The 56,409-nt window shown below is 35.3% G+C and overlaps 8 protein-coding genes across 19 annotated transcripts; 5 read left to right on the top strand and 3 right to left on the bottom strand.

Moving 5' to 3' along the window:
* Positions 1-2,805: 2,805 nt before the first annotated feature.
* On the bottom strand, positions 2,806-5,011 carry LOC122723211 (golgin subfamily A member 5-like). Its single transcript, XM_043954737.1, has 2 exons — positions 4,133-5,011; positions 2,806-4,062 (listed from the first exon to the last, which is right to left on the bottom strand). Exons 1-2 carry the CDS (start codon positions 5,009-5,011, stop codon positions 2,806-2,808), a joined length of 2,136 nt encoding a protein of 711 aa, XP_043810672.1.
* Positions 5,012-8,522: 3,511 nt separating this feature from the next.
* LOC110611744 (rac-like GTP-binding protein ARAC7) lies at positions 8,523-11,219 on the top strand. Its single transcript, XM_021752181.2, has 8 exons — positions 8,523-8,792; positions 9,142-9,229; positions 9,374-9,483; positions 9,825-9,888; positions 9,997-10,061; positions 10,174-10,239; positions 10,374-10,480; positions 10,848-11,219. Exons 1-8 carry the CDS (start codon positions 8,694-8,696, stop codon positions 10,876-10,878), a joined length of 630 nt encoding a protein of 209 aa, XP_021607873.1. The 5' UTR covers positions 8,523-8,693; the 3' UTR covers positions 10,879-11,219.
* Positions 11,220-11,645: 426 nt separating this feature from the next.
* On the top strand, positions 11,646-14,369 carry LOC110611738 (cyclin-dependent kinase F-1). Of its 2 annotated transcripts, XM_043955390.1 has the most exons (3): positions 11,646-12,302; positions 12,833-13,760; positions 13,863-14,369. In XM_043955390.1, the coding sequence occupies exons 1-2, from the start codon at positions 11,697-11,699 to the stop codon at positions 13,742-13,744; spliced, it is 1,518 nt and encodes a 505-aa protein (XP_043811325.1). In that variant the 5' UTR covers positions 11,646-11,696; the 3' UTR covers positions 13,745-13,760; positions 13,863-14,369. The 2 variants fall into 2 exon arrangements, with proteins under 2 accessions (XP_043811325.1, XP_021607860.1); XM_021752168.2 differs by having other exon boundaries at positions 11,647-12,302; positions 12,833-14,369.
* A 1,993-nt stretch (positions 14,370-16,362) lies between these two features.
* LOC110611739 (probable plastidic glucose transporter 2) lies at positions 16,363-22,482 on the bottom strand. Of its 3 annotated transcripts, XR_002487383.2 has the most exons (16): positions 22,167-22,482; positions 21,956-21,998; positions 21,406-21,514; positions 20,927-21,038; positions 20,747-20,814; positions 20,526-20,658; positions 19,938-20,037; positions 19,713-19,825; positions 19,541-19,634; positions 18,911-19,064; positions 18,610-18,753; positions 18,455-18,528; positions 17,565-17,653; positions 17,165-17,422; positions 16,969-17,083; positions 16,693-16,864 (listed from the first exon to the last, which is right to left on the bottom strand). XR_002487383.2 is itself a non-coding variant. In XM_021752170.2 (15 exons), exons 3-15 carry the CDS (start codon positions 21,494-21,496, stop codon positions 16,679-16,681), a joined length of 1,473 nt encoding a protein of 490 aa, XP_021607862.1. In that variant the 5' UTR covers positions 21,497-21,514; positions 21,937-21,998; positions 22,167-22,478; the 3' UTR covers positions 16,363-16,678. The 3 variants fall into 3 exon arrangements, 2 of the variants coding, with proteins under 2 accessions (XP_021607862.1, XP_021607861.1); XM_021752170.2 differs by lacking the exon at positions 17,165-17,422 and having other exon boundaries at positions 16,363-16,864; positions 21,937-21,998; positions 22,167-22,478; XM_021752169.2 differs by lacking the exon at positions 17,165-17,422 and having other exon boundaries at positions 16,363-16,864; positions 22,167-22,477.
* A 3,712-nt stretch (positions 22,483-26,194) lies between these two features.
* LOC110611741 (basic salivary proline-rich protein 3) lies at positions 26,195-31,729 on the top strand. 2 transcript variants are annotated; one of them, XM_021752176.2, is made up of 4 exons: positions 26,388-26,524; positions 28,638-30,020; positions 30,385-30,688; positions 30,961-31,729. In XM_021752176.2, the coding sequence occupies exons 3-4, from the start codon at positions 30,393-30,395 to the stop codon at positions 31,574-31,576; spliced, it is 912 nt and encodes a 303-aa protein (XP_021607868.1). In that variant the 5' UTR covers positions 26,388-26,524; positions 28,638-30,020; positions 30,385-30,392; the 3' UTR covers positions 31,577-31,729. The 2 variants fall into 2 exon arrangements, with proteins under 2 accessions (XP_021607865.1, XP_021607868.1); XM_021752173.2 differs by lacking the exon at positions 28,638-30,020 and having other exon boundaries at positions 26,195-26,524.
* A 1,742-nt stretch (positions 31,730-33,471) lies between these two features.
* LOC110611737 (protein tesmin/TSO1-like CXC 5) lies at positions 33,472-41,971 on the top strand. Of its 5 annotated transcripts, none has more exons than XR_002487382.2 (9): positions 33,472-34,341; positions 35,597-35,704; positions 36,095-36,272; positions 37,038-37,397; positions 37,866-37,969; positions 38,043-38,137; positions 39,444-39,863; positions 40,757-41,515; positions 41,847-41,971. XR_002487382.2 is itself a non-coding variant. In XM_021752167.2 (9 exons), exons 1-8 carry the CDS (start codon positions 34,070-34,072, stop codon positions 41,005-41,007), a joined length of 1,788 nt encoding a protein of 595 aa, XP_021607859.1. In that variant the 5' UTR covers positions 33,472-34,069; the 3' UTR covers positions 41,008-41,056; positions 41,316-41,650. The 5 variants fall into 5 exon arrangements, 2 of the variants coding, with proteins under 2 accessions (XP_021607859.1, XP_021607857.1); XR_002487380.2 differs by having other exon boundaries at positions 41,691-41,969; XR_002487381.2 differs by having other exon boundaries at positions 41,678-41,969.
* Positions 41,972-43,169: 1,198 nt separating this feature from the next.
* LOC110611736 (peroxisomal fatty acid beta-oxidation multifunctional protein AIM1) lies at positions 43,170-53,330 on the bottom strand. Of its 2 annotated transcripts, none has more exons than XM_021752164.2 (18): positions 53,076-53,330; positions 52,902-52,973; positions 52,747-52,809; positions 52,606-52,662; positions 52,409-52,476; positions 52,227-52,308; positions 52,054-52,109; positions 51,373-51,675; positions 51,002-51,088; positions 50,217-50,391; positions 49,600-49,721; positions 49,183-49,346; positions 48,065-48,319; positions 44,648-44,769; positions 44,448-44,569; positions 44,144-44,292; positions 43,674-43,812; positions 43,170-43,497 (listed from the first exon to the last, which is right to left on the bottom strand). In XM_021752164.2, the coding sequence occupies exons 1-18, from the start codon at positions 53,167-53,169 to the stop codon at positions 43,462-43,464; spliced, it is 2,166 nt and encodes a 721-aa protein (XP_021607856.1). In that variant the 5' UTR covers positions 53,170-53,330; the 3' UTR covers positions 43,170-43,461. The 2 variants fall into 2 exon arrangements, with proteins under 2 accessions (XP_021607856.1, XP_043811195.1); XM_043955260.1 differs by having other exon boundaries at positions 52,902-52,996; positions 53,076-53,320.
* Positions 53,331-53,852: 522 nt separating this feature from the next.
* Positions 53,853-55,661, top strand: LOC110611748. Of its 3 annotated transcripts, none has more exons than XM_021752186.2 (3): positions 53,853-54,115; positions 54,236-54,354; positions 55,337-55,661. In XM_021752186.2, exons 1-3 carry the CDS (start codon positions 53,955-53,957, stop codon positions 55,342-55,344), a joined length of 288 nt encoding a protein of 95 aa, XP_021607878.1. In that variant the 5' UTR covers positions 53,853-53,954; the 3' UTR covers positions 55,345-55,661. The 3 variants fall into 3 exon arrangements, with proteins under 3 accessions (XP_021607878.1, XP_021607877.1, XP_021607876.1); XM_021752185.2 differs by lacking the exon at positions 55,337-55,661 and adding an exon at positions 55,107-55,330; XM_021752184.2 differs by lacking the exon at positions 55,337-55,661 and adding an exon at positions 54,673-54,956 and having other exon boundaries at positions 53,857-54,115.
* Positions 55,662-56,409: the final 748 nt, after the last annotated feature.

The following is a 56,409-nucleotide window of genomic DNA, read 5'->3' as shown; positions in this document are numbered from 1 at the left end:
GCCAGGGACCCCATCATGCAAAGCTACCTTGACAAGGTAAAAGCTTTGGAAGCCGAGTTCACAAGTCGAGGAATCAACATCAAGTTTCAAAGAATACCTCGAGAAGAAAACGAGGAGGCAGACCTGCTGAGTCGGTTGTCCAAAGAAGAGCTAGAGCAGCTCCCCGATGAAGTGTACATACAGCACGTTCATGCCCCTGCTTTCAAAAAGGCTAGCACGGTACTGCAGGTGGAACTGAGCTCGAACTGGATGACCCCATATCTAAGGTACCTGGAGAAGGGCGAGCTCCCCGAGGATAAAGACGAAGCCAGAAAAACAGTAGCTCGAGCCGCCAACTATCAGGTAATAAGGGGAACCCTGTATAGAAAAGGGAAATCCAGCCCGTGGCTCCGATGTGTGAGTCCGGAAGAAGCCACAAAGGTAATGGAAGAGATTCACAAAGGTCTGTGTGGAGCCCACGAGGGAGCAGGGACATTAGCCAACAAGATATTCAGGCAGGGATACTACTGGCCCACGGTCAAAAAAGAAGCAGAGGAGTTTGTCCGGAGATGTGACGTGTGCCAAAGATTTGCTAACGCCATTAGGACCCCTGCCACTCCTCAGGCAAGCATATCCAGCCCATGGCCTTTCTCACAATGGGGAATCGACATCCTGGGACCTTTCCCCAAGACTACGGGGCAGAGAAAATTTGTAGTGGTGGCTGTGGAATACTTCTCTAAATGGCCAGAGGCAGAAGCAATCGCCACCATCACTGCTCGCAAAATGATAGATTTCGTGTGGGGGCATATCATCTGCAGATTTGGCATACCCAGAGTGCTTATCTCAGACAACGGTAGACAATTTGACTGCAGCACTTTCAAAGCCTTCACGACGAACATAGGAATATGGCATAAGTTTTCCTCCGTAGCTCATCCCCAGACCAATGGTCAGACAGAAGTTACCAACAGAGCTATCCTCCAAGGATTAAAGAAACGGCTAGATGGAGCAAAGGAGAATTGGGCAGAAGAACTCAATAGCATCCTATGGACACTTCGAACCACTCCCAGAGCACCCACCAAGGAAACTCCGTTTGCACTTGCCTACGGCACAGAGGCCGTAGTCCCAGTCGAATTACAGGTGCCCACTCATCGAGTCCAATTCGTCAGTGAAGACACTAATGGGGACAAACTGAGAAGCAACCTGGATGCTCTGGAAGAAGTTAGAGAAGAAGCTCAAGTCCGGACTGCTGCTTATCAACAACGAGCAGCGAGGTATTATAATCAAAAGGTCAGAGAAAGAAGCTTGAAGGTAGGCGACTTGACCTTAAGAAACCTAGAAGCTACGGGGAAAAGAGCAGCTGCAGGGAAATTAGCACCGACCTGGGAGGGACCTTTCAGAGTGGCGAAAGTGGTCAAGCCAGGGGTATACCGAATAGAAGATATGCAAGGAAATCCTGAACCTCACGCTTGGAATATCCAGCACCTAAAGAGGTATTTTCCCTGAAATATTTTGTAAAGAAAAAACGTTGTATTCTTTAAAAAATACATTTGTTTACAACGTGTGACTGTTCTTGTGAATAAAATTCCAAAGGAAGAGCAGGGCTTAAAATAAAGAAGACCGGGATCCCCAAGATCTCCCGGGCAAATAAAAAACGACCGGGATCCCCAAGATCTCCCGGGTAACCAAACAAAGACCGGGATCCCCAAGATCTCCCGGATAAAATAAAGAAGACCGGGATCCCCAAGATCTCCCGGGCAAATAAAAAACGACCGGGATCCCCAAGATCTCCCGGGTAACCAAACAAAGACCGGGATCCCCAAGATCTCCCGGATAAAATAAAGAAGACCGGAATCCCCAAGATCTCCCGGGCAAATAAAAAACGACCGGGATCCCCAAGATCTCCCGGATAACCAAACAAAGACCGGGATCCCCAAGATCTCCCGGATAAAATAAAGAAGACCGGGATCCCCAAGATCTCCCGGGCAAATAAAAAACGACCGGGATCCCCAAGATCTCCCGGATAAAATAAAGAAGACCGGGATCCCCTAGAAACTCCCGGAAAAAAGCGAAAGGCCGCCGGTGGGGCCCCAAGATCACCCCGGAGCAAAAAACAGACAGGATCTCGTAAGATCTCCTGAAAACAAAAATGGTCGGTGAAGGACTTAAGAGCCTCCCCGAAAAAAGAAACTTTCCCATATCATATGCAGGGACAAATTCGTAAAACTCAAGATCCGATCTAAAAAAAAAAAAAAAAAAAAAAAAAAAAAAAAAAAAAAAAAAAAAAAAAAAACTCGGGGCATAACAGTGTCGACCTCGCAGTAGTTACGGTTCCGACCTCACAAAAGAGGAGAGCCCGAAAAAATACCAAGTAAAGGTTCCGACCTCAAGGAAAAGCTCGGGGCACCCCAGCAAGTAAACGACGACCTCAAAATAGAGGCTAAGTAGAAATAAGGAACCACGAGTTACCAGTAAAAAACATGTTCCGACCTCATAAAGAGGCAGGGGGCACGATGGCAAAAGGGTGCCGAACTCAAAATGCATGCTAATGATTAAAAGTTTAGCCGAGGCAGAAGGACGGGCTTCCAGCTCGGATAAACATATATCCTTAAAAACCCAAAGGCATGGGGGCCAACGAAAAAACCAAAATTCTCTTCATATAGAGACTAAACCGTCTAAGGCATAAATAAAGAAGAAAAAAGTTACATCCAAAGCCCAAGTCAGTTTTCCAAAGATCTTGATCACACTATTAGCTAAAAGCTAAAAGTCAATACAGCACTTATAAAAACACATTACAGGGCATATGAAAAATTAACAAAACATTACAATTCACCTCTCAGGCGAAGTAGGAGGATAGATAGTCCTTAAAGGACTTACATCAGTTAAAACTCCCTCGCCCACATTATCCCTATTTGCAGTGACATCTGCAGGAAGCTCAACATCCCTTGGATCAGAGCTCTCAACGTTAGCAGCAGAAGCAATCTCTGACCCAAGGTTGGGGTCCTCCTCCTCAGCAACAGGGTCGTCATCCTTCGACCCAAGGACTTCCACGTCCTCTTCTTCCAGCTCGGATTCATCCGAGGAAGACACAGTTGCCCGGCCACCAACACGGCAATCTCCCCGGGGCATAGGAAAATCATCCTCTCCATACATTACCGGCTCGCCATCTGAATCTACCTCCCGCTTGCGAAGCTCTGACAACGGGATATCAGGAGCCTGCCTAGCCTCTCTTAAACCACGATTATAGCCGGATGAGTAAAAATGAAGGGCTTTATTAACAATAGCCCTCTTCATTTCACCAGAAGCTAAATATTTAGCAAGATGCGCTTCACAGGCCTCAGCTACAAACTCCTTAAACTCAGAAGAGTCCCTGTAGTCCTGAACAGCCAACTCACCGGCCTGAATGATCTTCTCCTTCAGCTCATCAGACTCCTGATACTCCGCTATGCATTGCTCACGTACCAGCTGAGCTTTGCATTCCAAAGCCCTGACTTCCTGGTTAAGTTGATCATGACGGAGTTTGAATTCTTCAGCCGAAGAAGCCAGATCTCTGATACGGTCAGAACTTGCACTCAACTCCTGCTCGAGGACCTGCACCCGAGCTAGGGCTGCCTCTTTCTGAGTTTTCTCCTCCTTCATATGAGCTTGAAGTCCATCAAAATCTGCCTTTAAGGCATCATACTGGCGCTGGACCTCCGCTTTTTGGCCCAAAGCCTCATTCCTCTCCTGAAGGGCATTCACCATAGAAGACAGTTGCTCCGAAACTCCTTTGCAGCGAGCCTCCAAGGCAGTTGCCCTCTCATCCGACTCTTGGAGAACTTTGCGAGTCCGAGACAGCTCATTTTCTAAAGACGAGGTATGCTTCGCTGTCTCAGCTGTTTCCTCCTCAGCCTTTTTAAGGGCCTCCAATGAAGAGTTCAATTTCGCCTGGAGGGTCTGGATTTGTTCTCGAGCAGCAGCCAGATTCCCTCTTACATCATTAGTTGCAGATATGTTCTCCTCCTGACGCGCCTCCTCAATCCGGCGGTCTACAGACTCCCGGAAGGAACGATCACGGATATCCACCTCCGTGACAAGACCCGTCATCTAGCATAGGAGAACAACAGTCAAGCAAACAAAACAGAACAAACTGAAAAGACAGGAAAAAATGACTTACCATCAGTAACATCTCCCTGATTGTGTTCCCGAGCTCTTCACGAGAACGAGATCGGAATGACACCTGTTCCTCAGTAGAACTGGCTAAGAGACCAGTCAGGGCGAGAAGACGGGGATCCGAAGCTTGTGTAACCCCGCCGAACATCTGCATTCTGAGAAGGTCAGCAACAGTACTGGCTGGAGACTCAAAGGTAATGTCCGACGCTTTCAAAGCGTTGCCAGAGGAAGGCAACGGAAGCTCGGCAACAGCACTTTTTCCTTTCCCAATGGGAGGAAGAGCCGGGGCAGACCCTGTAGTAACCCTGGATTTCTTCCCAGCTGGCGATGGGACAGACGTTCTAGCAGGAGCTGGGCGCTTTTCCCCGGTCTTTGCTGAAACGCCCTCAGAACCCTCAGGTTCAGCCCTCACAGGGGCAGGGGCATCTTGGGTAAGATCCTCTGGAGTTCGGTCCTCTATAAGGACAATCTCCAACCCCGTCCCGGAGGCCTCCTTATTTTTACCCCCAGATACCTTCTCAGGAGAGTGGGCAGTACCCCGCTCCACCTGCTCGACAGCAGAAGTCTGCTCCGTAATAACCAAGGAAGCCTCTCTCACGGCCTCTGAGGAGGCTGGAGCAGACCTAGACCCTTCAGCAGACTCCAAAGTCGAGCTCTGTCCGCCACGGCCAGATGGCCTGGATGACTTGGAGCTGCGAGAGCTCGGCTTTGCAACTTGAGAGGGAACTTTGGCTGGAGATTGGCTAACCTTCTTGGAGGAAGTAGCTTGAATCACTTCCATAGCAGCTTCAGATACTGAACGACCAGCTGAAAAGGCGTCATAGATTGCATGAATATTGTCCCGAGATAGGACAAAGTTCTTGGGAAACTTGATCTCGTCCATTTTTACTTCCGAAGCTGCAAAAATGCGAAATCATGAAAGTTAGCATACATCCCGATATTACAAGCAAAGTAGAAACCACATAACTGGACAGAGTGCTATACCCATGGACCGGACGTCCCTACGATTGGACACGTATAAACACTTCTCGACGTCATACTTCCTATCAACGGAAGTCAGTCGAAGCAACCCTACTTGTTCAACAATACTCAAGTTGGGTCAGTCCGGAGCTCGGATTGTCGACTAAAAGCGGGAGTTCCCAAGTATTATTTTAGCTCGGAAGAAATAAAGTTCAGTTAGTTAGACCTACAAAGAAGACAGTACCAGTACTTCATCCAAAACAAAGAAAGAAACAGGTTCAAGTATGAACGAAAAATAGGAATTTCATTAAAAGAAAAGTACATTACAGAATGGAAGACTATCCTTTAAGAATCTACATATCCGGACCTACATTACAGAATGGAAGACTATTCTTAATGGATTTACATATCCGGGTACTTTGTCATCTACGATTACATCACCTTAACCGACCTCAGCACTCAAGTCTTCAGTCCGGAGGATACTCCAGCTCGATATGTGAGTTCGGCAGAAAAGCCAGGATCTGTCTCAACACTATAGGGAAACTCCTGACGTTGATTCACGGAAAACATTTCACCCATAGGTCGGCATTCGGTTGCCCAAATGCGATGCAGAAGGCGCGGTGGACCTTGGTTCCGCATAATACTGGTACTTCCCACCAAGGCCACGCAGGATATAGGTATTGAACATGTTTCACTGTTCCATCATAGATAGACATTCTGAAGGGCAATGGAACAAGTGAATGTTGCAAACCTACACCCGAATGTGAGGCTTGATACAACCACGCACATTCAGGGAAATCAACGAAACATTCTGAAGAGCAATGGAACAAGTTAGAACCCTCAACGTCTTGAAACATATATGGAGCCAGCACCCTCTCAGGAGCCCGAACAAAAAGCAGAGGAGGAGGCCGGCCAGTCGACCTGGGTGAAACCGTTTCAACAACTTGCCGAACAGCCTCACCCAGCGACTGTCCTAGCAGCAGAACCTCCAAAGCCTCGTTCAGACCCCCTGAAGGTAACCTTAAATCTTTAAAATTTTTGAACTGACCCATTTTTATCTCAGGCACTGCAAAAAGTTCAAAAACAGGTATAAGTCAGAACAAATCCTTATCAGAGAAAAACAAAATAACATGAGGACCCAGGATTACCTCCAGCCACTTAAAGAAGGCGTCAAATGGATCCTCCACAGATGAAACAGAACGATCTCGCCGAAAGAAGGGAGCAGACAGAAAATTGCAACGAGGACAACCCTTATACCAACAGAAAGTTTGAAAGCGAAGAAAAACTGGCGTTGATATATACTCGAAGTCTGAGGCCTAGGCACAAAATAGAGTTATACTAGACTCTAAGCTAGCCAGGCCAGACGTCCCTCAGAAAGGAAAGAAAGGACAAGCCCAGATAATGATGACAGAAAAGCAAAAACCGCGAAGAACAGAAAGAATAGAGAAAAGCCAGAAATGGAAAAGGCAGATGAGACTCAAAGACTGCGCAACGCCAGAAAGGTGAAAGGATTTTATGGAGGCATCTGAACACAAACAGACGCGATATTAATGGTTTTTGATATTCACCCCCTCGACAGTCGGAGCAATAACTGCCGAGAAGGTGAAGGGGCAATTGATAACCGCTGGATTTCTTAACCCCGAACCAGGGCCTCGACCATAGCCAAAAGCCCATCAAGCAGAGGCCCACACACGTGAGACAAGCCGGACCCATATGCCTTCAAAGGCCGGGCTCACCCATCTCCCCCATTCAGGCCGGCCCAACCCGCGCCAAGCAAGCCCTCTCCTCTTGGGCTCAGCATCTGGTCCGACTCTCAGCCCAGCCCAGTGTCCAGACCCAACTCAGACAGCCTGGCAGATCCGTACGGATGTACGCATGGGGAGAGTCAGAGGCCGTTACGCATGGAGCAGGCGGCTGATACCCTCGTACACCCAAATCTGCATGCCAGAGACGCGTGTTCCCATCACGGAGAGGCCTTTACACGTCACCATGAGCAAAGCAGAAAAGATAAAAGGGGAGCACCGTCCCCAGACAAACGAAGTTTTTGAGAGGAGTCTGAGAAAGTTGTATTAACCATTGTTTTGTAATACGAAACCCTTGTAAAACCCTATTCCATTGGATCTCAGATCATCAAAGGGGAAAAGAAAAAGAATGATGTGTAGAGAAATTATATTTGATTTGATTTGTGGGTGCATTTGGTTGCATGCCTTAAAAGCAATTTTCTTAAGCAATCATTTAGATTACCATACATACTTATCTGCCTCAATAAAGCCATAACATTATCATACCAATGTTGGTAAACCTAAAATTAACCTTAACAACATCAAAAAAAAAAAAAAAGGTTTTAATTTGTTAAGAACTCCAATCCATAAACTGCTTTTTTTTACAGATTTTTACTTTTTTGAAATTTTAAAAAATGATATTTAATTGATTTTTTTATCGCTTTCTCAGGTTAAATTGTTGTATTATATATATATATTTTTATCCATAAACGGTGACGTATCAACCGTTTTGAAATTGCTAAGGCAACGGCTTTATTTAACCATTATGCTGTTTTATATTTAACGAGCAGAAGAACATGTGCTGTTTTATCTTTGTCTTTCTCTGCCTGTTGTCCATATTTTTACAAAGTCCTATGGAAAATCCATGATAAAAAAATTTTTGAAATTTCTCAAATTTATCTTAATATAAATTTATATTTTTTTCTTTTAAATATTTAATTTAGATAAAATTAGTTTAATTTAAAATTAAGCTTACTATATTTGAATAAAATTATATTATATTTATCAATTTAGTTTTCTCTCATTTTGAAGTAAAATAAATTTTATTTTTAAAAAAGTACCTACTAAATTGCATTAAAATTCAAAATAAAAAATGAAAATGAAAATCAAAATTAATGTCTTTTATATAAAATACTGTGTATATATATATATAAAATAGTTCAAAATTTGATAAGCAGAGTCTGACGCAAATTTATTGCACATCAGTAATTGAAGGGTACGTGTGTAATTCATTAATGACCATCTGCCCTATTGCAATAAATAATTTTGGTATATAAAAAATTGGTTTGTAAATTTAAATATTATATTTTATTGTAATAATAACGAGTATGAATATTTTAAAATAATAAAAATATTAAAATTACGAAAAAAATAAAAATTAATATAATTATTATATTTTATTTTTATGATGTAATAATTATAAATTATTATTTTATATATTTTAATTAAAATTATAAATTAATAATAATTAATAGTTAATCATTTTTAAAAAATAAACTGATTAATAAACGATTTTGAGTTATATAAATCAATTAATTAATTTACAAAATAAAAGAAATAACTTGTAAATAAATAATATTTAGAGATTAAATAATAATTCTTTTTAAACAGCGGCAGCGCATTGATCATCGCCATTCCTTCTATACATTTATAGACGCAGTGTTCTGTTCTTCTTCTTTTAACTTGTTTTGTTTAACCTTTTTCCTTCCAAGCATCTTCTTTCTCTCTGACCTCAACTTTTTCCTTCAAAGTTCTAATATTAATAAACCTCCTACTTGTCTTTGCTTCAGTCAAAGAATCAATCCACTGGATTTTATTTAGAGGATGAGTGCTTCAAAGTTCATTAAATGTGTTACAGTTGGAGATGGAGCTGTTGGAAAAACTTGTATGCTTATTTGTTACACCAGCAACAAGTTCCCAACTGTGAGTTTTTCAAGAACTCCACACTGTTAATGCCATTTCTCTTTTTCGCCATTTTTCTTTTGCCCCTTTTTAACTGTTTTCTTTCCATGGATGAACTTTTCTGGCATTTTCCCATTTGGGTTTCTCATCCACTGAAATAGGTTCCAGTAAAGATAAAATCTTTACTTGCTTTTGTATCTCTCTCTCTGTCTCTTTCTTTCTCTATGTGGAAGGGCTTTCAGTGAAAGACATTGAAGCTGTTCACTTAGGTTTTAGTTTAGAGTCAGATTTTAATTTTTATATGTAGAATTTGGTAGCATTGAGGCAGGGATCTCTTTCTATATGTTAATTTCATGTTTGTTCTTGCCAGGACTATATACCCACAGTATTTGATAATTTCAGTGCTAATGTGGCTGTGGATGGGAACATTGTCAATTTGGGCCTATGGGATACTGCAGGTACTTAGATTTTCATCCAAAGGAAGAAAAGAGAGAATCCTCAATTTTAAATGCTGCTTGTGATGATTTTCAAAGTTTGGTCAGTGGGATTAGGCTTAGTGGGTGCATTATTTATGACTGATTAGTACTTTTCCCTAATTAAAGGTCAGGAGGATTATAGCAGATTGAGGCCACTGAGCTACAGAGGTGCAGATATATTTGTTTTGGCTTTCTCATTAATTAGCAGGGCAAGTTATGAAAATGTTCTTAAAAAGGTATAGATTTTATTGCTGATGTCTTTTACCACCAAAATCTCCTTTCCTGCACAACTTTTTCCTTTCGATTTTCTTTCACTTTTCTTGCTTAACGCCAATTTTCAGATCATATTTGTAAAAGGGTACTTGTATTGTCTGTTTCAAATTAAAGCCTTATATAGTTATTTCAATTGGCATTTCACTTTCTGGTCTTGAAGCTATGTAAATAGGGTTGTGTTCAACCAGGAAGCTTTTTATTTCTAATTGCACATATTTTATAGTTCATACATCAGCAACTGATTTCCCCCCCCTCCCCCTTCTTTTTTTTTTATTTTCTTTTTTTCCTTTCTGATTTTTCTCAGTGGATGCCTGAACTTCGTCGGTTTGCACCAAATGTTCCAATTGTTCTTGTTGGTACAAAATTAGGTAATGTAATTGGCAACTTACAAGTGAGATAGTTCTCATTGATTTGTATATCTTGCAATCCTGACAGGATTGCATATTTGATCAATTTGTTTTCTTTTATGTTAATAGATCTTCGCGAAGACAGGGGATATCTTGCTGATCATATGAATTCTAATGTCATAACATCTGCACAAGTATGTTTTTTGGTTATTTGCTTCGCTATGATTTTTTTTTTCAATTTTTTTTTGTGGGTTGGTGGGGAGGGGGCAAATTGTGGCGTAGATAAATTAAGCTTATATTACATAGGGAGAGGAGCTGAGGAAACAGATTGGTGCTGCAGCATATATTGAGTGTAGCTCTAAGACTCAGCAGGTAAAATTTCTCAGAATAAAATTTATTGAGCTTCTTTTGTTTATCATCTTCAATGTCCATCAAGTTCTCCTTTTTTTACTTTCTGCTAACGAATTTGTTGAATTTTATCAATAATTTAATGTTTGATTGTCAAGAACGTCAAAGCTGTTTTTGATACTGCAATCAAGGTTGTTCTTAAACCTCCAAGGAGGAAGGAGATGGCAAGAAAGAAAAGGCGCCGCAGCTCTGGTCGTGCTATTGTGTTAGTTGCTTCATTCCTTTATCTCCAAGTTTATAAATTTCACATCCCTGAAGCACATATAGCTGTTAAAGTAGAATCAGCTAGTGGCTGAGCATTGCTTACCAGTGGCATTGGTTTATCAGATTGGTGAAAAAATAAAATGTTCTTTGAGTCATTTATAAATAAACTGAGCTCTAGTGGGTATCCTGATTGATAATTTTACAACAAATCCTAATCCGGTGAGGTTCTGCACGAAATCCCTCCATCACTGGAACAAAACCAAGAGTTGAACTGTTGAACCCGTCATTTCATTCTGTGCTGCAACAAAGTTTCCACCATTTCTGACCCTCTAATTTCATATTCTGATAAGTGCCTCTATGAAATGCAGGAGCATAATGTGTGGAGGTTGTGTTGCTTAGGACACAGTGACAGCATATAAGCATAACCTAATCAGCTACTTTTGACTCTGTGAAACAGTTGTTTTGCAAATGACCTTGGGTGTTGATTTGTCCAAGCGTCGACTCCTGACAGCCCGTTGCGTGTTTAAGTTTGTGTTTATTTGTAGTGTAGCCTGAGTATGCACTATGAGAAAGTAACTGTCATCTTACAAACTGACCAGAAGAAGTTCAGAGGGAATTGTTCATTCTCTCATCTCCTGTACTTGTTCGTAAAGTAAATCAAGTTCCATTGTTGTATTTGGTGAAGTGTAATAACTTGTATGCTGCTTGTTTCTAATACAATATTATGAAATACTCGGCTACAATGGGTGTATTATACTAGGACACTCAAGATATGTGTCGATCAATCATTGGCCCAACTGCTAAATACTAGGATTGCATGGCACTCATCAATAATTAAAAAATGTAATTATTTATTAAAATAATTTTTAATTATTTATTTTATAAATCATTAATATTTTTTTAATAATTTATTAATTTTCAATTATTTGTTTAATTAATTAATAAAATAATTGATATTTAAAAGAAAAAAAATTTATTAAGAGCATTTCAGTCTATAAAATATTGTTATATAAATTTTATAGAATTTATTTTTATCAAAATTTAGAAAAAATTAATTTTAATTATAATAAATTTCATTAAATTTAATTCTAAAAATTTAATTTTAATTTTTATTGAAACCAATTGAATCTCATCAAAATTTGAGAAATTGAAATTAAACCACACTGCTACGTTAGGTAAACAAAGGAAATTAAGGAAGAAAGGGCGATGTTCTTTATATGCCAGCCGGATTTCCCATCTCACGCTGCTACGACTGCACTTCCAAAGCCCAGATAAGCAAGAAACGTCCGAAGTCTAACGACGCCGCCATCGCCCCCAGAAACATGGAGCACCCACTGTCACCACCCTACTCCAAGAGCTGGAGCATACACACCCGACCCGAAATCATCGCCAAGTACGAAATCCAAGAGCGAGTTGGCTCTGGCGCTTACGCTGACGTCTACAAGGCTCGTCGCCTCTCCGACAACCTCATCGTTGCCCTCAAAGAAATCCACGACTACCAGTCCGCCTTCCGCGAAATCGAGGCTTTACAAATCCTCCAAAACTGCCCCAACATCGTCATTATGCACGAGTATTTTTGGAGGGAGGACGAGGACGCCGTGTTGGTCTTGGAGTTCCTGAGGACGGATTTAGCGGCAGTGATTAAAGAGGGGAAGAAGAATGGAGGAGCTGGGATTAGTGTTGGAGATGTAAAGAGGTGGATGATGCAGATATTATGTGGAGTCGACGCTTGCCACAGGAATGTGATCGTGCATCGGGATTTGAAACCGGGTAATTTATTGATTTCTGATGATGGCGTTCTCAAGTTAGCTGATTTTGGCCAGGTAAAGTGGGTTTCTTCTTTAGTCAATTTAGCTGAGGGAGATTATGCAATTTGTGGTCGTTGGCCTGAATTGATCTTTCTTTTTTCTTTTTTCCTTCACGGTTCTAGATTAGTTTGTTATCAGAATTGAGGACTTATCTTGAAAAGTTTTTCTGTGTGCGTTTTCTCAATTAGGGTAGAGGATAGTTGTGAATCAAGTGGCAGATGAAATTATGATTAATGGGACAAAACGAATGCATTGGATGATGGGTATTCATAATTGTAATACTTCAATTGTGTTTCACTTTGTTAAGTTAAAGCAAAGATTTGTGTTGTTAATGAGCAAAAAAGAGAGATAGAACTCAGCAATTCTATATGGGTTATTGTATACAGATTTGAGTCTAAGCATCTTGACTGCTAGAATGTTTTTCATGTCTTATTCATATTTCTTCATGTTTGCATGAGATTGTGAGTATTGGTGTACAGCTGCTTCAAAGTGTTGTCTTTGTATTATTTGAGCAATGGAATGCTTAGTTTGATTCTTATGTCCAGGCAAGGATGCTCATGGAGCCTGATTTTGTTGCTACTGATGAGAACCCTCCGCTGCAAAACCAGGAACAAGTTGTTCAACCAACTGTGACTGTTACTGAGATGGATAACTTGGCCCAAGAAGCACAGGCAAACCAAGAGCAAAGTGTCCTAAGAAAAGATGAATCATTTAGAGAGAGCAGTGAATTCAAGTCTCATGATTACCTAGAGGAAACAAGCATTCAGGACGGGAATACATCTTGTCTTGCAACAGGCACAGCAAGCGACATAGGAGATGATATTTTGAAGGGTTCTTATTCTTATGAGGTAGAGGAAGGTGCGGGTGATATGCATGGCTCGCTCACTTCATGTGTTGGAACTCGATGGTTCAGGGCCCCTGAACTACTCTATGGGTCCACAGACTATGGTCTGGAGATTGACTTGTGGTCTCTGGGCTGCATTTTTGCTGAGCTTTTAACCCATGAACCCCTTTTCCCAGGGACGTCAGATATAGATCAACTTGGTAGAATTATTAATGTTTTGGGTAATTTAACAGAGGAAGCGTGGCCAGGCTGTTTAAAACTTCCTGATTATGGAACAATTTCTTTTGCTAAGATTGAAAAGCCCATTGGTTTAGAAGCATGCCTCCCGAACCGTCTCCCAGATGAAATCTCTCTAGTCAAGAAGCTGGTTTGTTATGACCCAGCTAACAGAGCTACAGCAATGGAACTGCTCCATGATGAGTACTTCGGAAAAGAACCTCTCCCAGTTCCGATTTCTGAGCTTCACGTGCCTTTGACAAATGGTGGGCAAGATGAGGATTCTCCTGGCGGATGGTATGACTACAATGATAGGGAATCAGATTCTGATTTTGATGACTTTGGCCCTATGAATATAACAACCACCAGTACTGGTTTTTCTCTACAGTTCTTCTGAGTTTAAAAATAATGAGGTATGCTTTCTGTAGCTTCTGGAATTCTTAAAATCCCAAAATCTTTTGTACCTCATGCGTTCATGTCAAAGTAATGCCCCCCAAAAAAACATTGTTGTGTAGTGATTCTTGCATAAAGGAAATGATTTGCCTGTTGTCAAAAAGCAAAATTGGACATACTTGGGAAAAAGAGAATCAACTTGATTCAAAATGCTTGTATCATCATTCTTGGTGTGATTATGCTCAGTCTATAGGTTTGGCTAGAGGAATCAGATGGTTGATAACTTCTGTTAATTGTGCATGGAAGGATGTTACCTCAAGCCTACAACAAAAATGGAGTGTGTAAAGTTATTCATTTATATAATGTAGCAGTAGAATCCAGTTTCTAGCGTGTGTGAAGTTGTTGCTGGGGATGATGAGCCTAATTGCTTTCTATCTTCTTGCTGGGTTTTGTTTTGGGGTTTGAATTTGATGTATTGCTCCATGTTGATCAAGTAGTACCACTATATTTATTTGATCAACAGATCATTCGTTAACTTGGTGTTCTGTGAATTATAAAGGAGGAATGTTTTGGGATTTCCATATTTAAGTCAATATACATATAGGGATATGTTTGATGTATCCTGGATATTTATTTGTGTGTTTAACTTAGATGAGATGAAAGTGAATTCATACTCATGAATGAGTAAATGTTCACTATCCTCGCTTTCTATTTTAATTTAACTTTGTATTGATATTAAAATATTTTGTATTATTGTCATTAAAAAAGATAATTATAGAGAGAATTAGAAATTCTATTAGTATGAATTATTTTCAATTATAGTATAAGAAATTAAAAAATTTTAATATTAATTAAATATACAATTATGCGATCATATATTATTAATATTCAATAACATATTTTATTAAAAAACTATATCTCTAGGAAAATAAAGTTTATTTTTATCAAATCAATAAACTAACTAGATAGTAAAAAATTTTACATAATATTTTGTTATGAATTTATATATATATTATTTATTTTTATTATTTAAATATCTTTTTATATGGTAATTATCTAATTTTTATAAATATATTTTTAATATTATATTTATTATTAACATAAAAAATATAGTATTTTTTAATAATAAAATATAATAAAACTTTATTATAATATAATAATATATTATATTAAAAAGTAGTAGTTGATAAAAAATTAATAACAATAAATATAATAAATTGTAATTATTATATTAAAAAGTAAAAAATTAAAAAGTTATATATTAATAGTAATGATAAAATAATAAATTATATTTAACATATATATTAATTATTATTTTATATAAATAGAAAAAAATTTTAAATTTATATTATATGACATAATTATATAGAGTAATGGTGAACTCGGCAATTTTTTATATATTTATTATTATTCGAATACATCTAATTTTTATAAATATATTTTAATATTATATTTTTTATTAAAATAAAAAATATAATTTTTTAAGCATAAAATATAATAAAAATTTTATTATAATATCAATAATATATTATATTAAAATGGTAGAAAATTAAAAGTTAATAATAATTAATATAGTAAATTATACTTATTATATTAAGAGGTAGGAAATCAAATTCATATATTAATATTGATAATAAAAGTAATAAATTGTATTTAACATATACATATGAATTATTATTTTATATAGAAATAAAATTAAAAATATATAAAAAATTATAAATTTATATATTTTTAAATTTAGAGCACAGGACCAGAGATATTTATAGTTAAAAAGATAAAATAATAGGGGATTCAGAGCACAGGACTAGAGATATTTATGGTTAAAAAGATAAAATGATAGGCAAAAGATTCAAAGAAGTGAGCTTTTGGAGAAATTGCAAAGCAATTGTCCGCGAAATGTTTAATTTCGTACTTCTTGTGATTTCGTTTAAATTATTTTATAAATTTTTTTATTTGGAATTAAACTTGTGTTGCAATTTTTGAATTCATTCACATAGAAGTATATTAAGTTAGTTTTCTCCGATAATTATAAGAATGAAATCTTATATTTGACGGAGATCATAGATCAAACCTACTTACCCAAGCCAGCTGATTGCCATCCTTATTCTCTGTTTTATGGGAGAGGAAAGAAAATAAATTAGAGAAAATTTGTTTTTTTTTTGGGATTAAAATAAAACACTTCTTTTTAATGGATATTTTTTCAGTTTTTATTATTATTTCTCCAATATGAATAAATAAATATTATTTTCTCAAAAATGAAATATCTTCTTTCCCATGATCTATTTTCCCCAGTTTCCACTTTCTTTATATCCATACAGAGGTTATTGTCATAATATACTTGATCGATATGTAGTGGGTTAATAATATTTTTTATTAACAATATTTGAATCTGGGTCCATCTATGAACCCAAGGCCAAGGGTGTCTGGCCCAGTAGAGTCGAGTTGAGTCCGGAGTCAAATTCTAATAACTGGCTGAGTTGCAATAACATAGAAGAGTCGCTCCAACATTTTGAGTTCAACTCCTATCTTCCCTCCTTCTCCCCTTGAAGCAGTAATCTAGCTGCATGTTAAAAAATATATATATAGCAACAGGCCGACCTTAGCATGCATCACAGCCTTATATGGACTTAGCATATATATATATAACGTAAATTAAAATAATAACAATAGTTAAACAATATGAGAAACTAGCCAGCTCAACGTAGTTGATCACAAACAATCACTTCGCTCAAAGTATACAATAATTCCTGATTCTCCAGCAAATGAGGACTTCTGTAATTAAGATTGATGCATAAAGTTACTCTGCCAGTTTCTTCCCTTGGGATGCTCTGCACATGAACGCTTTCCACGTGCTTTCCACAATATGAGAAGACTGATGTCTAAGCTAAGCTTCACTCTACTGGTGTATGATCCACCAATGAAAATTCAAGAGATGGTATCAATATTCTGGTGGGAGAAGAGCTATCTCGATTTCTTTAAGAGATTTTCCTTTCGTTTCCATAATATTCCTTTTCACAAAAACCACTGCAATCATGCAAAATGTCGCAAATATAGTGTACAAGAGCTGTGGTCCAAGTTGCTCCAGCAAACGCAAAAACAACAACCCCACAAAGAAATTGATCACCTGAAGGCAGTTGGTTTATATCATAAATATTGATCTTGACTTGTGATTGGCAAGAGATGGATAGATAATGAATCACAGGGAATTAAAAAGGGAAGAGAGTTTACCCAGTGCACTGACATACAGACTGCCATAGCTTTTGCCCTGATTCGGCTAGGGAAGATCTCTGGCAGGAGGAGACCTGGAACTGGACCAGCTCCTAAAGCAAATGTGAAGACAAACCTGTACATATAAGTTTTCGTTAACGGGTTCACATCAAGACATACTCAATATAATATGAGAATATCCCAGTCAAAGACATACTCAGTTCATCCTCTTACAGTTAGATGTACAGGCCACCATCAAGGAAAGCACCCCTTGGATGTGATGGTTAACAATGAGGGCAGCTAGTAACTGATTATCATTGTTAGAGTTAGTTCATCACGTATCTCTCTAGTTTATGTTTTTGGGCAATGATCATTTATTTAGGAAGAAAGGCAATATGAAACTTTAATGCAAGAAAATGAGTGTCATCATGCTGTGGGCTCGTGGTCTCTATTGATGGATAGGCTAGAAATGAATCTGCACATAATTATTGTTTAGCAATCAGCAGCAAGTTGTATTTAACAGCAATAGACTGGGGCCCATTGTTCATATGATATGTGTTATAAGAAGGACGTAATATAATTCATCTTTAACATTTACAAGGAAAAATAATACTCACATAAGCATGCCACCAACAGACAGGTACAAAGCAACAGATCCTGACATATAAGAACTTGCTCCAGCAACTTGAAAGCCCATGGATACTGCCTGCATGGGGAACACGCATCATATAGAGATCAGACCTCTATGATCAGTCTTCATTTATTCGACATTAACGATACAATTACAAAGGATCAGCCAATTGTGCTAGGAGCAACAATCCTTAAGGTTTCCTAAGCACATAATTATTCACATCTATCCAAAATTTTCTTTTTGGTTGTGATGTCAAGGTCTCAAATCTGCGTATTACTCCTTAAATCTCAACTCAATCTAATTTGTTTTATCCACCAAAAGAGTGACCTATCATACTCCTCATAAAGTTGCCTAGAGATCATATTGAAACTCATCATGGGACCAGGAAGCTGGGAGGTGGGGAGAAGGCCATAAGAAACTAATGGTAAAAAATGCTGCAGGGAAGCATGGTAATGGGCAAGAAAAGTTGCAGAAAGAATGGGACTACTACAAACTATGTAAGTTTAATAATTAATATAAAACAGAGAAAAAAAATTTTAAGCTTAATTGAAATAATAGAATAGCATATATCAGTCTGTCTCATTCCAATTTTTCGCTCCTCTAGGTGGTAATTTCCTCTATTTTGGAAGATCATGCTACCTTTTAAATATTCCCTTTTTTCCCCAAATACATGAATTTAGAGGAATATCTTATAAAATCTCACTGCCTCTCCCCACCTGGTGTTACTCACACCCACATTGAATTAAGGAGAGAATATCTGTCACATCCACATTTAATTTATGTTCAATCACAGAGCAAATGGACACCGGCAGTTATGCATTCAGAAACCACCGCTACTTTAGTGTGAAACTTCCCAAGAGACCGATTAAAACCTACCATTCCAAAGAAGCTCCACAGAAGCAACACCTTCCTTCCTAGTTTATCCATCAACACCATTGCAGCAATAGATCCTGGAGGCAATTAAGATCATGGGTCAAAAGATAATTTACAACTAGCAGCGTGCACAAGAAGGTTGCTATAGTATTATATACCTGATAGATTTGCAATTCCAACAAAGACATTTGCTTGGTCTGATGGGACTCCAGCACTTTTAAACACAGTTGAAGAGAAATAAAACACAGCATTTATACCAGATAGCTGTTGTAAAGCAAATAGGGTTGATCCAATAAAAACAACTGCAAAAGGAACATGTGAATAACAAAGCCTAAAAGGAAAAGGAAAGAAGAGGGGAAATGAGAAAGTGATGACATCAGCAATTTTAGCCTCAACAAAAAGATGAATGCGCTCGCGTTGCCTATACACATACGCTCATAATGTAAAAAAAATATGCACCTCTCCCATGGCGACCAAAAAACAATTCAGAGAGCTTCACACTGTCTGTGTCATCCCCTCTGTCTAATTTGGATAACTCTTGCATTGCCAATTTAACATGTGCTCCACCTAAAAGCTTCTGAAATTCAATTTCAGCTTCAACACTTCTTCCTTGCTGTCCCATGAAAATAAGAAGATATAAGTATCCAACTTCAACCAAAAAGCACCCATAATTACAACAGATACCACCCTCATGTGGGAAAAATCACGTTGTTGCAATAAATGATGTACGCAACAAGAATTTGGAAAGTGGGTTGTTTTGCTAGGATCCAGTCCAGAAATCAGATATAGCAATACAAAAGATTGTTGAAAATCTAAAAGATAAATATTGAGAGTCAAACTGCAATATGAAGGGGGGTGAGAGAGGGAGAGGGAGAGAGAGAGAGAGAGAGAGAGAGAGAGAGAGAGGTCAGCGGCAAAAAGTCCGTGTAAATCAGAATAAATTTCATGGAAAAAGAAGGGACAAGGAAATGTACGGCCCCGACAAGCAATTCATTTAATTTTTCTTAATATGATAAGACAAATTCTCTTTTTATAACTGACATAATCGGAGAATTTTAAGTGAAAATAAGAACTTCAAGTGGAAAAAACCTTGTATAGCCAATGTGGACTCTCTGCACAGCACCCCATGGCAAGAGCAAGTAATCCAGCAGGAAGTGCAGACACCCAGAAACAGATTCGCCACCTGAACATATTACAAATTGCGTGCTTGAGAAACTGAATATGAAGCACTGACAATGGGCTCTAAATAAATATATCATACCAGCCTGCAATTTCTCTGACAGGGATTCCAATGAATAGAGCCCCCATAAGTCCAAGACAGGTTGCAATTTGGATGAAACTTCCATAAGTGCCCCTCACAAAAGGAGGAGAAACCTGCTCAAACCAACAACATTAAACTCAACTAAAAGTTGGGAACACCTCTGACAGTGATGAAAAGAAAGATTATGCAGTACTTATTTTGAGAACGAGTAAATCAATTCAATACCTCCGTCACATAAAGAGATGCAACAGGAGGACCAACTCCCATTCCCATCCCAACTAAGAACCTTCCAAAAAGCATACCAGCCAAAGTTGTCGTGGTTGCGCTGAAAATGCACATTATTCCAGATGTCAACATAAACTCAGATTTTAATAGCAGCAAAAAAGAGAATGTACATAGTGAGGACTAATCCTTATGCTATAATGGGAAAGGGAGAAGCATATGAATGAGAGAACCCATTTGTGACCTCCAAACAAGTGAGAGCAGTCTGACATAGTTTAAACAAGTTACAGATATGGTACTGAACAGAGAATTAAATAGGTTTAAAATATCCATCACACGCTCTTTTTTCCCTTTTGGTGCTTGTGTGTGATTTCATTATGTGTTTGTTAATGCATGAGACAATTATGAATAGTTGCAAAACGCCCATTTCTTTGAGCTTACTTGTACTTTTTTCTCAATAAAGTTATTCAGATTTATTTATCCAAGAATGACATTGTAGCAACCTACTACCTAACTCAGATATTGACTAATATAGCGCAAAGGAAAGGAATAAAATGATGCATATAGTTGCTACAAGCGGCAAAGTACTACCTTATAGAAGCACCAATAACCATGGGCAAAGCACACAACTGAAAAGCCCTACGGCGGCCAACCCCATCAGCAATCCATCCACTAAAAAGGGATCCAATTAAGGCACCACCCAAACACGTGCTAACCACCAGGCCTTCATTTGAAATTAAGATTTCAACCAAATGAATGAGACCAAATTACACCAAAAACTAAAATGGTAAGAATATATATGTATTCATCACCTTCTGCCAAGGTATTTCCATTGAATCCAAGATCCAATGAGATGATTTCGAGTGGTTCATTTACCACACTGTACCAAAAGTAAACATCCAAATCATTACATCATAATATACCAAAAATGACACTTGGGTCATGGGTAAACGAAAAAACGGCATAGCATAAGCCTAAGAAAGTGCACAAACCCAAGATGGTAGCCAAATAAGAAGGATGATATGGTTGCCACCAGTACATGTGGAAAAGAAAGCCTCCATGAAGGATTTGCTGCATCAGGATCCTGATCATTCTGTACAAGAGCTAAAACCAACATACAAGGAAGGAATCAATCTCAAATATCATTTCAAACAGCCTCATTCAAATTTGAAAAATCCAAGAAAGATCAAGCAACCTAAACAAGTGCAAATATTTCAAACCCGCAAACTGAAGGAACAACAGAAATTCAAAATTAATAATGCCCGATATTCTTTTTCAGAGCACAATAAAAAATTGTAAAACCCGATGAGGACAATTGGTGGAAACTGCTCAGGCAACAACAATGGAAGATAGTTCATAGATAAACAATTCTGACACTTCCACAAGCATACTCTGAAGTACAGTGTACTAAAAAAACATTGCAGCTAGACATCAACATTGGACGCTCTGGTAGATGAATTTTTCTTCTTACCTGAATTATCTTCTACATCAACTATGTTCGTATGATCTCTTGGCAACAGACGCTTGTACATCGAGTTTGCCTCACGCTCTCGTCCCCACATGCAAAAAATGCAGCAAGCCTACAACCCAAATCACCAAATTTAGAGAATTTAGGGTAACACTGTCACATTATTCATTCCACTTAATTACCAAGTAACATCAACTTCTTTTGTATAATTGTTATCTGCAGTCTGCATTTTGCATTTTATATCATTATCCTGTTCTGATAGTTAACTATTAATAAGTCTTTGAAACAATTCGGTCCAAACAATGTTATTACACGTTTTTGTTTCTCATAGATGCCTTTTTTTTTTCCTGCTTAAACCTTCCCCTGCTTTCCCTCCATCCGGTATCTAAAGAAGTTCAGAATAGAATTGGATCTAAAACTCGACATTTCAATTTCTATTTACCTGGTACCCAAACAAAGCAGAATCACATATATGGTCATTAAACGACAATGATTATCCAAATAAATTGATAGGAACCAAATCAGAAAATGCACCAAAGGATCCAAAACAAACCGCGCGAAGAGGCTGCAGCATTCAATCAACTATCGGTGTAAAGCTGCAAGGAAATCAGAATTGGCAAACTTGTGAAGAACTTAAAACCGTAAAAAGTACGCCCAAATAAAAACTCCAAAAAAATACAAATCAAATGGAAACAGCAAGCGAAAACTAATGCCAACAGAAGGTTTCCATAATTCAAAAAGTAATCAAATAACAAAATTAATACCTCGATTACGTTTCGAAGATCCAGCTAGCAACGAAAGGATCTGAAATATGAATAAATTTATCTTCTTCCCTTCCTTTCCTTGTGATACAAGATCCTTCCCGAGAAAAAAAAAATGCTGATTTCGAAGCTTAATTATGCACAGAAGACATGGAAGGAACTGGGCGCGCTATCGTGCGCCCGTGGCGATGGCTTAGCGAGCGAGCGAGCGAGCGAGAGAGAGAGAGAGAAGTTGTTTAGATGGGAAGATGAAAAACAGAGCAAGAGCATCACCGTCACACGTATTTCTACAGAGACGACACTGTACCTTTCTCCCTTGGCGGAAACGTCAAAAATTAAGCACGGCTCTAATTTTCAATAATAAATAAATTAATATTATAAATGATTATATTTTATTATATTAAAATAAAAAAGTTGGTGCCGTGTCGGCCCGGGTACGAGAATGCAAATGCTCACACGTGTCCTCGCAGAACTACTAATAACTTGACTAGTTTTGGAAATATGGGTCGAGTAGCTAATGAGGTGATGATGATGAAGGGTGTTTTAAACATTTGAAATCTTGGTATTTGCGGTTCTCATGGTGACAGGTGGCATAGATTTTGACAGTCGACTGGTCGCTGGTCTTTTTGGAATAGGAAAATATTAATATTTAGTTGTTCATTTCTTATAAAAAATTTGTATTTTTAAAATTATATTAAATAGCTATTTAAAAATATTAATATTATTATAGTTGATTTTTCACTACCAAAAAATGGCCACTACTATGCTTAGCATCACTGCTTTTATTGGATAAAATCTCCTGCTTAACATTCTTTTCAGCAAAGAAATCAGCAATTCCCCCCCAACCCCTAACGAATATGACCTTATAGTTTAATTTTTAAAAATATACAAACTAATTAAAGTATTTTTTTTCAAAATATATATACTACCTAGTTAGTTTACCTTACATTATGGAACTATAATAAAAAAAATTTCTTTTGAAATTTAGTATTTTTGATATAAATTAGACTTTAATAACTGATATTTTAAAATTTTAAAAATATAATTTATAGTATGTATCTGATTTTTTTTAAAAAAATAATGTTTCTTTCCTCTTATTTTTTTTTATTCTTTTATCATTTTTTCTTTTTATCTGCTATTAGTGATATTTAACCGTTTTTGTACTATGGTACCACCTAATTATGTCATTCAGACCTGTACATATAGACGCATTAGATCATCTTTTCATATCAAACGACCATTTAATTTTTTTCAGCACGCGTACTAATAATGTTGCGAAATGACTGAGCCAGTTATTCTCTGTCACATTATATCATCGTACTGGGTTATCTCCTATTGGACTTACACCTATGAACCATCCGACCTGTTACATATGTTCGGATTAGAACTTGCGATAATGGATCAATCTGAGCGATAATGGATCAATCTGCTTGTCCGGATTAGAACTTGCGATAATGGATCAATCTGCTTGAGAATGACTTGATGAATTTCGGGATTTATATTCTTTTTCAGGGAACAATCTTATCCAATAATAGAAAGTCTGGTGACCATTAATAATTATTATTTAAATATTTTTATTTAAATTTATATATAATTAAAGTATATAATAAATGCACGAATCTAATAAATAAAAGTTTAATTTAATTATTATCAAACTCATTCTTATATGATACTTTGAATTTACATTTAATTTACTTATTTTTCGTAAAACACATAAGTTGCTTATTATTATTAAAACTTAGCATTAGTTAGCTATAAATTAAAACAATTAATCTAGATTTAATATGTTAAATAATTATAAAATAAAGAAATTATAAAATTTAAAGAACTGAAAAAATGTAATCTAACATTCTAAATTCCTATACTTTCAATTTAGTTACAATAAAAAAAAAAACTTTTTCGTTGAGAATATATTTAAAAGATCATTTATTTCTTATTTTCAAAAATACTATAATGAAAAGACCAAGTATGAAATTAATTATTATGTTGCAAAAACAGAGAAGAAATTAATTATTAGTTTTAATAAATGATGGGTGGTTAATCATTCATTGTCTGGTACCTGTTACACTATGATTCCAGATATGCACGTCTCTACGATGTAACTAATTTTATATATGACACCTCATATGTTAATTTCATTTATAATTCAAATATAAAAATACATTAACTGAAAATTTTATAACTTCAGATTTTTTGACGATTATATCATAACTTTTAAATTTTTTTACCACACATCTTATTATTGTTCTTGTAATTATAGCAAAATATTTAAATTAATTTTAATAAAATAACTCCATCAATTCAATAGTATATAATACATAATTTATTGCTTATTATATTTATTGACTCATAAACTTGTCCTTGTACACTGATTACTGGTGTCTAAATTTAAAAACAAAATTAAATTAATGGATTTAATTGTTTAAAATTAAAAATTAAAAAAAAACAAGAACATAACAATACAAAATACACAAAATTTTAGATTTTGACATCCAATACAGCTCGCTCTTTAATATACATTTTCGTTTTATCATAATTTTTATTCATTTTATTTATTTATATATATATATATATATATATATATTAAAAAAATATATTTTTATTAATTTTTTAATTATATCAATTTTAAAAATATTAAATTTTATTAAATATTTAAATATATTTTAAAAATAAATTAAATAAAATTATAATAATTAATTTATATGTTATTATAATATAAAAAATTAATAACAATTTTAGAACATTTAAAAAAAATCAGACAAAAATTATAAAACAGAAATAATATATAAAAAGTATTGTTCGCGATAAATAGAGGTGTAAATAAATCGAGCCGAATTTTTAAGAGTTTAAATTTAATTTCTTATAAATTTTTAAAATTTGAATTGAAATCAAACTTTATTCATTTTGAATTTGAATCATGTATTAAAAAATTTAAATTTAATTCATTTAGTAAAATAGCTTATTTGAATTAAAATTTTATCAAATTTAATTTTGAATAATTCAATTTATTTATAAATATTTTAAATTTACTTAATAAAACTATTTATGACTATGCGCGTAAACTCGAAATCAAACGAACGAGTGAAATATTATAAAATTTAAATTTGATTTGTTTATTCAATGAGACTAAAAATTAAATTCAAATCGAATTAAACTCGATTAAATTTTTATTAAATTAAATTTTGAGTAAATTACGACATATTTAAACTATAAATTTCACAATACTTAGGATTTATTTAATTTTTAATAAAATAATATAAGTAAACAATATTTAAAAATTACAATAAAATTTACTACTTTTAACTATATTAAATAAAAAATTTAAATCAATATTAAAGAGAAAAACTTTATTTTTATACGAATAAATTGTCGAAATTTTGAATAACATGTAAATGCAGGGTCAATAATGATAGAGATTTGATTAATATATTAATGAAATTGGGACACATGGCTCAATTAAAACGTAATCTCATGGTCGCTTAATGTAAAATTTTGGACAAACTTATTACGTGCTTGGCTCTTATACAATTATTTTATTCACTAATAAATTGTTTATATAAAATGTCAATTTTTTTTTATCAATGTATATATTATTTATTTGAAAGATCATTTCATAAGGTATTTACAAAAATTTCATCTTCAAAATTTGAAAAATAAAAATTAATTTTATATCTTAATAAGGGATAAATTAATTTAAAATATATTATGCCAATAAAATTGTAATCTTAGTTAAAATTCTCACTAGTTGATTATAGTTATAATAATTAGCCTTTTTTATTCCATTTTGTAGTTTTTTTTTATAATTTATGTATATATTTTATAATAAATAATTTTATTTTTATGTAACTGTATTAATTTATTAATATAATATTTTCAATTATAAATTATAAATTATTTATTTATCAGGCATACTGCATCTCAATTCCATGAGGGACAAACTAAGGGAAATAGAGATGGATCGCAGTGCAAGGTTATAATTATGGCCTTAATGGGGACTTAATTGCAAAAAAGAGGTAAAGGTCTTGTTCATATTTCTTCCTTCCCTTTACCTCCCTCTCCTGAGGGAGAGGGAAAAAAAAAAAAAAAAGCGACGGCACATATTTAAGCTAAATAGGGCTATATTAGCTCTCGCTCCAACTAAGGAGAGAGAAAGAGAAACTTCAATATGGGTTCGAGAGACAAGGACCAAACAACATCTCATCACCAGCCCCTACTTAGCAGCCTCGTCGTACGCCCTTCTGTCAGCGACGGCGGAGACGGTGGCGGGGGAGGCCGCGCTGCTGGCAGCGACTACGAGCCCGGCGAGGTCCGCCGAGAGCCTCTCCCTTATTCTCGTTCCGATCGATACTCTGACGATCCTGGTTCGTCACTTATTTTTTTTCTTCATCTGGATCTGTTTTTTTTTTCCGCGTCTTTCAATATTTTAATTGCTACATCTAAATTTGAAGCATATGTTAATCTTTTGCATTTAATATTTGGATGAGTATTTGAAACCCTAACCGAGGTTGTAGCCTTCTTTTAGAATCAATAATTTTTTAATTCAGTTGTTTTTTTCTACTAATTTGTTTGGAATGACTTAAAAAATTTTAAAAAATTTGAAATCATGCGTGATTTTGTAATTTTGTTTTTTGCAAAATGAATAATTTCAAATGAAATGAAAGGATAAAGAGTTTTAGGTGGCATATATAATCGATACATCTAAATTTGTAACAAATGTTAATTTATTTTGCGTTTATATTGAGTATTTGAAACCCTAAACCGAAGGTGTAGCACATATATATATAAATATATATACACACACACACCCCACGCGCGCGCTCTCGCGTTGTCTTTTTTATTCCTGGTTAAGGTTCTTAGGGGACGTGCAGGGTATTGTTTTCTATGCTCATGTAGCTTAACTCATGATATGCAGTTTTTGAGGTTGCATGGGCAATTTCTTACGTGATTAGTAGTTTTATATGAAACATGATTTTTTAATTGATGTGAGAAAAGAATCTTTTCCATCCTTGTGTTGATGGTATGTAAAGTCTTAAGGTTTCAATATTGGACGATGATGCAATGGGTTATTGCAGTTTATTTCTATTGTTAAATATGCAATTTGCTTTGTAGTCTTTTGATGTTGATATTGCAGCTAATGCTTAGCTCTTTTATATGCGCAAGTGAGGAATTGCATTGTATTGAAATTTCCCATTGCTGTTATTTAATTATGTTAGAATTAGGAACTATTGAGAATAGAAATGAGAGACTCAATTGTAACTGTATTGGTATTTATCCAAATTGGAGGTTTAATGAATTATAGTACAATGTCCTTGTCTACTCAGAATATCTGAAAACTAGTAATATATTAATTACAATGCTTAAAAGGAATAACAGAAAAAGGAAAGATAACTCCAAGATTTCCAGAGAAGAATTCCTGGCCCAGAAAATCTGACGTTACAAAGAAATAATCAAAAGTGTGCGCCTTCCTCCTTTCCCTCTTAACTGTCTGCCGTTCAAGAAGCTTCTGCCATCTATCTTGAAACTTCGACCAGCTCCCCTTTCTTGCAGTCCCACAAACTCCATTTCCTTTGAACCTCCCGTTGGTGTGCACATTCAAAGCTCTATGCCCTCTGTCATTCCAGTCCATCCTTCTTGCTTGATCCATAAGACCATAACAAATTATGTATTCTCAATATTGTCAATCGTGTTATTTACTAAGTTTTTGAGGAAGATAGTGGAGTTTTGGATTCATAATTCTATTTTAGCCTTTATTAATCCTGTTCTGAACAATTTATTTTTTTTCAGTCTGAAAATTGGTGTGGGAAAATATAGGATGCAGTGCATTATAATTTTTGGCAATCTTCAAGGATTCCGCCTGTTAAGTTTATGGAACTTTGAAATAAAATGGAGATGTTAAACATTTGCAAACATGGGTGTGCATGATCCAGTTTGACATGATTGAAATTTCGGTTTGATATATTTTTTCCCACCATACTGAACTGTTTAAATAGGATGAATTGAGACGGTATTTTGTAAGTACGTGATTATCTTGAATATATTAACTTTGCATAAGAATCAAGTCAAAGCTAGTTGAAATATTACTGCTTGTTTATTTTCTAATATGATTTAATGTTGACTTCAATCTTTCATAGTCTTTTATAATTTTAGGGTAGAAAAAATGGTTCTTACGGCACTTAGTGTTTAATATTTTCTATCTTCTATGTTTTTATAACAATTTTGAGAATGTTTTGTTATTCCTTTTTCTTTTCCATTTATTTTTTCCAGTTTCGTATCTTTATTTATTCAGTCCTATAATCATATTAAGTAGGATTATGGCTGATGTCATATTGTCAATGCATTTGTTCTTAATTACAACATGTAGGTAATGTTGCCTTTTCTTTTGGTTGTATCCATTGTGCTGCATGTCAAGCATCTGGATCTACCTAAACTTATGAGTGTTGGTTTGCAAATAAAATTTGCTGTTGTCTGTTACAGCTTTGAATGTTGCCTACAAGAACTTGGGTCTTGAGGAAGGCATGTTGGTGTGAGTGCAATCTTGGATCATGATCTCTGGGTTTTCTATCATATTATGGTTATTATGGTTTTGGGTAATGTCATCTATCAATATTATGAATGGTGTACAGGCATAGGCATCCTTTGTTGTGAAGCCGTTGCCATTTGTTTTGGTTTGGAATGGTGTGGGCTAACTGAATATGGCACCAGCTTCAGCAATATGTGGGTTTTAAATTTCAAAGTGACTAAATTGCATTTTTACGAGGTATTTGCCTTTAAGGATACTGAGTTAATGGTAATGACAAATGGTTTGAGGGATGTCTGCTTGTCAACCATAATTATGTGAGGTTGGAATGTCGGTTGTAAGTAACACTATGACAATGAGGCTGCTACATGTTGGGTTCAATGGCTTTGTTTAGTGGTGCTGCAGGCTTATCATTTCTTGTTCCTGGCATTCTGTCATGGGATAAAAAGTTTGTGGATGGAAGTGCATGATATTGAACTTCCTGGTAACAGATAAATTCTAGCTGCTACTTGGATTTGTGGAATGGAATTATCCTTGTGGGAATCAGGGACTTGACTGGGTTTTTGTTTTTTAGTTTTCTTTTTGTCATTTCAATGGTTTGAGATGATTTGATTGTTTATTGGGTGTTAAGTGCATAAAGACCGGGACTTCTTTTCGCATGTTGCTTGTCTACATTCTGTTAGACTCTTTAGGTTTGTTTTTTGCTTGTGTAATGGGTGGCAAATTTAGTTTGGGTTGATACAGGTCACTTAGACTCTGATGATTGTTTCCATGGGGCAATCCCCTTTACTTTTGTGGGTGTAAACTTCTGGGCAAGCATAACCAACGGCAGTTTGGAAACTGACAGATAACACCGCGGGAAATCGGGCATGCCAATACAACTTCAGGCCCCCATGGTTTTTATGGATTGTGGTTTTGGGTGGAAATTATAGGATCATGTTCTTTTGAGATGTCTGGTTGAACCTTTTTAAAATTGCAGAGATGGTTTTTGAGAATAAGTGGACAAATTGGTAGCTGGTTGATTTTCAAATTTTTGGCTACTGTTAAACTGTGGTGGGCTGCTGTTGGTGGTTTGTCCTGGATATGGTTTCTGCTGTTAGTTTTATGGATCTCTTTCAAAAGGGGTGTTTTGACTAAAGTTCTTGGAACAAACTCGTGCTTGGGTTAGAGATCTTCTTTGTGGATGTCTGTAAGCTAGGATTATATCAATCTGTTGTATCTCCAGGCTGGAGATACTGACTATGTTCGAGCCTGTTGCTGCCAACGTTCTTAGAATGAAGTTTTGGCTGCCCCAGATTCATTAATTTTGGAATTGGTAGATCGGTAGATAGGTTAAAAAGGTATAATTAAGCATTTAATGGTCAACTCATTAATGTAGGAATGTTGGACTTGTTTGTTCTCATATATGATGAGTTCAAGTAATTGTGGTATAGCTGGCTCCAGTGTATTTATTGATAATGTGGAAAATCAATCTTGAAAGGTAAGCAATAATGGAAGTTCTGATGTGAACAGCATACTGATATTCTCTTTCTATGGAATCTCTTATGAGGAGATATTCTGCGATATGATTAATATCCTGGTCATTTCACAGTTCTTGGCTCTAAAGTTATGGATAGGGTTACTAATTTGTACTAAAAAAATTTTCTCCCTTGTCTTATTGGGGTTTGCTTATCTTTAGATTTTTCACTTGTTTTTATTTTCCAGGATATAGAATGCATGCAGGTTCTGGTTCTCCTGCACGCCGCAGGGATGCAGATCATCGGTACAGTTCTGATTTTGATCATTCAGGGGGTCCACCTAGAGGTCGTGAATTTGGTGGTGGGAGAGATCCTGGTAGATTTCGAGACTCTTCACCCCCTTATGCTAGAGGAAGAGTTGGTGGCAGAGCACCAGGTAGAGGTTTTGAGGGGCCTGGATTTGGTCCAGGCCCTTTCAGAGGTGAGGGCGTCAGTAGGAATAATCCCAATGTGCGCCCAAGAGAAGGAGATTGGATTTGCTCTGATCCTTTGTAAGTTGATATCTTTATTTTCATTCTGTTTATTTACTACTTGTTTAAATATCTGAACCTCAAAGAGAGGGGATGCCATTATAAAACCCAATCTTTTGACCTTTGTTGTTATGAATTTTGATGTGTGCATGTAGAAATACTTTCGGAATTCGAGAACAGCATGCTTGATTTTGATATTGAATCGCTCGATTTTGTAAATAAGTTGGATCTTTCTCCATTATGTTTTAACGCTTGTTTAAGATAGAATCATCTTATAATTTTACATGTGTCAGATGTGGCAACCTGAACTTTGCAAGAAGAGAGTATTGCAACAACTGTAAGAGGCCTCGATACAGTCCTGGGGGAAGTCCTCGGAGGGGCTATCCCGGCCCTCCACCCCCACATGCTCCTCCTAGACGCTTCCCTGGTCCTCCTTTGGATATTTCCCCAGTCAGGACCATGAATGGGTATAGATCTCCTCCTCGTGGCTGGGCCAGAGATGGCCCTAGAGATTTTGGGCCTGGTGGTCCTCCACCTGCTAGACATGGAGGCAGGTTTCCTGATCATGACGTGCGGAGAGTTCGGCCTGATTATCCTGATGATGACTACCGGGGGAGGAACAAATTTGATAGAGCAATGCCAGTGGACTGGGGTCATAGAGATCGAGGAAGGGATAACTTTTTTAATGATAGGAAAGGGTTTGAGAGGCGGTTGCCCTCTCCACCTCCACCACCTCCACCGCCTGGTCTCCCTCAACGCGGTCGGTGGGGGCGGGATGTGAGAGAGAGGAGCAGATCACCAATTAGAGGTGGGCCGCTAGTGAAAGAGTATCGGCGAGACATGTACATGGAGCGAGGCCGAGATGATCGGCGTGGAATGGGAAGGGACAGGATGGGAGATGTGTATTAGTGCACATGGCGAGTTTTTGGACCTTGCATGAGTAAAATGGGTAATAGGTGTGTTTTGTATGTTGAGTAAAGATTCTGTGACTGCCTTTTTATTTTTTGGAACCAATTGTGGCAGGCATCTTAGAACTTGATTTATTGATTTTGCTTCAGCTTATCCTTCCTTTCAACGTTTATGTTTATAGCTAAATTTGGAGCAGGTTAAAAGCCCCTCCCTTTGATAAGACACTGCTTTTTTCCCCAATGTTATGTGGTTGAATAAAGAAATCGTTAGCTTTCACAAGTTAGAAGAATGCTCAAAATGGGTGGAGGAATACCGAGCTATAAATGCTTATTCAACAGTAATGCTCCTCGTATTGCTGTGATGAAATTTGTCAGCCTGGACTTGTTTGGGTGTAGGATCCATTGTCCTTTGCCTGCATCAGGTATTCATGGAGCATTGTAGATCTTCAATAGATTCTTCAATGCATGGCACGGTAACCTCAAGGGGCAGGACTTTGACCACTTGAACCATCTGTTCATATTTTGGTAGGTAATCCTTGGAAAAATTTTTAAGGAAAAGGAAAGGCACTCAATATGTAGTATTTGATTCGCCTTTATGCATTCTTCAATTTATGAACTATATAGTTTTTCCCTACTTTGTATTTGATGTTATTCTTTTAATAGCAATATTCACCAGATAATAATCTATTGCTAATTATACATTAATCCAATTTGCTCTATCATTATCAACGTACTTTAACACACTGTTTGTGGAGAAGCTCTGCTGTTGGCCTCTTCTCACAACCTTAAAAACATCGTTGTTGAAGAAGACGCTTTGATCGTAATCCAAGTGGTTGCTGGTCACACAATTATAATATCTATTCAGGGGTTGATTATAGACATACATGAACTGCAAAAGACCTTTAGATCTGTTTGTTTCATTCATATTAAGAGAGTCTGCTCATTCCTGAACACATAAAGCCTCGGATGTTAGTTTTCTTTGTATTATTGATTCTTCAATAAATATCAACCTTCGACCCCCCCCAAAAAAAAAAAAATGTAAAGAGTGAAAAGATTTGCTGGTCCTAACTTTATCTCCGTAATAACTATTTCTTTAATTATTTTCTAACTTTTATGCAAATGATATTGATAATTACTCATTCTCTCTCTCTGTATATACTTTAATCTATTTTACTCGTTTTAAAAATGGATTTACTTAAAATGTCTACTACCAATCATTTGATTATTGATTTGTATAAATTACTATTTTAAACATACTTTATTATGAACATATTTTCAAATACATTATTTTTATAATTAGTTACTGCTGAATTCAAGAACGAAGAATATTCAGTTACAAATTATTAGCTCAATACAAGTGTTAGTGATGATCTTTTTCTTTTTAAAAAATTAACATTATTTCTTACAATGCATTATAAGATCGTTATACTTCCAAACGTATCATATTAATAATTTTGGAAGAAAATTAACATTAATAATTTTCGAGGAAAATGATCTTTTATAAAACAAAAAAAAAAAAAAGAAAAAGAAAAGTTCTGCACATTTGCTGAGCCCCAATGCAGTAAAAAGTAATTAAAAAAGAAAAAAAGAAACTCAACTTACCTTGGACGATGTTACATTTTACTCTTCAAGTCAACAACCTCTGTTCCCTCCTTTAGCGCCAACTTTCATTTTCCTTTCACTTTTAACGGAGCGGAATCCTGAGAACAAATTCCCTCGTTTTCACCCTCTTCCATTCACCAATTACAGATTGCCACATATCCATCCAACGAACTCCTATTTCTTATCTCTTACGTGGCAGAAAATCAATGGTTTAAAACCAATATTCTCTTACATTCATCCCACAACAGATATTATCCCAATTGACATCTCCACTCGCATCACTTCCGCTAGACATTTTGCGCCTTCATTAATCCAACGGTGAAAAGTCCAACTATATTCCCTTTCCTATGAATTCTCTTCGTCCGATCATATCTTTCAATGCAGACCGTTGGACAAAGTTGGAACGTAAATCCGACCATTGAATATACACGAAATTGAATTTCAAAATGGCTTGAGAGAGAGGGAGGAGAGACGAAGAAGAAGAAAACCAAGCGGAGCCACCTCCCACTCCTCCTCACCACCTCCTTTACGCCATAGTCTCCCTCTTCCCTTTCTTTCTAATAAAATTGCTTCTCTGCACTTTGTCTCTCAGTTCAGAGATCAAAGTGCTCTGAGAAAAGGGGTGATTTTGTTTTTTTGGTAAATGACTCTTGGCTTAACTTCGGTGTGCAGTTTTTAGCTGATTAGTCTTGCTTTTTCCCTGTGTATTTGCGTGTTCTGGGGATTTTATGCTGAGGTTTTGGATCTGAAAGGTGGAGAATTTCAGTAGATTTTTCAAATTTGTGGGATTATTGAAGGTTGGGAATTCTGTGGATTAAGTTTGCTTGTGATATTTTTAATAAAGGAATTGAAAATTTGGTGGTGGTTTTAGAAATTTGGGAATTTGAATTTGATGGGTGAAGGTGAGGGAAGCGAATTCCCTCCAAAAAAGGCGGCGCAATTGGATACGCAGGGGAGCTCGGATTTTCCTGCGAAGAAGCTAGCGAGGCAGCTGGATTTCACACAGGGAAATGCGACACTCTCGGACCATCATCATTCGGAGCAGCAGCAGCCTGCAACGCTGCCACTGCCGCAGAGCCAACTGCAGCAGCAGCAGCCGCAGCCGCAGGCGGTAACGATTTCGGCAGCGCCGCCGCCACAACAGCATCTGCCAGCCAGGATTTTGTGAGTTTGTTTTGTATTGCGATTATAAATTTTTTCTTTTGATATGAGAATTTTTGGTTTTGGATAACGAATGAGTTTGCGGAGATGTGTCCTGTGGGTTTACTGTTCAAATTTGCAAATTGATCTTAATGGGCACAAATTTGCAATTTATCGGATAGCATGTTGTTTTTGTTTGAAAGGTTCGGTTTTGAAGTACCGAGTTACCATGTTAGGAAATTTTTGAAGGTTCTGATTGGTGCTATTTCAATTTATATTGCTGCTCTCTCTCCTCTATAATTCAAAATTTACCCTTTTGTTTCAACACGGCTTTTCTTATTTTACATCGATTTGAGAGCTTTGAATTCTTTATTCAAAAAAATGTTTGGTCATTCCAGTTTGTAGCTTAATGGACAGCACTTTCAAAATTCACTTTTCCTGGCACAGATATGGAAGAGATATTATATTTGTGGTGATGTTGGATTTAACTATGAGAACTGGGACAGGATCATATTGATGCATTTGTACCATATTTCTTGATCAACTTCCCACGAAGTAATGAATGTGTGCAAGGGCGAAGCCCCCCCTTTTTTTTTCTTTTTTTTTTTTTTTTCTGCGAGGCCAATGTTATATAAAATAAAAATTTGAGTAGTTAATTACACTCATTGCTTATATAGTTTAAGGGGGCTAATGCTTGATATTAAAAAAAATAACTATATTAGAATGTAGTTAAGCTAAGAAATTTATTGATATGATGAGAAATAAATAATTTTAAAAATTTTACATTGCCTATATCATGATAAGACAATCTAAAGTAATAACTAAAATAAAGCATTTTTTTGAGGTATATAAATATATTATAAGGGAACTATACAAGGGTTGGGGGCCAAGGGCCCCTTTGCTCCCCCACTCCTTCTGCAACGGCTGCATACATGGTATTTTTTTAGGGAATCCAACTAAGTTTATTGCTTTTTCGCTTTGTTTAAGGTTAAAACCAAAATGAACTCGGCTTCAGTATATGTAGTTGTTCATTTTCCATGGGATTTATATTTCGTCCTTTTTATTAGCAGTTATTAATTTCTGCATGGGTGAGTTGCTGGTCTTCTAAAATCTCATCTCATGCGCTCTCTTCAGAGATAGGCATATGACAACTTCACTAATATTTCATTATTTAGAACTTGACATGAACCAAGAAGCATACAACTCCTATGCCACTGTTGCATTGTTGAAAGCTTTGCATTTATCACATATTATGCTAACTGTACACTTTTTTCCCCAGAAAGCCAGAGTCCCCAAAATCAAAACCAAGGCCAAATGCTGAATTAAAAGACGGTACTCCAAAGAGGCAAAAACAGTGTAACTGCAAACACTCACGGTGCTTGAAGCTGTAAGTGAATCTTGATTCAATAAATAAGATGATATTTGGGTTTGCTTAATTATTGAATTGTTGCTATCTTTTCTGATGAAATTGTCTTGAATAGTGCTTTGCTTAATTGTTGCTTGAATTTGCTGCTGGTTGTTGCTCTGTTTATGAATTTTTAAGGATAGGGTTGCAGGTGTCTGTTTTCCCTACAAGTTGTAACTGGAATATAGTTCTAAATGTACGGGTCTCTCTTCTTACATCAGTTGTATTTTACTCCTACTATTCATTGTTACATAAATTTCCTTGTCACTTTAAACTTTTTAATTTTCTTGGTAACTTTTTATTCCAATCTTAGACACCCAGTTTAATATAATATAATTACTAACTTGAAGCTAATTTTTCTGTCTTGACAAGGTACTGTGAATGCTTTGCATCTGGAACATATTGTGATGGGTGCAATTGTGTAAATTGTTATAATAATGTTGAAAATGAGGCTGCTAGGCGAGAAGCTGTTGAAGCCACTTTAGAGCGGAATCCAAATGCATTCAGGCCCAAGATTGCTAGCAGTCCGCATGGAACACAAGACAGTCGGGTATATCAATTACTCTATTTTTCAGAAATTGCATTTTTCTTATATTTGTCAGCTGAACCACATAAACCGTCCTTTTGGTTTCAAATTGGTTTGACAAACTAGACATCTATAATCTATCGTTTTAGTAATATCTTCTATCGTTTTCTATTTTTCGTGGAGTTGGGTACAAGTGTTGGATATAAGTCTTTGTGCAATGTGGACATTTCTTCTCATAATTTATCCTTACATATGGAGTACCATACCCAAGAGCCCATATTGCCATATATCCTTTAGGAGTTATATGTGTTTGTACTTATGGATACTTCAGGGTAAAGTGAAGAGTTGAAGCAACAGAGAACATTTTGGGAGGGAATTGTTAACAAGCACAGCTGTTCTAATGATAGTTTAGTTTCATTGAAATACTGTTTACACATTTGAAAATTTTTAATATTATTTTCATGTTTTTTTTGAGGTAAATTTGGGGTTTTGCTTGGTAGTTGGTAATGATAGAAGTCATGGAGTTGCAACCACTAGGGTGCAATATTGAGTGCCTACTGTCTAGAAAAGCAACTTCGTGCAAAAATGCCAAGGGGTTGGAATATCTTCAAATTATACTTCCCAATGAATTTAATTCTCTGGCACCATTATGATGAAGGCATAGAGTAAAAGAAATCTCAGGTTGCCAGTTGCTATGAATTGAAATAAGCAGCTTTTCTTAGAGAGTTTGCCCTTTCTATTGTTTTTTTTTTTGGTAAAAGTGTATAAACTGGTTTCAAATAAATGCAGGAGGAGAATGGGGAAGGATTAGTGTTGGGAAAGCACAACAAAGGATGTCACTGCAAGAAATCTGGATGTCTTAAAAAGTACTGTGAATGTTTCCAAGCTAACATTCTTTGTTCTGAAAATTGCAAATGTATGGACTGTAAAAATTTTGAAGGAAGTGAAGAGACGCAGGCTCTCTTTCATGGAGACCATGCCAACAATATAGCATACATGCAACAGGCTACTAATGCTGCATTAACCGGGGCTATTGGATCTTCTGGTTATGCATCTCCTCCAGTATCTAAAAAGCGAAAAGTTCAGGAACTTTTCTTTGGGCCAACAGCCAAGGATCCATCCTTTCACAGGCTTGGACATTTGCAACAGGTAAAAGTTTCCTTCTGACTTATTTTACTAATCCCCTGTGGCATACATAGGAGAGTTGTAATATAGAAAATATGATTCTAGAGGGAAAAAAGAGAATGAGAGATGCTGTTTATATGTATTCTTTTTTTCATGACTATAGTGACCTTATTCATTAGTAATTCCACTTCAACTAGTTTAAAAGTAAGTCAAGGACTAGTTTTTGAAAAAAGGAAGAAGAAAAGCTAAAAAGCAATACTTACACAACACTTGGTTTTGCATCACTATATGCTGTAGGCTTGGGCTTTGGATTAAAAACGTTAACATCCTTACATTTTTTGGTAGCATTGGGCTTTGGATTAAAAAAGTTAACATCCTTAACGTATTTTTGTTGCTGTTATTGATTTCATGATGTACTACTGAATCGTGATCATCGTGTAATGCTTTCCTAACCCACAAAAATAGTTTTCACGTCATTTTCATCTTCATCAGGTAGTCCATATCAGGCCTTCTGCAACTTCATCTTCCTTGTCCACCAATCCAGTTGCTCGTGCTGCTAGCACTGCGACTTTGGGCCCTTCAAAATTCACATACAGGTATAATGACTTTATTTATGAAATGTTACTAATATGCTGGTTCACCAAACTAATCTTTATGGTCTGATTGAAGGTCACTCTTGGCAGACATTATACAACCACAGGATTTAAAAGAACTTTGCTCTGTTTTGGTGGTTGTGTCAGGTGAAGCCGCAAAAACACTCTCTGGTATGATATCGATCCCTGTACTTCAAAGCTTTAGTGACTAGTTCAGAATGACTAAAGACTAATTTTTGTTTGTGGTTGATCATGCGGGTCTTTATTTCTGCACTGGTATGCCTGCCTACAATCATTTTTTCCGCTGTGTGAAGCACGTCTCTTCATTTTGTTTTTCATTTCCATTATTTTTTATGGAACAAGAAGTTGTCAAGGGTAGGGCTGTGCAATTAGTTGGTTCGGTTTCAAACCGAACTGAACTGAAAAAATTAAAAACCGAATTTTAAAAATATTAGAAATCTAACCTAACCGATTATTAAGATATAATCGAACTGAACCAAACTGATAAAAATCGGTTCGGTTATATCAAAATCGAAGTTTGCAAATTTAACATGTTTGGGCTTGAACTGCTGGTTGGGTTGGATAAGGGAGGGGGAAAAAGGTTGGGCTTGAACTACTGGTTGGGTTGGGCAAGGTTTAGTAGAATGATATATAATAAAATTGTTTAGTTCAGTTAGTCGGTTATTTAATAAGTTTAAACCGAACTGAAGCGAAAACTGAATAATCTGAAAAATATTAACCGAACCAAACCGAACGTTTCGACTAACCGAATCGCTGAACCAAAATCAGTTGGTTTGGTTTCTCGGTTTGAATCGAGATATGCTCTCCCCTAGTCAAGGGAGATACTCAAGGCAATAAAAAGCATAATATTAGATATTTAACTAATTATCTGATGAAATATGCTTTCTACTGATTAATGTCATATATAAGATGAAAAGGCAGACAAAATAGAGTAGAGAAAGAAGAGACTGTAGTGAGATCAAATGATTGGTAGTTAAAGTTGACTGGAGAAGTTGTCTGTCTGTCTAGAATGGGAATAAGCTGTGAAGTGGGTAGATCTTGGATTGGTGGTTTTGGAGGGAAAATAAATAGAAGCTGGGTAGCTATGAAGTTGTTACAAGTTGTTAAGAAAGTCAAAAGGCAGTTACAGTGTTAGGAGAATGTAAAGAAGGGCATATCTATATGAAAAAACTATTCTGAGATCAAAACTATTGTTTATTCTTCTTTCTCCCAAATTATCTGTAAACTTTTCTTTCTACTTCCTTTCTCTGATCATCAGCAATTTCTTCTCTTTTCTTTCATCTTCTGTTTTCAAGAGGGAAACATTGAATTTAGGGTTTCTGCTGACATTTACATTGTGCACATTTAGCATTTTTCTTGCCTTAAAAATTAAGGAAAAGGATTGAATTAAAGATAAGTGCAAATTCCCACCATTATTGACTAGTTAGATTTTTCTTTGAATTCTTTATACATGCAGACCAAAGGAATGCAACAGAACAGCAGGTTCAGAATCAGACGGAAACTTCACTTGCCTCCTCAACTCAAGAAAGGTTGCAGAGCCAGAAGGAGACTGACGTTGAGAAAATTATTGCAGATGATTGTTCCAGTGCAAACCAGGCTGATAAAGTTGGCCCTTATGATTCCAGCTCAGATGGTGCTGACGTGCCAAAAGGAAGGCCAATGTCTCCTGGAACTTTGGCATTGATGTGTGACGAACAAGATACAATTTTTATGGCAGCTGCTTCTCCCAATCGGTTAACGGGCCATGTATGCAGCGGTACCTCACAATTGCCTTGTGGACAAGGCATGACGGAGATTTATGCAGAGCAGGAGAGGATTGTTTTAACAAAGTTTCGTGATTGTCTTAATAGGCTTATAACCTTTGGAGAAATAAAAGGCAAGCGTCTCATCTCTCTCTCTCTTTTTCCTTCCTTCTTTCTTTCTCTCTCTCCCTGAACTTTTGCACTTGTATAGCTATATATATATAGAGAGAGAGAGAGAAAGAGTTCTAATAACTAATTTAAAACTTAAATGGTAACTCATGTATGACTTCTTATAAAGAAAAATTGCATAAATTATTTTAAGAACCGAGAACCATGCCAGAACCAAAACAACAAAGAATCGAACTGGAATCATATAGAAATTTTGACTTGGATCTGGATTTTAGATCCCAAATTGGAATGGAAGCTAGAACCGCACAGCCTACTGTTGACTGTTGACACCTAAAACATGTCTTTAGCCTGTGCTGAGTAGGTGGACGGCATTGACTCTTTTTTTTTTTCTCCCTTGGAGCAAGGAAAGCATTGACTTTTTATTTTGACTTTAATGTGAACAAACGGCTTAGCCACCTCTTCTTTTTTTTTTTTTTTTTTCTACCCCTCGCTTTTGGGTGAATGGTTGGGATATTATAAGTTGAAAGTTGGGATACCCAATTTATTGATTGTAAAATGGACCAAATCCATGATTGATATAACTGTTTTTCTTCCTCCAGTGCACGATAACACGTATCCCCCCCCCACCCCCTGCAAATTGAAAATGTGCGTTAACTACCCAGCTAACTGTAATATTCACATGCCACTTGTTATGAGGGTAGACCGGTAGAGTACTTCCTCAGGCCCTTACATGTGTTATGATTTTTGTGCTTCATGATTGCAGAGGGCCAGAAATTAGTTTATGCTTTGTAAGCTCATGTTAATAACAGATTTTTATTTATGATATGCTATGTTCTTGTTGCAACATCTTTCTCTTGCTTAAAGAATCAGGAGGTAATGTCATTTTCTGTTCTAACAGAAACCAAATGTTCATCATTAGCAAAGACTGAACTGGGGAATCAAAAAGATCAATTAAGCAATGGTACTCTGAATGCTTGGGCTGAATTGGAAAATCAACAGGGATCTCATAGCAATGGTGTTTCCAAACATGTTATTCCACCGCCATCCAATACGGCTCAGACGGCTGCTACTATGGTTGCCGCCTCCAGCAATGAAATTCCACAAGTTCAAGCCCCCCCACAAAATGAGGATAACAAACCAATGACTTGAAAAAGATTGTAGAAAGCTTTTATCTCTAAAAGCTGTCCCAAGCCCCAAGGTATGCTTCTGAATTTGGTCATTCTAGATCAATGATCATTGTGGCTTTGTCCTTGCTGCAATCTTGAGGTGGCATTGGGGCCCATTGTTGGAACTAACCAGGATCTGATTTATTCCTCATGTCAACAATATATTTACATATCAGTCATTCTGCTTCAGCCACATATCAAGTCAAAGTGGTGTATTGCAGAGCCTTACAATTGCACAGTATGTCATTTATGTTATAACATGGCAATGACCATCATAAATTGTATCTTCAGATACTAGGAATTTTTCTTGCTCTCTTCATGGTATTAAAAACAAAGAGCAATTTTATGATTTTCGTCGGATATGAAACCAAGAGTTGATCCATGAGTAACCAGCCAAGGATTTTTAAGTCTATTGTGCTCCTCATATCACATCTCCAGAAAACTTCGGCAGCAGACCTGATGCCACGCTGAGTTGATTGGGACCTTTCAGTGTAAGTCTCCTTTAGAAATAGCTGATCTCTGGTCTTCAAATGTATATACTTGCAGAAGGGAAAAATATTTATTGTCCTATTTGGAGGACATTTTATGGCTAATTGTGCTATTATGCATGTATCTATGGATTATTATTTCCTGTCTGAAAATTTGAATTCTAGTGCTATGTTTCAGCTACTGTTGATACTGTAGAGAAGAGTGGAAAGAAGAGAAGGAAATGACAAAGCTGAAATTTCACGAAATAATCATGGCTTTATTTTTCTCTTTTTAACAGAAAAGGTAAATCTCATTCAAGACAAGCTTCAATACAGCGTTTCCTTTTCTATGCAGGATTTCAACTGGGGAGGGGCTTTTGTCTAAAGTTAGAAGCAATCCAATGAGTTCAACTGTTAACTTCTCTAGGAATAAAATTGACAGTCCAGCGACGAAAACACTGTTTTTATTTATTTATTTATTTTTTTTAATATATATTTTAGATTCTTTTCCAAGAAAAAAGAAAGACTAACTAATATTATTTGTTTCCAGAGCCTAAAAAGTATGAATGGTAAAAATTACCTGAAGTTATAGAAACCAAATAATATGAACGTTTGTGATTTTTTTTTTTTTTAAATAGGGATTGAAAAATGGGGATAGAATTTGAGGTCTTTCAGATTTATTTAGATGTATTTATTAAAAAATTAAATTTATTTAGATGTATTTATTAAAAAATTAAATTTATGAATACAAGGGCGTGATTAAAAGGATAAAATATTTGAATTTATAATACATAAGAATATTTTAATTAAGCTTTAAGAAAATAATTAATTTTAATAAAATGGACGGACAGTTTATTAGGTTCGAGTTTTGCGGCGGCAGAGGAAGAGGGTTGTATTTGATTTGAAAACAGATAATTACAATTACAACCTATTTAATAATTAAAATTAAAATATACATATAACTTTCACATTGAAATAGTTTTTAAAGTTTTATGTTTTAAATATATTTTTTAGAAATTATATTATAATTTACTATTAAAATTTCTAAATTCAATTTAATTTCAGTACCAAATTAAAAAGACTTTAACTTCATTATTGAAAAATTTAAAATTTTAACTATTAAATGTTGGGTATGTAAATATTGGAAGTTTTTTTTTTCCAAATAGACCACAGACAAAAGATGAAGTCAAGGTCTTTTTTTTAACTTTAGATTTTTACATATATCAACTAATTTAAAACTAAGAGTAATTTATTTCTCGAAATTATAAGACCAAACAGTTGCGTTAAATTGTAACTTCACATGGAATCAATTGTACGAACTAATGATAAAAGAATATTCGACTTTACCCTCCACCCAAGTTCTTACAAATTTATTTACACACTTCTATAAATTTTATTCGATGTAAAAAAATAAAAATATTATTTTTCTTTTTTTTTAAAAAGAATATGGTCGTGAAAAAAATAATGTCATGTATGGATTAAAAAGGTAATTCTATGTTAAAAGCAAAGGTTAAAGCTTTTTTAAGTCATCAAGTCTTGTTAGAATATCAAATATTAAAAGTTCGTCCAAAAGTCAGTTAAAACATTTACGAAGGAAAGAAACAAATTGCGATTCTTTGAAATACTTCACCCCCTAAATAAGGGTTGGATAAATGGTTCCATTTTCCCTTATTAGAAATAATATCAACAGTTTTAGCTTCTTTTCTATAACGTAATCATCACCTGTCATTTAGAACAGGCAGAAGTTTGCAATTTGTACCATTTAACTATAAACTCATCCTCATTATTCAAGAAAAATCAGCTCACTCAATTTAGCCTTTACAAAAAGATTTCCAAGCATATAGCGACTGATAAAATGAACATCTTCTGAAACCAGACTAACTAAATTTTAGGAGTACTAGGAAACAACTTATTAACTACTTTATTTTGCTGAATTCGCATAATGCTCGAGCACTCTCTCCAGAATTTTCTTACATGCGTGATCTTGTCGGTGAAGCAGGAGCACTCTGCATAAAAGAAAAAAATTCCAAACTTTTCATATATCTGTCTGTACACATTCAGTGATGTTTCCAAGAGCAACTATATTGCATTCTCACGAGAGAGAATACCCTTAAAATTTTATTGAAACATTAACCCAATATTATGTGGAGAGAACAGTAATATGAAGGATGGTGGCTCTTACCAACAGCATGCCTTTTGATGCACGTTCTTCCAAATACCTTGATGGTTTGTAGAAGTTACCATATAATTGAGACCATTTCTTCAGACTTGTGTATATGTGTTTAGGTCCAACCATGTCTGCCCAAAACACAATGCCACCACTGCCACAAAAAAGCGATTACCATGATACATGAGTGCCCTCCAAAAGGACTTGACAGTTGCCATCAATTTTTAAATATTAGGTGGCTATCACAGCAGATTTTGAATTTTTTACTTGCATATCCAGCAGAAATTGCTATCATCATATGAAGTGTCAACAGCTCAACAGAGAAATACTATACAGCTCAACAGTAGAACACAGGCGGAGTATAATTATGCATGCATTGTTAACATCATGCGTGCGCTCAAGAGATTTATAACAGAGGAAATGCTTAGAGTGAGGTTGCTGCAAAATAGCTCAACCAGGTAAAATGTTATACAAAAATTACTAACCGATAAGATGGGAAACTCATTCCCAAAACAGAAGCAATGTCAAGATCTGATGCTCGAACTACCACTCCCTCATCCAGAACACGGCATGCTTCATTCACCACTGGAAAGAGCATCATCTCCACTATCTCTCGGTCAGTGACATTTATAGGCTGCCAGATGTTCCAGCAAACATAAAAAATTAAGAAATATTGCACTGAAGCAACAGAAAAGCAGCTACTACACGTCCATATTACATTTTGGAACACCAGTGCACTCAATTTAAGCTTATAGCAACGTTACATTTGCTCTTAGTAATTAGGCATACCTTTCCATTAGGCATAATATTGGTAAGCCGCCTAGACTCTTCAATGATCGGCATCACTGAAGGATCAGGATTTGGCTTGCTTCCCTTCTCATAAATGTAATATCCTTTCCCATTGTTTTTACCTGAAATGCCAAAAGTGATTATGAAATGCTTATGTCAAAAAACAGAGATATCATTTCAATCCAATAACAATCTTTTACCATTTCGTCCACTTTTAATTAAAAGTCCAACTAATGGAGACAAGAATGTGCGATCAGGGAAGGCATTAGCAAATTCTTTCCCCACTGCAACAGCAACTCCATATCCAGCTAAATCCTGAAGCCTGCAAGTGTAACTATAGGGATGAATAATTTATTACACATCTCAAATACATTAAAAGATGAGAAATGCACATGCATGCTTGGAAGATAACTTCATAGGGGCATTAAGTCAATCCTTCATATTGACAAAATCTAACATATTTTCAAGTGGTAAATTATAGTAGCCATCCCTCAACTTTAAAGGTTCTTATACTTAAGTCCCTCATCTTCCAATTGTTACCACAAAGTCCTCTCTTTTAAAAACGTTACATAAGAATCCCTCAAGCCATTTTTTATTCATTTATCTAGCAGAAATGATATGCAACAACATTACAATGTAAAGATAATAAATTAAAAAAAATGGAGTGCTACAACACCTCTTATATATATATATTTCTTAACTTTACATTTACATTGTGAGTTGTGACACTACCATATATCAATTCCGCTAGACAAATGAATAGAAAAAAGGCCTAAGGGACTTTTGTGTAATGTTTTTAAAAATGAGGGATTTTTATGTAACCATTTTAAAGATGAGTGATTTTTATACAATACTTTAAAGATGAAGGGTTTTGTGATACCAAATTGAAAATGAGGGAATGAAGTGTAATAACTTTCATAGTTGAGGGAATATTTGAATACATTATCCATTCAAGGTAGGTTATCTTGAGCATTTTTTCAAATCATGCAAAAATGGAGAAATATTTTCAAAAACATGCAGGATCCGAAAATATTTTCGGATTCTGTGAGTCAACGCAGCGTGTTCGCCAGTCATACTGGCGAACACGCTTGTTCGACACCCATGGTGTCGAAGAAGGGAGAGTTCGACACCATGGGTGTCGAACTCTGCCTTACTGAGCTTGTTCGCCACTATGAGTGGCGAACAAGCTCGTCCGGGCCACGGGAGCAGTGCAATCTGCTCCCGTGGCACTCCAGCTTGGCCGAAAGAATTGTTCGCCACTTAAAGTGGCGAACAATTCTGCTGAGTGGCATGTTCGCCACCCAAAGTGGCGAACATGCACAGAAAACCACAGAAACCACTGAGGAAAAGTGTTCGCCACTTATAGTGGCGAACACTTTTCTCTTTATATCACATGCATGCAGTTGCATGCATGTGATACTACATGAATTTGTTCGCCAGCGATGTTGGCGAACAAATTCTTGTAAAAATAAAATTTTTAAAGTAAATATATATTTAAAAAATTTAGAAAAATTAATAAAATTTTATGCTAATTAAAATATATTTATTGATATTAATTAAAATATATTAATATTAAATTTATTTTGTATACTTAAAATTATATATTTTTTAATCATCAATCAATTAATAACTTATTTCTAATTTTATTATAAAATTAATTTTTAATAATATTATTGTTATAATATTTAAATTTAAATTATCTAATCTATTATTTAGTAAATTTATATATTTTAAAATTAAAATATTTTATAAATTTAAATAGTGTATGAAAAAATTATTTATTATTAAAATATTATATATATATATATATTTTTTTTATTTTTAAAAAATTAAAATTTATTATACTGTTAAAAATAAAATTTAATATTTTTAAAATAAATATAAATTAAGAGATAATATTTTATAAATTTATTTTTAACAGTATAATAAATTTTAATTTTTTAAAAATAAAAAAAAAATATATATATATATATATATAATATTTTAATAATAAATAATTTTTTCATACACTATTTAAATTTATAAAATATTTTAATTTTAAAATATATAAATTTACTAAATAATAGATTAGATAATTTAAATTTAAATATTATAACAATAATATTATTAAAAATTAATTTTATAATAAAATTAAAAATAAGTTATTAATTGATTGATGATTAAAAAATATATAATTTTAAGTATACAAAATAAATTTAATATTAATATATTTTAATTAATATCAATAAATATATTTTAATTAGCATAAAATTTTATTAATTTTTCTAAATTTTTTAAATATATATTTACTTTAAAAATTTTATTTTTACAAGAATTTATTCGCCAGCATCGCTGGCGAACAAATTCATGTGGTATCACATGCATACAACTGCATGCAGAGAAAAGTGTTCGCCACTATAAGTGGCGAACACTTTTCCTCAGTGTTTTCTGTGCATGTGGTTTGGGTGGCGAACATGCCACTCAGCAGAATTGTTTGCCACTTTAAGTGGCGAACAATTCTTTCCGCCAAGCTGGCGTGCCGCGGGAGCAGATTGCACTGCTCCCGTGGCCCGAACGAGCTTGTTCGCCACTCATAGTGGCGAACAAGCTCAGCAAGGCAGAGTTCGACACCCATGGTGTCGAACTCTCCCTTCTTCGACACCATGGGTGTCGAACAAGCGTGTTCGCCAGTATGACTGGCGAACACGCTGCGTTGACACACAGAATCCGAAAATATTTTTGGATCCTGCATGTTTTTGAAAATATTTCTCCATTTTTGCATGATTTGAAAAAATGCTCGGTTATCTTTCCTCATGATTTATTTAATTCAATTGTTGCTGTAGAATAAGTCTTTTTAAAAATATATACAGTTTGTATTTTTGCATTCTAGGACTCGGACAGAAAGATTATATAGTTAGTAAGTGATTGTTCATTAGCTGGGTATATATATATATATACCAGTTTATAATGGATAGATGCAGGAAAAAATTCTGGAATAAATTTTTGAAATTATCAATATCTGTTTTTGGCAGAAAGACCCTTGCATTGAATTTCTAGGCGAGCTTCATTAAAGCTCAGGTATCCAAATGCTGGGCAGGGGCAGAGGGAATATCCTTTAGACACTGTTTAGCTCATCAAACAATCTACATAAATGACAAAATGAAAAGTTCCATCAAGCAGCTTACAATCGTACAGGACCCACAGAACCACCGTATAATGGTACAGTCTACAAAGCCAGTTAGAGGGGAATAATAAACAGAGACTATAGCAGACAGCAATATACAAAATAGTTTGAGCATTGGTATGCAGATGTGAGATGAGGATAAGCTTAACCAAGTTAGTCACTGATGCTTTTATATTGGCAATATGCTGGCACTGAATATGAATCCTATTTTTCTTTTTCAATAGATAGGAATTTCCCTTTCCATAGAAGAACTACAATCTCCAGTTATCAGGATAGTATGAAGCCATGACAGAAACTGACATTAAAAAAAAAATAGTTTTGGCATGAAATTTACTGAAAAACAGCTCAAATTGTGATCAAGAGATAAAAACCCACTCCAGCACATTATATATGCACATAAAACCAAGCTATAGCATTAAGGAAAGGAAAAAAAAAGGAAAAAAAGAAGCATTACTGGAAAGGACCAATAGGGAGGCCAAAATTCCTGATCACTTTGTCAATTCTGAACACGTCGACACCTAAATTGACCAGAAAATGTGCACCTTGTGAATAGGGGAAGAAAGTGCGGTTGACTGCAAAGCCAGTGCAGTTACCCACCACAACAGGAACTTTCTTTATAGATTTCCCAACTGTCATGAGATCAAGAATTACTTGTGGTGAAGTCTTTTCTGTGCGCACAATCTCCAGAAGAGGCATTATATGAGCAGGGCTGTCCAAAATGATCCTCACCTCATTAAACAACAATAAATAAAAGCTTTTAAGAGTTCAAAGGACGAGCTTTATTCTCACAAGATATAGCTAAACAGAGAATTTTATAAATATTTATATAGGCTAAATAGTATTACAAGGCATCAAATCATGTTATGTTTTTTCCTTAAGAGTTAATATTTTTCCTATATTTTCATATGCTCAAATAATCCTTTAGTAATCCACACACATCTTTCCTCCTCAATAACAAGACTTAAAGGGGCAATTGCAGCAAATAAGTACAATCTTCTCTTGTTTCAAAAAAAAAAAAAAGTACAATCTTCTCTCTAGTTCTGTAGGGAAATTGAAATAACAAAGGATCATAAGATAGAAAAACCTCATAGCTTGCCACTTGGACAATTTCAATCACCCAGCTAATTCACCTAGAACATAAGTGTTAAGATTTTAAGTCCTATATGCAGCACATCACGATCATCTTTTGCATAGGAGCAGGTTAGGTGGATGCTCTCTGATATCTCAAAAATAATAGAAAATTCTACCCATTTCCAGTCTATAATAACTATGGATCAACATCTCTAATCAATAAAGAAAATGAGATTCCTAGAAGAAAGGAAAATGGCCTAGATTTCATATTTATCTAGAGATATATAAAGCAAATTATAGGATTCTTACTTCAGAAGAACCATGAGGAGATGAAATAACTTGAAGGACAAACTCAGTATTCAGACCATCAATATAAAGATTCTTAAGGGAGAGAATGTAAACAGATTGTTTATCTAAGTTTGAGATATATAAAGCTTATGTCAGGAAGTATGGGTGATGATAATTGATAAAATGTAAACTGAGAAGAGAAATAAGCCTGACCTGAAAAAGTGTGCACCTATAATGCGATCTCGAGCACTGGTCTTTTCTCCAATTATATTGAGGTCAATAGTCGATGTATTTGTTGCCAAGATGCAGTGAGGAGGACAAACTTTCTCAATTTCACTAAAAATTTTTTGTTTCAGAGGAACACTTTCAATAACTGCCTGTAAATGGAAGTAAAAGCATCAAAAAAACTTTAAATAGAGACCACAAGTCTTGCAGTTTATCTCCACATGGTTAAGTTTACATTAAGAAATTGAATTCCAAGTAAACAAAATCACTATGAATTCATGACTGAACAAATATAAAATGAGCCATCAGCACCAGATATATGTGTAGGCATTCGCTCTTGTGCACACACATCCAAATGCAAAATAATTTCAAATTTTTATTACTAAACACCCAGGGGTTGCACACCTCTATGACCATATCAACATCTCTGAAGTCTGAGTAGTCCAATGCACCATTGAGCATTGAAAGGGCTTTGTCTGACTTATCCTTTGTCAACTTTCCTCTAGTTACTAAGCCTCGAACATTTGCTGTCAAGTGAAACAACATGTCACGAGTTTCTTGAACATGAAAACCAACACAATGGTATGAATAAGAATATATTCTGATCTTTTCGGAACATGGTGGCCTGATCCTATTCCTAGTTCCTTGTTTAAAAAGTTCAAATTCAGGTTTCCAGCTGAATATTTGCATTAAACCAGGCCTTTTTTGATGCAGAACTCCTCATGTGAAATCATGCAAAGGATCCAAGACTAGAAAATGACAGCCATCAAAGAGTAGGCTGAACAATCTGAGTATGCAACATCAGATAGGTAGGCCACTGCTTCTAACAGAATAACGAAATAGAAGAAGAAACGGAAGTACAAAAGATAAAAGTCAACATTGGAAACAAGGGAAGAGAGAACTAGTGGCAAATCAATTTGATTCATATTTATCAACAGAAGCAACCAAATAGAGTTACATGGATGATATTAATAAATAAGTAATTTATTTGTCAAATTTCATGACAGGTGAGTATAAAATACCTTCTATTGTCTTTATTCCTTTTTGAAGGTATTCAGAGTTGATTTCTTTCAGTACAACATAAATATTGCTCATAATAAGAGCAGTAGCTATGCCAGAACCCATTAGACCTCCACCAATGACAGCAACCTTCTTTATTTGCGTTGGTCTGAGCCCAATATCAGTGACATTAGGCACCTGCAATATTTTTAGTGGACAAGCTCAAAGAAGTTAAATATTACTAGTTGCTTTTTCTGTGCATTGAATAAAAAAAAAAAATAAATATAATTGCACAAGAAAAATTTATGCCAAGTAAAAAAACAAGTGAAGAGTGAGAATATAAAAATTCGGATGTTAACTCCATGAAAACACAATCAAAATCAAAATCTATGAAAATATGGTCTGAATATCTTCTCAATCATCCAGTAAAAGAGCTCAGAAAGCAACTACATATATCCAAAGAATTTTCTGGCGACAAATTCAACTTGATGTGAGAAACTCAACCCAGGCAATAAAACCTCCAGAGTTCACAAGAGCAATGATTAACAAAACTACATTTCAGAACAGGCAGACAGTATGGTAACTTATATGCAAAAATACTTGATCCTAGTAATCAGTCAAAGCAGGAAAAGCAAAATGAAAACCATCCAGATGGTGTTCAGGCCAACCACTTCAAACCTGACATACAATATATCCAATAGGAATTGGTAAATCAGAAAATTTTATGACTTTAGGATTATCAGACACCAACAACCAGCCCAGAAATCCATTACAGAGCTAAAAGTATGGATTGATTCAGATGCCACACCTTTGATGTTGCACGCTGAGCAAAAAACACATGAATAAGACCTTTTGATGTGTCCGACATTACTAACTCCTTGAATACTTTTGCTTCCTGCAACAACAATTCATCCATTAGCATCCATATGAAGCTATCACAGTCCAGAGACTCCAGACATTATTGCTTTGAAAGTCAATTACTGCATCCTTGTCTGTGAAAAAGCATGGGACTGAGAATGAAAGTTTATTACTGCATGCTCGAACACATAAAAACAATATCAAACATCCCTTATTAGAGAAAAATTGCCACAAATTACTGACAATGGAAAATGGCACATATATTTTTATTTGGAAGAGTTTCATCCAGGTTTAACAAACGGTAACCAAGCCCAGAAATACCTTTAGAACTCCATGATATCCTCCATGAACAACACCTTCCTCAATCACATCAAGGCATGCCTGATGCTGAGGCATATTTGGAGCAGTCTTTTTGGCCTGTTGTCTGGCAGCTTTCAATAACTTGAGTGCTTCAGACAGTGAACCAATCTTATCTGTCCGGTGAAGCGAACGCATCCGTGGTTTGTGCTTCTCTTTGATGTCTAAAGCCCATTGCCGAGATACTTTCAGAAGTTCTTGAGAAGACACAATAACATCAACAAGACCAAGCTTCTTCCCTTCTTCAGATGTGATTGGTTTGGATGACTAAAAGTGATTGAAAACATACTATAAAAACATTACTGAACAATAGGACCAGCAAAAGCAATATAATCCATTACGTTTGCCAATTTAAAATGATGAAGAGCAAGATCCAAACTAGGCCCATAAGATAAAGAACATGCATTTTCACCTCACTTTTTCCAACATTAATGACAACCTTTGATGGTACAAGGTTATTAAATACAATTACCAGTAAGAACCCACATGGAGGGAGGAGTTAAGCTATTATTAATCAACCCACAAAAGTTCCATTCTCTGGGTTTTTCTTTCTGTTTAATTTTTTTTCCTCTCTAGCCCAGAGCAATAATTATGGGCACGATCCATTCAGAAGCTTTCTCTCATAATTTAATAGATAATATTTACCAGCATCATTTCAATGGCCTTGGACAGTCCTACAAGCCTTGGAAGACGTTGTGTACCTAAAAAAATTCACAGTTCATTTGAGACTCCATAAAAGATTAACAACTGTACTCAAATTTGACCATTTGTGATTAAGCTTTTTTCATTAAAAAAAAATCCATAAAATCAATTCATACCTCCGAAGCCAGGAATCACTCCAAGTGTCAATTCCGGCAAGCCAAGTTGAGTTTTAGGTGCAACTATACGCGCATGACAACCCTGCACAAAGATGGCTCCATTGAACAGCCATAAAAAAAGAAAAAGTTAATGGCAATCAAAATGAAGGCACTAAGAAATGCTGCTTGACGAACATACAAACCATTGCTAGTTCTAGGCCACCTCCAAGAGCTAGTCCTTCCACGGCCGCAACAACGGGCTTCTTGCAATCTGTACTAGTGAAAGAACATAATCTAAACATACTGATCTAAGAAGACTACCAAAAGAATTTCTTCAAATTCATTTTAAATTGTGAGAATGAATCCAATAGATGATAACAGGTTAAAGTAGGACAAGTACCTTCAATTGTGTTAACGACAAGATCAACAGATACATCAGGCACAAGTGAAACATCCCCTGCCAAAGCACACACTATAATTGTAAGCAACTTAGAGCAATCAAGGACCAGCTTCTAAAGTAGCTAAATTGATCAAATCATACCAGTCTGATGAACCTTCTGCATAACACCGATGTCAAATCCACCGGAAAATTTTCCATTCTTGCCTTCATCGATAAACAAGAGACATATTACCGCCAACTAAAAAGTTAATTCAATTAACAAACAATTGAATACTTGTTGAGAAATAGATATTGACCTGTCAAAACGATAGCTTGAACGTCGTTTCTCCTTGTGGCCTCATCGAACTTCTCCTTCAAGCCCGCAATAACTGCAGCAGCAAAATTCGTTCAGCTATGCAAAATTCATAGCGATATTCCTATAAATAAAAAGAAACAAAAAAAGGAGGAAAGTAAATCAATCAGGTGTTTACTTGGAAGAGCTAAGGCGTTAACGGGAGGATTGAACATGGAAATGACAGCTACGCCGTCGTTTCCGACCTCCAAGGTGACGTGAGGCTTTGCCATGGCTCCTTGAGAAGGCTAAAAGCGATTTTGCCAATTACTTCTGGTGAAGAAGACGAAGAAATTGGGAGATCTTTCTTCGGTGGGAATGGTGATGACACAGCTTCAGTTGTTGGGAAGAAGCGTGACGTCTCTGATCCTTTTTTTTCTTTTTTTTTTAATAATTATTTTTCCAACGTCTCTGATTTTGTTTGTTTTTACGAAAAATACGAGAAAGTCTTTTTTTTTTTTCTGTCAATGGTGTGAAATTGACCCGCACGCATTTCTGTACTATTGCTCAATTAAAGCATGTTTTTTTACTATCATTATCAATTAGTTAGGCATATCAAAATTTTAAAATATTTATATTAATCTATATTTATATTTTAAATTTTAAATTTAATAATAAAATAAAAATTTTAATTTACTATTAACTAAATTAAATTTAAAACATTAATTATAAATTATAATATATATTTTTAAAAAAATATTCATAAAATATATAGCGCATTAATCTAAGTTTTGTTAAAAATAATAAATATTATTGTAGCTTTTATTTTCTAAGCAATTATTAACTAAAGATAAATAATGTAATTTTTCATAAACCATTATTTTAATTTGATCAAAATATTAAACAATTATTTAGGGTAATTTTTTTAATTTGTATATTTTATTGGATTATGGTTGTTGGGCCGGGCCCCGAATCCTCAACATCCATACATCAGTGCATCAATGTCGCGAGCCATCTGCGAAGCGCCCGGAGTGCTCCAGTAACAAGCGAAGACTAGAAAGAATCCAGCAAAAATACAATGGCGTTCTCATGTTCCAAGTTCGTTTCCAGGTTATCATCTCGGTTACAGCCATCCTTTGCTTTCAAATTCAACAAGAACAACTCACTTTCTTCACTCACATCTCTCTGCTCGCCCTCTCATCTCCCTCTTTCTGCAAGACGCTTCTCTTGCTTATCCAGGTGTGATCTTGATCTTTTTCTTTCTCCGGGTTGATGAAAGTTCAAAATTTTCAAATTAGCTTCGTTGGAAGTACTTTTTCATTGCCTTGATTTGTCATTTTCTGAATCTTTTATGGATAGATTACCTCTGGAGTTGAGTTGCGTGGGATCGTTAATGCCATTGCATAGCGCGATTGCTTCAGCAACTTTAGTATCCAGCTTGTCCAGTGAGTCTGATAGCTGGGCTTTAGTGCCTCAAGGTGTGTTTTGCGCTTGTTATGTTGAAATATTGATTCTTGGATGCATTTAAGTTCCCATTACTAAATTTGATGCAAAGTGCTTTAAAAGGCTGATCAGAATATACAAGTTATGCACGCCACATGTTTGTGTTTATGCTCTAACATGTTTGATTTATCACATAATGGCGTCAATTATGAACAACATTCACAAGCAGAAGATCAATTTCAAACTCTCATTGCTTTTATCATGAAAATATACACCCAAAAGTTGGTTCTTCTTTTCTATTTAGAGTGTTCATATATTTAAAAATTTCATGGGACATTTATTGTATTTTCCAGGTATCTCTATGCCTTTATGACTTTGCGGCAATTTTTGGTGAGGGAGGTGGAAAAGAATGTAGGATTTATTTTTATCTTGTTCTGATTTCAATTAAAAACCTAGGATTTGGAAAGGATCACTGGCTAAAGTGACACCAACTGGGACTTGAATTTCTTCTGTTCACGTTCTTCATTTTCATTTTACCCAAATGTCTCTTTTGTAATATCCATATCCAGGAGGCTGGATAAATTTTTTGTTCAATAATGATGATTTATGAATATGCTTTACGGAAGTTGCGGATGACAATAGCTTATCTGTCTCTCTTTCCTTCTCGTATATGCGCCGAAGCAAACAGAGGGGAACACTTCTATAGTTTGCTTTGGGCTTAATGCTTAGTTTTACTCCTATATTTGTTGCAGAACTTCAATTTATTTCATTTTTAACTCTCCTTCAGTGGGTGATAGGTGACTAGCTTCAGAATCAAATTCCAACATTACATTAGTAAATCCTTTTCCAAAGCCCTTTGTGCTGCAAAATTTGCTGCATCAATCCTAACTTGGTAACCTCCAAAGAAGACCAATGCTTCCTAACTCCTGAGTCAATAACTGCATATGTTCAATTGTCTCTACACCATTATCACCTTTGGCATCCCAAGCTGACTGAATTGGAAGCATTCTCATACAGGCCCATAACTTTGCGGGAAAGGGTTCACATCAAAAGCAGGAAAAGAAGACGACGTCGTACTTCTCATCTGATGTTGGAGCCTAGACAGTAACGAGGATGAATCCAACTCTGTTTTACCAACATGGCAAAATTTACTATTATCCATTATCTACCTTATTATCATCCATATATGTGGCTGAAATTAATAAACATCCTAAATAAGAAAACTTCAGTCCTTTCTCATCCTGGGTGACTTCAACAATTAATTCTCTTTGCTACCATTTTGATTTGCATTTTCGAACTATTTGTAGTGCACTGGTTTTATTTATTGAATGTTCCTGAATTATGATAAGGAGTGAATAGTATCATAATAAGTAGCTAAAAATTAAATTTATAATTTAAATTAATAGGGTATAAACAGTAATAGCTGGTCAGGTAAAACTTGATGTTATAAATTTAAATTAATTGTTGATAGGAAAGAAGGAACGTTCATGCATAGAGCATATTTGATTTTTAACACTAATTTTTTGACTTTATCATTTATATATATATTAATTTACTTTTATTATATTTCATTATTTTTTTGACTTTATCATTTATATATATATTGACTTATTTTTATTATATTCTATTATTTTTAAGTATTTGCATGTAATTTTTTATTTAATTTTTTATAATTTTTATATTAATAAATATGATTAATAAAATAAATTATATATATTCTTAGCCTTAATTAATACATTTGTAAAATAAATTATATTAATACATTTATATATATTTTTAGCATTAATTAAATTATATAAATTAATAAAATAAATTGGTAAATATGATAAATATAATATTATATTATGAATAATTTAAATTAATTAATATTAATATAATTTTTATAATTATATTTTATAAATTTAATATATAATTAATTAAATTAAATTAATAAAATATAATATAATAATTAATTAATTAATTAAAATTAAAATTTATATTTTAAATTAATTGGAATACGGCAGAGAATTTTTCCCAGACCAGGTTTAAGAAATTTTTTTCTTTTTAACTTGAAAAAGCAAAAAGTCCCGCGTCCGCCCCATCCTCAATAC

Source organism: Manihot esculenta, chromosome 3, assembly GCF_001659605.2.
Source record: "Manihot esculenta cultivar AM560-2 chromosome 3, M.esculenta_v8, whole genome shotgun sequence".
Lineage (NCBI taxonomy): Eukaryota > Viridiplantae > Streptophyta > Magnoliopsida > Malpighiales > Euphorbiaceae > Manihot > Manihot esculenta.
This window is presented reverse-complemented; position numbering and strand designations above follow the sequence as displayed.

Excerpts from the sequence above, each read along its gene's own strand:
- LOC110611738 (XM_043955390.1), top strand. The coding sequence starts at position 11,697 with ATGCCAGCCGGATTTCCCATCTCACGCTGCTACGACTGCACTTCCAAA. Across the intron at positions 12,303-12,832 it reads AGTTAGCTGATTTTGGCCAG|GCAAGGATGCTCATGGAGCC; the intron begins GTAAAGTGGGTT and ends TCTTATGTCCAG.
- LOC110611736 (XM_021752164.2), bottom strand. The coding sequence starts at position 53,169 with ATGGCAAAGCCTCACGTCACCTTGGAGGTCGGAAACGACGGCGTAGCT. Across the intron at positions 52,974-53,075 it reads TAACGCCTTAGCTCTTCCAA|TTATTGCGGGCTTGAAGGAG; the intron begins GTAAACACCTGA and ends TTGCTGCTGCAG. Across the intron at positions 52,477-52,605 it reads TGTCGTTAACACAATTGAAG|ATTGCAAGAAGCCCGTTGTT; the intron begins GTACTTGTCCTA and ends TCACTAGTACAG.
- LOC110611744 (XM_021752181.2), top strand. The coding sequence starts at position 8,694 with ATGAGTGCTTCAAAGTTCATTAAATGTGTTACAGTTGGAGATGGAGCT. Across the intron at positions 9,889-9,996 it reads TCTTGTTGGTACAAAATTAG|ATCTTCGCGAAGACAGGGGA; the intron begins GTAATGTAATTG and ends TTATGTTAATAG. Across the intron at positions 10,240-10,373 it reads GTAGCTCTAAGACTCAGCAG|AACGTCAAAGCTGTTTTTGA; the intron begins GTAAAATTTCTC and ends TTGATTGTCAAG.
- LOC110611737 (XM_021752167.2), top strand. The coding sequence starts at position 34,070 with ATGGGTGAAGGTGAGGGAAGCGAATTCCCTCCAAAAAAGGCGGCGCAA. Across the intron at positions 34,342-35,596 it reads CATCTGCCAGCCAGGATTTT|AAAGCCAGAGTCCCCAAAAT; the intron begins GTGAGTTTGTTT and ends TTTTTTCCCCAG. Across the intron at positions 38,138-39,443 it reads AGCCGCAAAAACACTCTCTG|ACCAAAGGAATGCAACAGAA; the intron begins GTATGATATCGA and ends TTATACATGCAG.
- LOC110611739 (XM_021752169.2), bottom strand. The coding sequence starts at position 21,976 with ATGCTGCAGCCTCTTCGCGCG. Across the intron at positions 21,039-21,405 it reads TGATGTAGAAGATAATTCAG|CTCTTGTACAGAATGATCAG; the intron begins GTAAGAAGAAAA and ends TGTTGGTTTTAG. Across the intron at positions 18,529-18,609 it reads TGGAATTGCAAATCTATCAG|GATCTATTGCTGCAATGGTG; the intron begins GTATATAATACT and ends AATTGCCTCCAG.
- LOC110611741 (XM_021752173.2), top strand. The coding sequence starts at position 26,329 with ATGGGTTCGAGAGACAAGGACCAAACAACATCTCATCACCAGCCCCTA. Across the intron at positions 26,525-30,384 it reads TCGATACTCTGACGATCCTG|GATATAGAATGCATGCAGGT; the intron begins GTTCGTCACTTA and ends TTTATTTTCCAG. Across the intron at positions 30,689-30,960 it reads TGGATTTGCTCTGATCCTTT|ATGTGGCAACCTGAACTTTG; the intron begins GTAAGTTGATAT and ends TACATGTGTCAG.
- LOC122723211 (XM_043954737.1), bottom strand. The coding sequence starts at position 5,011 with ATGGACGAGATCAAGTTTCCCAAGAACTTTGTCCTATCTCGGGACAAT. Across the intron at positions 4,063-4,132 it reads TCAGGGAGATGTTACTGATG|ATGACGGGTCTTGTCACGGA; the intron begins GTAAGTCATTTT and ends CTCCTATGCTAG.
- LOC110611748 (XM_021752184.2), top strand. The coding sequence starts at position 53,955 with ATGGCGTTCTCATGTTCCAAGTTCGTTTCCAGGTTATCATCTCGGTTA. Across the intron at positions 54,116-54,235 it reads CGCTTCTCTTGCTTATCCAG|ATTACCTCTGGAGTTGAGTT; the intron begins GTGTGATCTTGA and ends TTTTATGGATAG. Across the intron at positions 54,355-54,672 it reads CTGGGCTTTAGTGCCTCAAG|GTATCTCTATGCCTTTATGA; the intron begins GTGTGTTTTGCG and ends TGTATTTTCCAG.